The 72089-nt window shown below is 35.5% G+C and overlaps 1 pseudogene; it reads left to right on the forward strand.

The window, feature by feature from the left end:
* Nucleotides 1-14543: 14543 nt before the first annotated feature.
* Nucleotides 14544-39966, forward strand: LOC149165523 (uncharacterized; annotated as a pseudogene).
* Nucleotides 39967-72089: the final 32123 nt, after the last annotated feature.

Here is a 72089-nt window from a genome sequence, read left to right on the forward strand (position 1 = left end):
GATAAATGACTTTGAGTGTGTGTGATTGCATGTAGTTGCATGTCAAGATATTTTATGTAGTTAGCTATTTGGAAAAGGTTTAAATACCCTTCATATGTTCACTCTAATTATTATGTTTTGTGTGATCAATAGAAGAGAAGCAACTCATGTTTTATGCATGAATTTTGTTTTGCCTTCTCTTCCTTTCAGACAAATTGGTATCACAGCATGGAAAAACAGATTAGCAGCAATCTGTGTGAGAAAAGAAATATATTGTTTCTCGTAGTGGTTGAGCATTAACGTATTGCAATTATACGCAGAGCGTTATAACAGTGTTAGGCTTCACAAGCATTCAGAGCTGTCGTGAGGAGCGTTAGCAAGCATACAACATGAACCATTTGTTGACGTTTCAAAGGAGTTCTGGAAGTTTTGAAAGGCTTATTTTTTCACATGGAGTACCTTTGTCATATTGACGTGGGTTTTTCCTCTTTGGAAATGAAAAGTTATAGGAGGTTTACATTATTCATAAAAATTTTGTGAGATTAACATGAATATTTACAGTGATTGTTTTATGAGCTTCACTAAATTCGTTTAAAGTTATATAAGGTGTGGTAAAATAAAAAAGGATTTTTCAAAAAGAAATATTACGAAAGGGTTTATTATAATTTTTTTTATATATATAATTCTTTTATATATAAAAAGGAAAACACCTAGGGTTTTATTGAAGGAAGTATTATTTTTTAGAAAGAGAGTTTACAAAGGAGAAATTTAGGGTATTTTTTAAAAAGAGAAATTTTGGAGAAAGATGGCTTTCTCAAACTTGCAGCCCCAGTTCCCACCATTTATAGCGAAAGATTATGATGTGTGGGTCATTAATATGGTGACCACATTGCAGGCAAATGATGTTTGGGATTATGTGAAGTTTGGGTTTTCAGAACCTATGAATGAAGAAGAAGAAAAAGCTCTCACTAATGCAGAGAGGGAATAATGGAAGAAAGACAAGAAGAAGAACGCACATGTGTTGTAGCTTATTCAACAGAGAGTGGACCTAGCATTGTTCCAGAAGATTATGACCACGTCTTCAACAAAAATAGCATGGGATACTTTGGTGACAAACTATAAAGGTATGGTCAAAGTCAATATTGTTAAGTTGCAAAATACTAGGAGACATTTTGAAAGTCTGCAGATAAAGGAGATAGAGGACATCGATTCATTCATGAATCAGGTCATAACTCTTGTAAATCAGTTAAAGATTTATGGTGAAGATATAAAAGATCGAAGAGTGGTTGAGAAGGTCCTCCGATCTTTTTCTACCAAATTTGATGTTGTGGTAGTAGCCATAGAAGAAGCCAAGTATTTGGCATCATTGACAGTTGATGAGCTTATGCGATCACTTCTATCGCATGAGGCAAGAATAGATAGAAATTAATATTCCACTTTAGAGACTGCTTTCAAAAGTCAGGTTTCTACTTCAAGAGACAGAGGTTGAGGCAGAAGTAGAACAAGAGGTAGAGGAAGAAGTGAAAAATATGGTGGTTAGAGAGATGACCGAGAAGATGATGAACATGCAAATGGAAGCAACTACAAAAGCTTCAACAATAATAAAAGAGTTGACAAATCAAAGGTGAGATGTTATTACCACAATAAATTTTGTCATTTTTCTCGTGATTATAGGAAGTAAATAGCTGATCAAGGGAACCAGAGAGCTAATGTCACTACACAGAGTACTAACTCTATGTTCCTAGTTTGCCATACCATGCATGAACCTTCTACTAGTGTTTGGTTGTTAGATAGTGGTTGCAGTAACCACATGATAGGTAACAAGGATTTGGTTGCAAATTTTGATCAATTTGTGAAAACAGAGGTAAAGTTTGGGACTAACAAGATTGTGGAAGTAGATGGCAAAGGAGCAGTCAACATTCTGACCAAGCAGGGGGAGCAGAAGACAATCTTAGCGGTATATTATGTTCCTAGTATCAAACATAATTTGTTAAGTGTTGGTTAATTGAAATAGAAAGGATACAAAGTTATCTTTCAAGGTCAAGAAGTTGTTATATATGACAAGCCCCCAAGCAGGCAATTGATAGCAAAGGGGAAGATGATGAGGACTAGACTCTTTCCTCTCATTTTGAATTACAATGGTTAGGTGAGTTCTTTTACAGTTTCATGTTCTGATGATTATTGGTTATGGCACTTTTGATTTGGACACTTGTACTTTTCTCATTTAAGAATGTTGCAGCAGAAACAGATGGTCAGAGGATTACCTCCCATCAAAGAACCTGCTAGTACTTGTGAGTGTTGCATCTTGGGAAAACAACACCGTGAAATTTTTCCAAAGGGAGTTGCATATAGAGAAAAGCAAACTCTTGAGCTAGTGCATACAGACTTGTGTGGACCTATGAGGACACAGTCGATTGGTGGAAGTTGCTACTTCCTCACTTTCATTGACGACTACAATAGAAAGACTTGGGTTTACATTTTGAGGCAGAAGTTTGAAACTTTTGCAAAGTTCAAAGAATTCAAATCCTTAGGAGAGAACTAAAGTGATCGAAAAATGAAGGTATTGAGGTCAGATCGTGGTGGAGAATATGACTCAAAGGCATTCCATGATTACTGCAAACAACATTGGATCAGAAGACAGTTTACAACCAGGTACACACCACAGCAGAATGGTTTAGCAGAGAGAAGGAACAAGACAATTATGAACATGGTAAGAAGCATGTTGAAAGGTAGAAATTTGTCTAATGAGTATTGGGCGGAAGCAGTTGCATGCGTTATTTATGTGATCAACAGATCTCCTACAAAGAGTGTGATGAACAGAGTACTAGAACAAGCATGGTCAGGTATGTATTGCAGTGTATCTCATCTCAGAGTATTTGGATGTGTATCTTATGCACATGTCCCTAAGGAGTGAAGAGGCAAATTGGATGATAAAAGTGAAAAATGCATATTCATTGGTTATAGTGAGAAATCAAAATCTTACAAATTGTATAACCCTGTCTCAAAGAATACCATAATTAGTAGAGACGTTGTGTTCAAGGAACAAAAGTCATGGAATGGAACTGTAGACAAAACAGTTGATGCACAAGTGCCATTGATGGAAGAAGATGATCTAGCAGAAAAGGAGCAACAAAAATCATAGGTGAAGACACCAAACAGAGACACACCAACAAGGACTCCAAGATTTTCAGAGAAGCATGGATCCTCAAGTAGATCAACAGATCAAGATTCTCCCAGCAATCAATCAGTTAATGAATCAAGCAATGGTAAGAGAAAGATGAGAAGTTTGAAAGATATTTATGATGATTTGGATGTTAGTTCAAATTTTGCATTGTTGTCATTCCAACCTTCTTCGTTTGAAGAAGCAATCAAAGATGAAATTGGGTGCAAGCTATGGATGAAGAAATTGAAGCTATTGAAAAGAATGACACATGGGATTCAGTTGATTTACCAAAGGACAAAAAGCTCATTGGTGTGAAGTGGGTGTACAAGAAAAAGTTGAATGAGAAAGGTGAAATTGACAAATTTAAAGCAAGACTTGTAGCAAAAGGATTCTCGCAACAACCAAGAATAGACTTTGGAGAAATGTTTGCTTCGGTAGCCAGATTAGATACTATAAGAGCAGTTCTAGCCATAGCAGCTCAGAACAAGTGGAAAGTATATTAAATGGATGTGAAATCAGCCTTCTTGAATTGAATTCTAGAAGAAGAAATTCACGTGAAGCAACCTCTAGTATATGAAGTCGAAAGTAATGAAGACAAATTTTACAGGTTGATGAAAGCACTGTATGGAGTGAGGCAAGCGCCTAGAGCTTGGTATAACAAAATTGACAGTTACATAATTAAGAATGGATTTTGCATAAGAAACATTGAGCCTACCTTGTACACAATGGTAAATGAGCATGGATAGATTTGGATTGTTTTCTTATATGTTGATGACATGATTTTTACAGGTGATTTTGACATAGATGAATTTAAAGCAGTCATGATGAAATAATTTGAGATGACAGATCTTGGTCTCATGAAATATTTTCTTGGCATAGCAGTTGAAGAATCTGAAAAAGGAATTTTTATTTGTCAAAATAAATATTCCAAAGATTTGTTGAAAATATTCAGGATGGAAAATTGCAAACCTTTCCCTACACCAATTGCAACAGGTACAAAGTTAAGCAGGGATGATGAAGGATCAGATGTCAATCCATATTTATTCAAAAGATTGGTAGGTAGCCTGATGTATCTCACAGCTACAAGATAGGATATCATGCAAGGAGTGTGTTGTGTTAGTGGTGCTTGGCCCAGGTTTAGAAGTGATTTAGCCAAGTAAATCCTGATACTATTAGCCCTTTCAGCAATAGTCCAGGGAGCGCAGACTGAGGTCTCACCTGAAGCAGTATGGGAGGGTGCTAGAACTAGGTTTCCACACCAAGGGGATGTTTGATATGAGATGATTGTTATATGGTCCAACCTTCGCACTTACTTGGCTACGGGCTTCAGCGAGTGCCCCACACCCTATGATACTGTCTTCATGCAGTTCTAGATGCAACGCGACCCATGTTATTTACCCAAGTCTTCCTTAATTAGGCTCTGTTAGGTGATTACTTAGATTATTTTCATATATAAGCATTTGTACAAGTATTTATCACTTGAACGCAGTAAATAAACAGAGTAAAAGTAATGCATAACATCAAACTACGGATTCAAGAACAGATGCACAGAGTAAACTTCTCTTTATTAACTTTCAATCCCAATCATAGACTCTACTGCGCCCTATGCATTCTGCTGCGGACTCTACTAGGCCTCTACATGCTTAGCTGTAGAGCCTCTTACTACTACTACGACCTAGTACACGTCAGATCCAACTCTAAGCTCGAACCATGCCTTCGCTATTCTATCTATGATTAATTATATTTACACTTAGAGCCTTGCTTTATTTATACAATCCCATGGTCCACGGAGCATGGGTAGGCTGACACAACTTTACATAAAATTGCAATATTTTAGGGCAGACAACCCTATGACTCATCCTAGACTTCGCGCTCCACGCCCACAATTCGTGGAATCCTACAATATAATTGACCAAAACTTGGGCTTTGAGCCCCAAAAACATGTTGCAGGGGATCCCATGCCCAGCAGGCCCCCAACACAATCATCGTGACTCGTCTCGAGTCACTTTGTTGGTGCGGCGATCTTGGAGCGGAGCCCCACCAACAATGCCTATGATGTGCAAAGGTCTGCAGTGTACTGTTCTGTCGTCTCCTGGATTTGCTCTACTATTTTAGCTGAATGCTCACTATCAGGCATAGATCCCCATCTTAAGGCATGCATCACCTTCATCTAGCCGAGCTTTCCTTCGATGTCAGTAGTGATGAGGAAGGCCTCATCAATCCAAGGACGTGTGCTTTAAGTACTGCTTCTTTCTGTCACACAACATCCACCTGTTCCTTCAACGCCTTCCCTTGCTGTAGCTTCACCATCCATCGGGTTAGGACAACTGTCTGCATCGTTTCGTGCACATTGTCAGACTACACTTGAAGCTCCCGTAACTTTGTTTCCAGGCGCTGTATTGTGGGGTCCTCCTGTAAGGAAGTGAAGACCGCGAAGAATTCTTCCAACATAGTAATACAGTTCTGCACTGCTTGTCCTATTTCCTCCAGCCCTTTTTGGATAGCACTAGCGTGCTGTTCCCTAACTTCTGGGAGTGTGAATGACTGTGCCTTTAATCGTAGTTCAGAAATTTGAAGGTGGAGGTCCAGCTGTATCCTCGTTGCTTCCTCCTTTGCCTCGCGAAATCCACTATCCAATTTGTGAATTTACACTCCCACTGGTAGATCTGTCAGGACAGCCAATTTCGAGATAGTTCTATAAGCATCATCCACCACCTTCGTGAGTCCTTAAGTCTACACAACGAGTTCATCACATTGTCAGCTGAGCTATTCCATATTGATATTTTGTTCGCTCAATACCTGTAGTGCACGACCTTCTCTAGCACAGAACATGACTATGACCCCCTCCTGTAATTGGTACAGGGTTTCTCGTGGAAGAGCAGCCAAGTTCAAGCCCAACCCCTTACTCTTGCCCATCGCAGCTTGGTCAACTTCATTTGCTGCCAGTAACACGCCCTCGGGGAACATGGAAGTGTTGGTCATTCGGGTGCACAACATCTGTTCTGCCTCTGATGTACCTGCTGTCACATATGGGGCCATCATTCCTATTGGAGGGGGTTGCACCTGTAGTCCCTGTAACTACGTTCGTATCACCCCCAACATAGTGTTCTGCCCCATCATCACCTCTTGGAGCATGTCCTTAGTGACATCATAAACCGTTTCACCAATGTCAAAAAGATCACTTTCTATAACCATGATGGGGTCAATGGACATCTTTGATGCCTTACTCTTCTTTTTGGGGACTGGTTTCTCAGGGACGCATAGCCGTTTCAACTATTGCGAGGTGGTTTCTAGATCCACGTGTTGTTCATCTAGGTCTATGTCCTCAGCCCTCTACCTTATGGACATTTCATGGCCCCCCTCAGCCTCTTTTATTGGCATTGTTGTTGTTTCCACTGTTTGTGTTGCTACTGCTGCATCGGTCGTCTTCTGTTGTGCGGTTGCTTCTACTGCTACTTGTTCCTCGTGCCTGTTTTCAGACAACTGCATGATGCATAGCTTGACGTCCTTCTTCCTTAGTTGGGATACGGCCTTCTCCATTGCTTCCAAGTCTAGGGCGTGCCGCTCCGGAGGCCATGTTTCCAACGTTTTGAAGATGGCATCATCAGTAGCAATAAATGGGAGCTTTGTCCATTCCTTTGCTAGATCCTTCCATGCCCAGAAACAAATGTTGTGCATGCCTGATTTAAATTATGCAAAGCTCTTCAGAGTGGCGTACACTGTGGGAGACAACCGTGGTATTCTATTGATCGACATCCAGATGCTTGCCTCCATCAGCACCCAAAAAACCTATCGCATGAATCCGCTTTGCGTCCTTCATGGCCCTGAGCAAAGCATTCTTCGCGGCCTCAGTTAGGTCCTGGTTGATAGGCCAAAACTGTCTATCCACTAGTAGTTCACCTACTATCAACAAGATGGATAAGAGCAGCCACCTGTAGTGGAAGGTCTTACCCTACTCTTGGGATTCTTTGCAGTTAATCAAAAATTCCTCACAGAGGAACTCAACTCAGTTGAAATGGAGCCCCTCCATGGATGTTTGGCCAGTGCAACCATAGGATTTGGTACTTCATGGACACAACACTTCCGCATTAGTTTGCCAGCCAAGAGTTGGGTGGCTACGCGCATGCCTTTGTCCTTGATAATCACAATTGCATAGTTGCACTTCTTCTTTTACAGCTTGTATTTGGTTTTCATGGCTTTGGGAGACCCAAATTGTTGCTTTTACCAGCTATTTTCGCGAGGTCCCTTCCCTTACAAGGAAGCCATGACATCTTGTGAATAAGTTCCACCATGATGGGAACAATATCCTCCAACCATAGATACCCATCATGCACCAGGCATAGTAGCTGCCTGATGACAAAAATGGTGATGAGCGCATGGTGAAAGTGGGGTTTCTATCGTAGATGAACTAATCCGGCCTTCTCCACACTGTGCAGTGATTTTCGTGACTCCAACGTGATCACTGGCCCCTCCAAATTTTGTTTCATCAAGCTTTCCATTGCGAGGTGTGGGAACTTCTCACTGTCTGCGAGGTCCCAATCTTCGAATTTCAGGGTAGGCACCCAACCGAGGGGCGTTCCTCCAAAGGTAATTCCATTAGGAAGGAGCAAGGTCTGGAGCACACTCTTCGTGGCCTCCAGGTATTTGGCTGCCCTAAATTTACCTTTCAATGGAGGGACGTACATGGGTAACTTTGCTACGAAAGGTATTGGTGGGACATCCTCCTCCACATCATCTTACGCCTCTATTTGATCAATTACAGCTTGTAAGTCCTCCTCCTCTTCATTTGATTCAATGGTGATGGCTTTGCCTTTTTCTTCTATTGACAACTTGTCGAACCGTGGGTTTCTTGGGGATACGTGGATTGGTCCCATAGTCTACTTATCTTTCTCCGGCCACGATGTCTGTGGTGATTTTGGAACTTTTGGCGCAACCGCCACATCTCCGAGCTCCTCATGGACCATATGGGGCTTCGTGGCCTCACTAGCAGTATCTTCGACAAATCGCACTCCTGGTCTGGTAGCAATCATTGTGTTTACATAGGATATGTTCTGTCATGTAGTCAAAGGTGGTAAGAGTGCTCGATGCTCAATGCTCTATAATTACTCAAATCTTAAACAACCAAGTGTTGTCTCAAGGCTAGCCCTGGGAGTTTTATAGCATCTTTTGAATTTGAATTCAACCATTCCCCCCACTTCTGAGTCATTAATTCTTTCTTGGCAATAGATCGTCCCAAATCTAGCTCTTAATTCGTGTCTTAATTTCCCACCTCCAGCTCATCTTTGTCTTGCATTGGACATCTTGTCATGAACAGTGACACCAGCGGTCACTTCCCAGCCTACCTGTGCGGCAAACTTAGCCCCCTCTGTGCGGGCATGACCCTTGTGACATGCCGATCCTGCACGCAACCTCCTTACCACACACTACCCCACAGACTTTTTTATAGTCCTGTGCTCTGTTTCAATTGCTTGGATCACTGAGACTATGCTCCCTACGGCTAGTTAGGTTGTCCCACCACCTGTGCAAGACTTCAATTCACCTTCTAGCCTAGTTCGTGGGAACTCCTCAATTACCCTCACAATAGCCAGTGTCACGAATTCTTCCTTATGCGGTTTGCTCCCCTGGTTGCTTTGTTTGGTAAGGTGCAGCCGTAGCCATGGTAGCAGAGTCACAAATTCTCGGTGACAATCTTCTAATGCAGTAGTATGGCTGTCCATATCCTGTTTTGTCATTCTTAGTTTATCGACGAGACATGCTTGCATGATTTCATTTTTCAGTTTTTTTATCTCAGTGCCCATTAACATGATTTTCTTCCTCAATCGTAACTGATCTTCTTCGAGTTCATGAAGTTTAAGGTTCCCTCGACAAATGGCTTCCTGAATCCACTTATGTTCGCCCTCGTGTAGTTGCATAATTCCTTCGTCCTAGTTCTCTTGTACTGCCCCAACTGTGGGAGCTATTGCGTGAGTATTCCTTTCCTCCAAAATTATGGTCTCAACTCTTCTCCTCAGCTTTGGAATCATCTTTGCGCTCTAGTTTTTTCACATGGTCCTATATGCCCATCGAATCACTGGCACGTGCAGGTCCCAATCAGTTCTTCTCGCTTGGTGAACCATGTTCCGGACTTTACACACCTTATTGAATGCTTCCACATGGAGCATTTGTTGTGCGTGTCTCCTTTCCTGTTACTGTGTCCTGTTCCAATTTTCGATCATGAGTTTGGGGTGTGATTGTGCGGGCTGCACAACACATGTCTGTACCCATCGAGACATGTGGGTGCACAAGTTGCTCCATCCTTGTTGACTGACTTTTTTTCGAAGCTGGGGGCTTCCAAACCATAGGTGCATCATCCTTTTACATCCATGTCAGTCCTCAAAATTTCCTTGATGTCTAACCCACCATCTTGTGGGTGTTGCACATAGTGCCCACTTCAACGCATCGAACTGATGTTGTTCTGGTACTGCGCTTTCAAATTCTCTTAGAAATTTGTCCATCATTGTCAATCCATCATATGTCAATAGCTCTCTTGCCTCCATTGTTACGCAATGCATTGACCTAAACATCATGTTGCAGTTTAGCATCGTTACTTCGTGCAACGGATTCTGCCATCGCTCAAATTATTCGTCTGAATCCGATGTGCAGGAGCTTTCGTGCTCCCACGAGATTCTCCCATCTACAATCAGATTCAACCAATTCTGGTCTCATGTAGTTATCTTGTAAATGCAATCAAGATCATCGTCGCCATCATTATCGCGTACTGGTTCAGTGTAGCATGCTCCTTCTGCTGGTCCAATGGGACCTCTACACATAGCGACGTTTTCTCAAATATCATTTTGCGCTTCTTCAGGTTGATGACATCGTTCATATCAGTAGCCCAATCTATTCCTAGCAGCACGAGATAGGGATTGTTGTCATTGACAATCTCTATTACTTCAAAATCTGCCTACATGCTCGCACCTTCGATATTAGCCATCACCCCTTGCAACCTCCCCATGCCAAAAATCATATGTTGGTTCGCCATTCATAACTGAATAGGGGACCATTGTAATGTCAGCCTGCCCATGCGTTCCCATGTTTGCCTCGATAATACACTTGTGTCCAAACCCAGATCTAGGATTACCTGATCCATTTCATAGCCACCAATCTATGTAGTCAACCTCATTTCCCTTCCAGTGCACAATGCATGCTTCCCCAATCTCCGGACTATGCACAGTTCTCCTGACCCCATACACCTGGTGATTAGCTCCTGTACTCCCTTAACTACCTCGATTTTGTGCAACAGTTTCATGCATGTCTCCAGAAAGGTAATGAGCATTGAAGGATCCATTCCTGGCTCTGGTTGATCCTTACTCCCTGAAGTGGAGGCCTCCTTCAAGCTCGTCTTAGCTTCCATGAATGTCTCCTTTGCGCATTCTAAGTCAAACTCGAGTTCCTTTGTAGGAGCCTTACAGACACACGTATTTTCCTTTCGCTGCTTCCCCTTATCCTCTCCCGTGGTCGTATCACTTTTGAGAATCATGTTTACATTAGGGTCTTCTTCACGTGGCTTAGACCTCATCATTTGTATATTCTAAGTTGGAGGAGGCTGGAATACCCTTTTTCACGCATGCTTGTGATCAACATAGGACAGTCTATTATTTCATGATCAAACTGAGCACATTACGAATAGGATATCCTCGTCAGGTTGGTAAAATCGTGGGCATAGTGCCCTAGTCCTCCACAATTTTAACAAATTAATTGTTCGCGGCCCCTTCCTACTCCCATTCCACCTCGTCATCGACCTCGCCCCTGAAATCCTGCGCACGCCATCGCCACATCTGGGTCGAGGGCTTGCATTTTGGTCTGCATCCTATAGGCAGGTGTCTGATCCATCCTTAGCTCATAACTGTGGCAAGTGCGCTCATCATGGCCTACCGACCTACAGAAATTACAGGGCATCTGTGTATACTTCTTCAACAAATAACAATTACATGTCGTGTGTTTTCCTCCTATCTGACATATCACACACCATAAAGTAGGTGTTGCACTTGGCCCTACCTATGCCTCCAACCTCAATAGCATTGGCCCTCTTCCTTCCAAGTAGCTCGCGAACATTGAACAATGATCTTTGTCATGGCCTTGGCCTTTGCATTTTATGCACCATACTACATCATGCACCTCTAGCCGTGGGGCCCTATCCTACTTCAAAATTCTCATTTCCAGACACAGATTCTATAGTTGCACATGGATTTGTTGAACTCCTGGGTCTTATATCGAGGTCTCATGTAATCTCATTGCCATTTCGAATGCTTCAATGTGGGTATAAAGTTTCTATTGTGACAACATCATCCTCAAGTGCAGTGTCAGAGATGCTACAAACCATGTGCAATGTTGTCCATCCATCAACGTCATATTGGCTTCGTGGATCATACTCTTCAGCCGTTGATCCAGATCCCAGGGAGTCTCACCCAGGAGCATCGTGATTTCTTTAAACCCGATGATTGATTGTGTCTCTGACTTTGGCCTGCTAAATTCTCTATTTAGCGTGGCCTGGATCTTTGCTATCTCTGCGTTTGGGTGGTCATTAGAGTGCTTTATATACCATGCCAAGGTGTGATCCTACAACGTGCTCACCAATGTAGCCTTCCTTATCTTGTCGTCCATGACACCTTGTGCTTCCCATACTGCTCTTACCACGAACCCGAATTGGTATGAATCCTCCTTGCCCACTCCTCTAAATACTGGTAGTTTGATCGCGCTCGCCATACTGGACTGTGGAGGTGATGAAGGTGGAGTGGGTGAAGATGGAGGTGAGGGAGGTGGTGTGGGTGGAGGTGGTAACCGCAGAATTCATTGCCTTATCAAACCGACTGCGCTTCTTGGAGAAACCTTCGTGAAATCTTCCTCATTCTCTCGCAACGGTGAAATTAAGGGATTGTTTTCTAATTCTTTGCTACTTTTGTAGATCTTTTAGCTCTGCGTAGTCGTAAACATTAATGTATTCACATGACCCTTTTTTCACACAATAGCATTTTAATCCATGTATTCGAAGATTTAATATACTTACCTCACGGTCCTTTGAGAAAGTGTCGTTCTACATCGCTGTAGCTCACTGTCATGTCTATAGTAAATTCAATGATAAATCACCCTATTATCCAGTCGAGCCAATGGTCCACAACTCACGCGACATTATCTTCTGATGCTTCTAGTCTGCGCACTAATTTAGGAGTCCACACTATTGGTTTGTCAAGCCTACACCTTCCCTGGCTATTAGATAACTTCGCGATCCACTCACACAGCTCAGAAGGAATGTATGCAAAGAAAATCCCATGGATTTCCATACACACATAGTGTTCCAACCACTTTTCCTTAGATACTTGCGGGGTTCTGTTTTCCTGTGTCGAGAACTTCTGAATCTTCTTGCCCAACCACTCTTCAATTTCTTCCTTTGTTGGGCTCTAGTGACATGACATCAAACATCCCTTATGCAGATCCTGATCCTAGCAATGGAACCATTTTTTGGCTTACTGGGACCTAACCGAGGTTCAAAAGTGATTTAGCCAAGAAAATCCCAGTACTACTGGCCCTTTTGGCAACAGTCCGTGGAGCACGGATTGAGGTCTCAGCTGAAATAGTATGGGAGGGTGCTAGAAGCAGGTTTCGACACCCTAGGGATGTCTGATATGAGATGATTGCTACATGGTCCAACCTTTACACATATTGTGTTACGCGCATCAGTGAGTGCCCCGCGCCCTACGATATTGTCTTCGTGCAGTTATAGCTGTAGCGCGAACCATGCTATTTACCCAAGTCTTCCTTAATTAGGCTCTGTTAGCTGATTACTTATATTATTTTCATATATAAGAATTCATACAAGTATTTATCAATTGCGCACAGTAAATAAACAGAGTAAAAGTAATGAATAACATCAAAATATTCAAAAATAGATGCATAGAGTAAAATTCTCTTTATTAACTTTCAATCCCAATTAGAGACCCAACTCTGCCCTACACACTCAGCTGCAAAGGTCCGCACACTCAGCTGTGGACTCTACTAGGCCTATATGCACTGAGCTACAGAGCCTCTTACTACTACTATGACCCAGTACACGCCATATCCAACTCTAAGCTTGAACCATTCCTTCCCTATTCTATCTATCATTACTTATCTTTAGACTTAGAGCCTCGCTCTATTTATACAATCCCATGCTCCACGGTCCATGGCTAGGCCGACACAACTTTACATTAAATTACAATAATTTAGGGCAGACAACCCTATGACTCATCCTAGACTTCACGCTCTGCACCCACAATTCATGGAATCCTACAATATAATTGCATAAAACTTGGGCTTTGAGCCCCAAAAACATGCCGCGGGGGATCCCATGCCCAACAAACTGAGTTTGATTTCCAGATTTATGGAGACTCCAAAAGACACACATTAGAGTGTAGGAAAATGAATTCTGAGATACATAGCAGGAACTAGAGATTGTGGCATAATGTATGCAAGCACAAAAAAGAAAGAATTGATTGAATATATAGATAGTGATTTTGCAAGCAGTTTGGATCATAGAAAGAGCACTTCTGGTTTTGTGTTCTAGCTTGGTTCAGGTGTGATTTCATGGGCATCTAAGAAGCAGCCTATTGTGAAACTTTCGTCAGTAGAAGAAGAATATGTAGCAGTAACATCAGCAGCATGTCAAGCAGTGTGGTTAAGAAGAGTACTTGATGGACTCAAGCAGAAACAACAAGGATCAACAACAATATATTGTGACAACACCTCAGTGATTGCACTATCCAAGAATAGTGTGTTTCATCAGGAGGGCAAGAATATTGATACTCTATATCACTTTATTAGAGAACTTGTGAGCAATGGAGAAGTTCACTTGAAGCCTTGTAAATCTAGTGATCAATTGGCTGATATATTTACTAAGTCATTAGCACAAGATGTGTTTTAGTTTCATAGAAGAAACTTGGGTGTTGTAAGCCTAGCTGAGACATATACCAGCAAGCATGTCTGAGTTGTCATGAGTCATGTTTTAGTTTAGCAGTCGTAATTAAGTGGGAGTATTAAAATAAGATAATTACTCCTTCATGAGGAGTTTGCTAAGAATAGAGATTTAGCTAACTGAGTGATTGCATGATTGAGTGTTTGAGTGTTGAGTTAAGTGATAAACGACTTTGAGTGTGTGCAATTGCATGTAGTTTCATGTCAAGATATTTTAGGTAGTTAGCTAGTTGGAAAAGGTTTAAATACCCTTCATTAGGTTCATTGTAATCATTATGCTTTCTGCGATCAATAGAAGAGCAACAACTCATGTTTTATGTGTGAATTATGTTTTGTTTTCTCTGCTTCATGTGATGTAGTTGGAACATGGTATCAGAGTGTTGTTTGAAGCACTCTAGAAGAGTGCCATGTGACATTGGACACCATGCAAATGGTGAGAGTCGGCGCGAAGATGGAAATTGGAGGTGAAAACGGCGCTTGCGAGGCAACAATAGCGTCATCTGTGAAGGAAACACATTTCAAAGGCATCGGGAAGAGGCCATGGGGGAGAGATTCGTTGCAGAAATAAAAAATCCCCCGAAGAAGATGAGACTCTAGCTCGACACTTTTGACATAGTTGAAGAGGCCACTCATGCCTATGATAATGCAGCCAAAAATCTCCGTGACCCCAAGGCTAAAACTAATTTCGCTATTCACGACGATAGTGTCACCCTGTTCAACAATGACGGCTCGTGCCATCCTTGCTCATCCATAAGAATGGCCAATGACTCATTGTTCCAGCAAGTTTAAAGTGAGTTGCAGCAGTTGGTAAGACATCAATTGAAGTCGATGGAGTTCATTATGATTCTTCTACATATGTATCTATAAATAATAGTTTTTAGTAATGAAATATTAAGCACCTTTGAAGAGTCTTCAAGTCTCTGATATGGTATCAGAGCTAGAGTCCATTCCATATGAGAGAAAAACTTGCTTGTCCGTGAACCCATTTGCTAGTAATGTGATTGGATCCACTTCTAAGGTTTTTGTGATAGTGGAGGATAAAACCATGGATGTTGTTCAGAGGCGGCTCATGTTTGAAGATGATTGCATTTTGGTGGCTCCTCATGGAAAGTGGGGAGAACATGAATTAGATTACCTTCTTTGGGATCTTGCATTGTATCACAATCCGAAAAAGGCTGCTGATATTAAGTACATAGGAATTTCATAACGAAAGCCAGAAAGGTGAAGATGAAACTACACCAACAAATGAACAAGCATGGACCCTTTAACAAGAAGACAAAAATGAAATGTTTTATTGTAAGACTTGTTGAGACATAGACCAGTAGGAAATTTAAAGTTTAGATCGTCATGATTAAGGGGAGGTGTTAGAACACTAATCACGACTGCAGCCAATGGCACCGCTCACTGTTCCCATGTGAGCAAGTTTAAAGTGAGTCGTAGGAGCCAGTAAGATATCAATTCAAGTCAGTGGAGTTCATTATGATTCTCCTGCATATGTATCTATAAATAACGATTTTTAGTAATGAAATATTAAGCTCCTCTAAAGAGTCTTCAAGTTTCTGATAGGAAGAGCATCGATGAGAGCCCAAGTTTGTGTATGCCACTAACGGTGGATCGATCCACCTAGAGGAGAAGAAAGTAGATACAGGATAAGATCATTGTTGGAGTCTTTCCTATTGGAGTCTTGGAGTCTTGTTGGAGTCTTTCCTATTGTTGTCTTGAACCTGTGCCCAACGTGAAAAATTTAGTGTGATCGCTTATGCCTGTGAGTGGCTACTAACAATAAGCAGGTCGAGGATGTGTGGAGCTACTGTGAATGAGCCCAGTGCGCATGGGATTGAGTTGTGAAGAAGGAGAGCTCATTATTCAGAAGTGTCTATTGGTTGTCGATAATGGATTGAAGTGTTGTTATACGTACGTAAGAGGAACATGTCTCTGGTTTTGAGTAGATGTTGAGTGCTGGGTGGAGAAGCGTTGTAGATTAGCCATGTGAAGAGCAAATTTCGTTTAATGGTCAAGAAGACTAAGGCTGAAGAGTTGTGATGAGCATTGTCACTATTGTTTCCACGTGATGTGGAGAGCCCAGTGTGTAGAGATTGAGCTGGCAAGAGATTGAGTATCTGTTATTCTATTTGGTGTTGAGCGCCATCACCGACAACCGATTCCTAGCTGAAGACCTTGCAGCTAAAGAGTGATTGAAGTAGTCGAAGTGCTTGTGTTGAGGCATAGTCGAAGTGATTCAGAGGAGTGTGTGAAGCGAAATTCCTGTGGAGTTCTGTGTGGTCCAGTGTTTTCCAGAAGAGGGCATAAGGGTAAGCCTAGGAGAGTTTGAGATCAGAGCCAGAGCTGTAATCTCGATGGTGTGCAGAGTTGTGGGCTTTGTGGTGTGAAGAGCCAGAGGATGGCTTGGTGGTTATGAAGGGAAAGTTGAGTCTATCGTGCTGTTGATGCTATTGAAGAGTTTTATTTAAGACACATGTGTGGTGTAGATCCAATGTAGTGTTTGTAGATAGGGCTGTTTGCAACCAAGTTTCTGCTGAAAAGGGTTGTGCTGACCATGATGCCTGTGTGGCGTAGGAGTTTCCAGTGGAGTTTTTTCACATAGAAGTGTCTGAAACTTAATGTCCGCTAAAGAGGGTTGTGCCGATCATGACGTCTATGTGGCATAGGAGTTTCAAGTGGAGTGTTTGTAACTGAGTCTTTGCTGAAGAGCGTTGTGTTGACCGTGACACCTGTGTTGTGTAGGAGTTTTGAGTGGAGTGTTGGTAGAAAAGAGCGTCTGAAACCAAGTGTCTACTGAAGAGGTTTGTACCAATTGTGACACTTGTGTGGTATAGATCGCATAAGTGGATTGTTGGGAGATAGGAGTATCTGCAACACCATGTCAGCTGAAGAGAGTTGTGTTGTGTGAAACCAATAGCAAAAATGAAAGCGCCCTTATGAAGTTTTTTTTATGTACAGTTGTAAGTCTTAGCTGAGACTAAGAACAACATACACTTTAAAGTTTAAGTCATCGTGATTAAGGGAAGGTTTGTTAGAATATTAATCCCAATGCTTGTTCCCATGACGCCTAGTCGGCGACATTCTTCGGGGAATTAAGTGTCGGTAGGAGTTGGTGACTATTGTTGAAATATAAATAAGAGTCGATAGATTCACTATTGTATCCTCGACTAAGATTATGTATAAATAAACAGATGTTGAATGTAATGGATAAGCTCTCCTAGAGAGCCTTCAAACTCACTTTGTGAGTTTCAACATTTTTTAAACCAATCTTACAATACTCTATTTAGTACAACAATTTACCTTAAACCACTTTGGATTTGCTTGTACAGTTGTTCAAGATTTATTGATATCAATACTAATATAATTATAATAGAGAGACATCTGCAATTTATGGCCTTTACGAAAATGTTTTTGCAACTTAGCTACCATTTCACTTTTGTACTAACAAATATTTATTCAAATTTTAATGCGCTAACAATGCATATCCCGTTAAATCATACAATCTATTGAGATTTTCATAGTTTTTCATAGGATATGGAGCGGTGCATGCTCATATATTAAGTAATCTCATACATTTCAATATTAATGTATCCTCATAAAACCTTAAAATAGATGCTCTTTTCCTTTTATAAATATTTTAGTGAGTGATTCTATAGGAAATTGAGCATTTCACCGTGCACTTATCTTTAGGATGTTGTTCCCAAGCATCGATGCTCTGTCAAATATATTTTAGTGAGTTCTTTCATCTTACAGGGAAATTGGCCAAATCCACATGGACTTATCCTTAAGGTCTCCTTCCAAAGCATCGATGTTTTTTTCAATTTATAAAGCATCGATGCTTTTTTCAATTTATATATAATTGTTACTATATATTTGTATTGCCTAATTTAGGGTTTTTTATGTTTAAAAGTATTAGGTACACTTCATTACAAGGAGCGTATAATTCCTTATGTAGTGAACATTGATGTGAAATACATGGAATTTGGAATGTCATGAATAATATTTATAAATTATGGTGAATACAAAAATATTTTAATATTATATATCAATAAAATATTTAGTATTTTTCTGGCGCACTTCAGGATTATAATGTTTCCTTTGCTAGGTGTCGGGCTTTCACCTGTGGAAGGATTTTAGCCACCATCGTCTAGTGCTCTGAGGCACATGTTTCTCCGTATTGTGGAGAGATGTGGTGGTATGGACTAGAGATGATGGATATGTGGTGGCATGGACCAGATGTGGTGGTATGGACCAAATATGGTGGATACAAATAATTTCGCAGATAGTTTCTTTGCACGTATGTCTTATAATGTCACCTTTGCTGCTTTCAAGGATATCCTAGGTGTCCACGGTGGTTTTGTTGGGAATGATCTCTTTAGATCAGAGTACACGTGCAACAATATGGGTGTTGATTGGTATAGGATGGTGCTCATATAGGGGTTTTATTTCTCCATCATCGATCCTATGCAGAGGATTTTTCTCCAGAAATAAAATATAGATCTGAAGGTTGCAGATTTTGGCTCTTAGGCTATTAAATCTGTTTTTTCCCCAACACCAAATTAACTTGTCTGCCTGTAATGTTCTTCAACCACATTCGGAAGGGGGATTTCCTTTCAATTTTTTTGCAAAAACCTGAGATTGATCCTCATAGGGGAAAAGGCTTCAACGTTGGTCTTTGAGTTGAAGCAAAAGATCCAAAATAGAATGAGTGTCCCAATGGAATTTCAAAATCTGATTTATGCAGGTAGAACTTACCAAGATGAATTTATGCTGCAAGACTAAAAAATTGGACACAGCTTCTTAATTATCATCAATTTATGGCTAAGGGGAGGTTTTTCTAAATCTAGTAACCCTAAGGGATATATTTTGATGAAGGATGTAGTGAAGAAATAGGGGAGTCACAAAACAAAGTTGATCTAAACATCAACATCCCGTGTCCTTACCTTGTTGAATTAATGGAAATTATCTGAAGTAAGTGGCATTTTCATAGTCCTCCAAGAGAGAGTTATTATTTGTAGATCTAATGGTTTTGGTGCCAACTCCAAATAGCTACATCAATGGGTTTTCATTGATTGGACCAAAGACTGTGATATTTACTTGTGTTCGAAGGGGATTTTTGTGGTACAATTTGATAAACAAGAGGACATGGATTTTGTTTTAGATGAGTGACCATGGTTTTGGTGAAGAGTGGCCCTCTTTGTAACCCCTTTCTTTACATCTTTTGATGCTACAAGAATGGTGATTACAAATATGTCAGCGTGGGTGAGACTATGCAACCTCCCTCTCCCTTTCAGGAATCACCAAGTTTTATAAGACATTGGAAACACTTTGGGGATGTTTCTGAAGATGGATAAAGAAATGATGGCAAGCGACATTTTTACTTTTTCCAAGATATGAGTAGAAATAGACCTTAGTAAAGGTCTACCACATCACATTCGTTTGGTTCATAAATATTTTAAATGGCCCAATTATTGAATTATGAAAATATGGTTTTCAGGGGAAAATTTGTCTTCAAATAGGGAATTTACATAGTACATGCCCACAAGTAAAAAAAATGACAAAGAAACGATCCCAAAAGTTAAAGGGGTGGCAATTTTTGGATTTGCATCTTACAAATGATGAAGATGAAGAAATGGATGAGAATCATGAAACAATGAAAGATCAAAATCAACAAGATACCCAAGCGGAGGAGGGTGAAAAGAAGAAAAATGATCTTGAAAGATAAGCTGAAAAAGGAATTGAGTTAGCAACCATCCAAGGGACAAACAAATAGCTAGAGGAAACATTCAATAGTTAAGGTATGGCTGAAACAAAATGAACACATACATCAGAGAGTTCTCAGTCGGATAAAGAAGTTCCCTCAAAATGTAAAGGAGAAGAAAACGCAATAATTTCCAACCTAAACTCTTGTGTTCGGGAAAAAGTGCAAAAGAGGAAAAGTTAAAAAGAGAAGCTCAATTTATCTAGGTAAATATTGGTCTCAGGGTTGTTTTATGTAGCCTATTTTTTTTTTATTTGGTCCTTTGGGATAGTGGTTTAATGCACTACATACATGTATTGAATGAAACTTTTCATTTAATAGAAAGTTGTGATTTTTTCTCTTAAAAAAAAAGGTAAAAAAAAAATAAAAATAAAAAATAAAAAATATTTAGTTTAAATATCATATATGTTCATGATAATGATAATATTCAATTTCTTAATATAGAACTAAATTAACATTCTAGAAAATGATTACATTAAGAGATAACTCATATAGTCACATGGAAGGGAGATGTCTAGTTCCTTCTATTTGTTCACTATGGAATTAACCCATAACATTTGAAAAATATTTTAATGTTTATCACAAATAAAATATTTCAATATTGATTATGATAATGGTTGTTTTATGCCCCTAGAGACATTGCAATGATCAAGTCACACCATGATCTCTAGTTGAGCAACACCAACGTGTTTGGTACCAATGACGCAACCACTCTGACGATACTTCACCAAGACTACAACGTGCAATTTAACGCTCGTATAGTTATGTATTTGTTAAGTTACTTCACAGAAATTAAACTTAAACTAGACTAAGTATATCATTGTCCAATGTCACATGTAAATCTCCATAAGAAAATTATAACATGAAAATATCATAAATATGTCATGAATACATAAAATTTTGCAACTCCAATATATGAGAGAATCCCATGACCTAACACTCCTCAAAAGATATCATACATTAAAATATAACAAATGTAACATCAAATTAAAGGTTTAGGTAACTACTTGACCCTATCGAAGTCAATACAACAAGCTAATGGTTATTTATTAGTCATGCCACCCACCTACTACATCTATGGCATACATAAGAATAGATCATATTTGTTGGTGGTAGTGTCGAACCATCCTAAAACACCAAGAATAGTTTTGTTGTACACCCCTCCAACCTATTCTATAATTTGTGTGGACGACTAAACCTTGGCACATCCTTTATCCAAGGAGAATCCTTAAAAACTCGTCCCATGGCTTGTTTTAGTGTACCTTGGGATAACCTACTCCATTCACCCTCAATGCCCAGTGTGTCTCACCACATGTGTTGTCATGTCATGTCACTAATGTATCAACTAATATCACCCAAGCATCAACTTGTCTCCTTTCCTAATATCTTTTGTATTATTTCATCTTCCCCAAATATAATATCGTCTCATTTGTGTTGGTCGAGTGCCCATCTGTCACATCCAAAATTGAACTCAAGCTAAACTTAGTACACATCACATGTCCCTTCATGTCGTTTCATTATCTGAACTTGTCTCATGGAGTTGGTCAGTCCACTCATGCTATGACCTACTTGTTTCAACTCAACTTGTCTCATCCACCATTATGTGCCGGAGTTGTCAAGATCATCGTGTTGCCATGGTTCAATTTTTCACCCACAATTCATCTCATGTTTGTACCATCCATGGAAACCCAAATTCGACCAAACATAAAGAAAACATCATGTTGCGTTGACGATGTTACCATGATGCCCATCATAGTTATGGATGACATGCATGCATGCATCACCTTGAGGGTCTAACACCCTCCCCCACTCAAAATAATTTCCATCCTTAGTAATGCTTCAATTCATAACTCTCAAATTCATAAGCCAAAGTGTCACTCCTCGAGATGTGTCTTTGCATCTCATCTTCTGAAATCACCCTTGCATGCCTCCATGTGTTGGATCCCCATGTGGCTCCCAAATAATCAAGTAGTTAATTTTATTACACCAAATCCACAAGAACTCGCATTGCTCGAACAAGTGCAACATCTCGAATCTCAAATCATCAAGGAACTCCTCAATCCTTTGTTCTACAAAAGATTCCCTAATGTCACGAATGACATGACTCACCATCCATATGAAAATAGCAATCGAAGATCCTCATGGCTTAATGTGATGGTGAGGTGCAATAGTCATTGTGACCACCACCTCCATCTATAATCTCCATTCGAACTACTAGAATTACCCTTCCATACTTCTCTATAAGGCACCTCAAAAAGACTGGATGAGAAGTGATCTTGCATTCCACTTCTTCAACAAGTCACTCCAAATTCAGATCATAAAGCCCAAATCTTCCTAAGTCCTTTGTTGTTGAACCAATATCCACCTTGGCTCATTTGTACCAAGGGACATCTCCATGGTCACATTCCTAAATAAAAGTTTCCATTCCCTTATCCTCCCTAGAATAATCAGGCATTAATACATCCTCCTAATCATGCTCAAATCTTGACTCAAATATCTCAATCTTGTTTGTCTAGACCATCATAACTAAAAGCCCCAGTATTGAAATAAGAATTCTGCAACTCCCAAAGCTACCAACTTATATTATCAATCCAGGGTTCATACAAACTTAGGAGGTGTCGAAACTATATGTGGAACATGCAATGTGTCCTTATTTTGTTGATCTGATGTAATGAAATGAATGCCATGAAATCCAAGCCTAAACTAATTGAAGAAATGGAAAGGAAACCTAATTACTTTTAGACAGAGGAAATACTAGTTACTTTTGCAAAAAGAGAAGGCTATTCTACTTTGCATGAATGTAAATTTTAATCCTATTTGCATAAATCTAAACATTAACCTATTTGTAGAGTGTGAATGGTACATGAAAAGGAAGGCCAGTCTATGCAATAGAAATATCGATGTTGAAAATGGAAACCATAGCTTAAGATGTATAAGAAAAATGAAATTATGAAATCATTCTTTAATCACTACATTAAAAATATATTTTTCAACATAGTTCATAAGGTACTTCATGAAGTAGTCATGAAAATCATCATTATGCTCCTCAAGTGATGAATTTGTCCACTAACCATAACTATAGAGGTAAATTGAAATGGAGAAGAGGTGAGAGTTAAGAGATATTTCAGTCTTATTGAATAATGGTTCAAAGCCTAGAGGTCATTATTCAATCCTAAGGGAAAAAAACTAAACATTTGGAGTAGATCTGGTCATGTTTACATGTGCTACAAGAGTGCTACAGGAGGAGTTACAAGAGCCCTATTTTGCTACAGGAGGAGATAAATTTCTGAATGCCCAATTAAACATAATGAAAATGGGATGGAAATTTATATTTTATTAATTATAATGTTTTAGTACTCCATTCCAAGTGGAATCACTCCAAAATACCCCTATTAACACATGTTTAAAAATAGCATAAAATTACTACTCTAAAAATTGGAAATTCAAGAACTAGTGAGCTAGTTTACCTACCAAATGCCTAACCAATATAGTGAAAATTATATGGGGTAAATATTTTTATGACCCAATACACATGGAATAAACTCAAATTAATCTCATTTACACGTTCTAAAAAATGTCATAAAATTACTACTATTTTGCTACAAGGGATTTCCAGAAATTCTAGATTTGTGAACTAGTAGACTAATCCAAGTAGCTCAATGAGGAATATGAATTTTCAAAGTTATTCTAATGATGCATCATGCTTGTGAATCTATAAATAACATGAAAAAAAACTCACTTCAATCATTTAAGAAATGTAACCTAGCGGTAACCTAAAACGAAAGAGGTATGAATAACAAATGAAGAAATAATAGATGAAAGTGAAAAAGATATTCAAAGGAAATAAAGAAATTGTACAAGAGGGATATGAGGCTCTTGGGATGCCAAGGCCAATGAAACTTAGATTCCTATGGAGGAAACCAAACTTTAGAAGCTAAAAATGGCACAAAACCTCATTATTTCAATCATTCCAAGTACATCCCTGCTAGAAATGAGGGTAGAGTTGCTAAATAACAAATTTTCTCCACAAGAAGGCTAATAAATACATGCCCCTGGAGGCCAATTTGAATTGGTACTTATAAAAAATGATGAGGAAGCATACTCCTTGAAAGGAGGAATTTTTCCCGTTAGAAATCCCTCAAGTAGTGGATTTGGTTCTCAACACTAGAAATCTACATTGAATGATAGGGAGCACATTCCTAGATTTTCTCAATCACTAGAGCTCTAGAATTTGTGCAATAGTTTCATAATACCTTGTTAATTTATTATACAATATTGATCCTCCTGTAGTAGTGAGAAAGTCCCTATATTATCTAATTTGGAATTTACTCCTTATTCTCTCGGTATTGTGCAAAAATAAATAATATTAGGCACATAATATGCAATCACCTCTAAACCTTCCTAACAACTTATTAAAGCTAAAAAAACATTATTAAGTGTAGAAGGATAGATTTAATATAGCCTTTATGTGCCTAGGAAATGCTAGATGGGTTTTAATTTATGTCTAATTTGGAGGCCAATCATACCCCCTACTGAAACTCTTGCTCATCCTCTAAGAAACATATCAACTTCTTGTGCTGTTGTTTTCATTTATGCCTCAGATGTCTTTTCATGAAATTCTCTTCCTTAGCTCAATGGAATATCATTTGGATGGATGCATCCATTGTATGGCTTCCCTGGATAGAATTTCCATAGTGGAAATTTGTACCTTTTTTCTTGTAGCTTCTCTTTTAGCCTTATGTTTTCTTCCTGTAGTTTCTCCCTCATGATTGACTCTCTCAACCTTAAGTTGTTTAATTCCTTGCTCATTTCATTTTATTTTTCCTCCATGAGTCCCACATCTTCTGTCTTTTTGGATTTTTCAATTTGCATCCATGTATGTGTTCTACCTCTTTCCTTCTCCAACTCAAAGAAGAGTGGTATAGAAAATTTCTTTGGTATAATCCTACCTCCCCCAAAAAATTTGTATTAGGATTCTAGATTGGGTTGTGGATTAAGCTTCTGGACTTCTTCGATAATCTTTTCCTCTTATTTTGGTGTGGCTGCCTCTTCCTGTAGCATCTCTTATTTCTCTTGTAGAAACCCTTGTTTCTCTTGTAGCTCTTATGTTTCCTCTTGTAACATGGTAGTTTGTGTTCTAAGCCTCTTAAATGTGTCTGATTTAGTGGTGGGCCTCCCTATGGGCGGAATTTTCCCTCCTATAGCACTCTCTGAGCTTCCTATAGCAAACATATTCTTCTTGTAGCAATGATGTTCCCTCTTGTAGAACACAACCCAAATCTTGTAGAAACTAATATTTTCATTCCAAGAGGTGGTGGGTCCACCTTTTATTTTCAATTTTTATTGTTTTTTTCATTATTATTTTTTTTCAAAATTTTTCTTTATTTTTCATTGCATGTAAAATAAACTCAAAGTGCTTTAAGTTGACTAACTTGGCCCTCACCTACCCCTTCACACTTCTTTTCATCCATAATGACTAAATGATTACATCCCACTTGCTCAAGTCCTCTTCCCTTATGTCTTGTCCTCTCCCCCATGTGTGGGTGTCTTGGTGGAAAAATGAAGTTAACTACTAGATAGGGTTGTGGCTTCTCTACTACTAAGTTTTCTTATAAAAGAACCTTTTCCTTCATATAATTACAACACTTTTTTGAGCTAAAATAAGTCTGTATGATAGGTTTTGAGGATTTCATACCTGGGCCTTACCCTTGATGTATTTTTGCAAGTGATATTAAAGCTAACTTTCCTATTCTAAAGATTCTAGTGATGGTCCTTTGATGGTTTCATGCTGATTCTGAACAAAGGTAATAACTGATCTGTTGGCTTCTTAATGTTTCATCTTCTTATGCTCGTTGCTCCATGCATTAGCTTGTCTTTGATTTTTTTTTCTTGAAATGTGTTTGACTAATCGAAGCTGTCATTGTATGTCTTGTTGATGGTGGATCAAGTTGTTGTTGTTGGAGATGATCAATGACTCTGTAATAGACCTACATAATCTTTGTTGCTACCCAAGGTCAAGGAGATGATCCCTAAATGCTTCATGTTGGTCAATTTTTCATTCTGGTGCTTCCAAGTGCTTTTGATTATGGTTATGGAGGCCTTGTGCAGACTGCTATATGTCTGGATTCGTTTTTGTAGCAGACACATAGGCCTCCCTATGATGAGAATAACCTTCCAAAAATGCATCCGAAAACTCTGATAATTCATGTTAAACTCATGGACATGGATTAGAAGCCTTGTCTGTTGTGAAAATTGTGGGAGAAGAGGTGAAAAATGGGTATTTTCTAATGAAAAAAGATGATTATATGGGTGCAGATGTGGGTAAATGGTGTGGAATATGGGTGATGGTGGTGTGGTAGACTCATTTTATCACTTCCCTAAGGAAAACATAGGATCTGACCCCTCTCTCTATGCTGATCACACTCTTGTAGCAATTCTAGTCACTATTGTAACATAATTGTTTTATCCATATCTCTCGAACGCCGGATTAGATTGACCTGAAAATTGGTGATGATGTTTCCATCATCATTACGCATCTCCCCATAAAAAACCTCAGCCAATAGAGACATGAATTTCGAGAAAAAAAATGGTTGTAGGTGATAGAGGTCAATTTCTCGAAAAGCTTGCACATAAATTTGCTGACATTCCTTTATCATGTTACAATCATCCATGTCCATCTCCCCATGAAACAATTCATCTAGTGGATGAACTATTTTAGATATATCATGAAAACAAATTATTCCCTACGTATTTTGGCCTCGTGTAGTAAAACAAAACTTTCTTCTAACATTTTAGGATGGAGAGGAAAATAACTGGAAAAGGCTTGGGAATGATGGGTAGATGTTGGAAATGGACGAAGGTGATGGATTGACATGTCCTTAGTCCTTCTTGAGAAATTTTTGCAGAAGGTAAAAAACCCAAGGCTGATTTTTTTTTTACTTTTTACTCGCCTCATTACTTATTCCTTTATTTTTCTCCTTTTGTGCCACTAACCTGTTTCTTTTCCTTATGAAGGTGGAGGAGTACTGGCATGAAAACACATATATGCAACTAGAAAAACAAATATTTTTTCATTTCATCTTTTTTCCATTTTTTCTTTCTTTTCTTTGTTTTTTTTCTTTAGGCCTACTAGCTGCCTCAATGAGATTTTCAACTAGTAGGTCTACCTAGGCGACTCAAAGGAGGTTTTCACCTAGGATCCTTTTTTTCTTTCCAACCCACTAAACATCTCAAGGAGGTTTTCAATCAGTGAGCAGATCTCAAGCGTCTCAAAGGAGATTTTCACTTGAGATTTTATCTTTCTTATTTTTCTCTCTTTTTGCCATTTTTTTATATTTATTTTTGCTATCATACTCTACTTTAGAAAAAAAAAAAAACTTTTTCAAGTATATGAATAATTCCAGTGGATCCATGTGCACATCAATATGACAGATCAAATTGTGTGTAGGCATGAAAGATATGTTTTTACATGTACTTGAATATGAGAGATAAAATTCTTTGACTAAGATGAGATCATGAATTATTGAAAAAGAGTGTGTTGTTGCAACTTAATGATTGTCTGGAACCATATTTGAATATCGCTGAGATGCCCCTAGTCCAATTTCACATTTGGATATCTTTATGTGTCCTATTCTACAAGGAGGATCTGATGGTAAACATGAGAGAACTTTCTAAATCTTTGATTCTGATGGATGCTCTTCATCCAGTGCAACCCATGATTTTTTTGTCTCCTCATTTGAATCTTCTTCTTCTAGATGTTGTTCTTCATAGACATCAGGAAAATCTCTTTTTTGCAATACAATTCCTAAGTTAAGATGAATACCATTTAGATCAAGTGGAGTTGTTTGGAAGTGTTATACCTCAACATTGTAAGTGGGTTGAGTTACTTCATTGTTTTGGATTGGAAATGGTGGTACAGGTAGTTGAGTGGGAGTGTATCTTTGAGACGAATGTCGTTGGGGTTGTGGTTGTAGTGGAAGTCAATGGTAGGGATAGCATGGAGTTGGATATTGAGGATATTGACAAAAATATTGAGGATATTGTGGATTTCTCCCATAATGTCTTTTCCATCCATGTTGCAAAGATTGGCTTTGGGGTTGAAATGGACAAAGTAGGCAAGGAAAGGGTGTTTTCCAATTACTTTGAGATAGATGTGCATAAACTTGAAAGTTTGAATTAGGTTCTTGTATCATATAAGGTTGACTAGGCTACTGTGGTCTTCTAGGAGCTACATAACATAGTTGTTTTGGTGTTTGACTTGCTCCATTGTTCTCTTGGTAAAATTCCTTCAACCTTGGTAATCATCAGTAATATTTAAAAACATGTGATTCTTCATGGAAAACACAAATATAAACGTCTTCATTTTTCTCATTTTTCATTCTTAACATTTCTACTTGTTCACTTAGATTGCTAAAAATTTTTGTTTTAAAGTTATCAAAAAAATTTCCATGTTGAACTTGACTTACCAATTGTGATGTTGATTACTTACTCTTGCCCTTCCTCTTGATATGCGTTTGTATATTTCACAAATTTCTTTAAATGATAATTGGTATACAACACCTCTACTCATGATATCAATGAGATAAATCCACTGATCCCTAATTGTTCTAAGTAAGAGGGTTTTTAGTGTGTCAAATCCTAAATGATGTATTTTTTCCCTCTTAACGTTATACATGATTCTCTCTATTAGATCCTCAAGGCTCTCATCTTCTTTTTGAGTCATTCTAAAGATCTCTTCTTTAAGATCACGATATTTATATTTTTCTAGAAATATCTTTTGCATGTCATTCCATATTCTTATTGAATTAGTCCCTAAACTCATGAGCCATTTAAGTGCTATATCTTCAATCTTGATTAAAAAAAATATCGATTTTTGAGTGTTCAGTGAGTAACTGTAAGATCTACAAAGGATTTAAAATTCAAAGAGAGAGGTTTATGGATCCTCTGACCTCATACCATGGAATTTGGGAAGGAAAGACGGAGGGATGTCCTTCATATGAACACTGCTATCAGTATCTTGAATGGGAAATCCAAGAGGATATTCTTCATTCTTGTCATCTGCATCCATTTCGACTAACTTCTATGTCTCCTCTTCTTATACCTACAGAAGTGGATGGTGATGTGGCTCTTACTGCACCGCATGATCAAGTGGGGGGTGTGGTAATGAAGAAATTTGTTTTTTTATTTTATTTTTTGAATGAAAACACTAATGCAGTAAAATTTTCTGTTTTTGAAATAAAATATGCCTAATGCATTTTTTGTATATTTTTACAGAAAGTAAAAGAAATGAATCTTCTAGGGAAGAAAATAATATTTACTTTGAAACCTCCCTGACAATGACGCCAAAAAGTGATAAGCCCCAATATTGCAACAAGATTGCTGCAAATTCCAAGGCTACCAACTTAAATTATCAACCTAGGGTTCATACAAACTTGAGAGATGTCGACACTATATGTGAACATGCAATGTGTCCTTTCGTTTATTTGATGCCTTAAAGGGAATGCCATGAAATCCAATCCTAAACTAATTGTAGAAATGGAAAGGAAACCTAAATACTTTTGCGAAGAGAAAATCCTAGTTATTTTTTCAAATAATAAAGACTATTATAATTTTCATGAATGCAAATGTTAATCCTATTTGTAGAAATGTAAACATTAACCTATTTTCAAAGTGTGAATGGTACATCAAAAGGAAGTCTGGTCTATGAAATAGAAATAACGATGTTGGAAATGGAAACCATAGCTTAAGATGTACGAAACAAAATGAAATCATGAAATCATTCTTCAATCAATGCATTCAAAATATATTTTGTCAACAAAGTTCATAAGGTACTAAATGAAGTAATGATGAAAATCATCATTATGCTCTTCAATTCATGATTATGTCCACTAACCATAATTTCAGAGGTGAATTGCAATGGAGAAGAGGCTAGGCTTAAGAGGTATTTTGGCCTTACTGAATTATGGTTCAAAGCCTAGAAGTAATTATTCAAGCCTAAGGGAAAAAAAACCAATTTTTTGGAGTAGATCTTTTCAAGTTTAAATCGACTACATGAGTACTAGAGGAGTTGCTACAAGAGGCCATGTTTTGCTACAAGAGGAGATAACTTGTTGAATTCCCAAGTAAATAAATTTCAAATCGGATGGGATTTTTTTTATTATTATTAATTTGGATGTATTAGGACTCCATTCCAAGTGGAATGACTCCAAAATACCCTTGTTAACATGTGCTAAAAAATAGCAAAACATTACTACTCTAAAAATTGCAAATTGAAGAACTAGTGAGCAAGTTAACCTACCAAATGCCTAACCTAATCAAGTTCAAATTGTATGGCGTAATTTTTTTATTAACTTGAAGTTTTTTACGACCCCATAAAAGTGTAATGAAATCAAATGAATCTAATTAAAATGTTCTAAAAAATAATAGAAAATTACTACTATTTTACTACAAGGGATTTCCAAAAATTTTAGATTTGTCAACTAGTAGATCAATCCAAGTAACTCAATGATGAATATGAATTTTCAAAAGTTTTTATAAGGATGCATCATGCTTGTGAATTTTCAAATAAGCTGCAAAAAAACTCACTTCAATAAATTAACCAATTCAACCTACAACAAGTGAGGCATGAATAGTAAATGCAGAAATAAGAAATGCAAGTGAAAAAAACATTCAAAGAAAATACAGAAATTGTACAAGAGGGATCTGAGGATCCTAGGATGGCCAAGCCCAAGGAAAATATGAGTTTTATGGAGGAAACTAAACTTTAGAGGCTAAAAATGGCACAAAACTTCATTATTTGAATCAATCCAAGTACATCCCTACTAGAAATGAAAGTGGAGGTTCTAACTAAAAAGTATCCTCCAAAACAAGACTAACACATGCCCCTAGAGGCCAATTCGAATTGGTATTTATAAAAAATTATGTGGAAGAATTCTCCTTGAAAGGAGGAAAGTTTCCCCTCCAAATCTCTCAGATAGTGGATCTGGTTTTCAACATTACAAATTTGCATTAAATGATAAGGAGCACATTCCTAGATTTTCTCAATCACTGGAGCGCCATAATTTGTGCAATAAATTCGTAATATTTTGTACATGTATTATCCAATCTTGATCCTCTTGTAGTAGGGATAAATTCCTTATATTAGTTCATTCAAAGTTTACTCCATATTTTTTCAATATTCTGCAAAAATAAATAAAATTGGGCACATAATATGAATTTACCTCTAAACTTTCCTAAGAACATATTAAAGCTAAAAAAACATTATTAAGTGTAGAAGGAGAGATTTAACATAGCCTTTATGTGCATAGAAAAATTTAGATGAGCCTTAATTTATGTCTAATTTGGAGGCCCATCAATAATTTTCACATGTTTTAAAATAATAAAATCCTTCTCATCCATCTATGCATGTGCATCTTGATTTAATAGCTAATATATTAAATTAATCATCCAAATAAATGTCATCATGAAAGTCAAATATGTGCCTCCTCATGAAGTCATTACTAAAATTAGGTTTGGTCCAAATAAAATTAAAAAACATCCCATGTGTGGAATTTTCACTTCCTTCTCTATAATAAAAAACTCCCACCCAAAAATTGAATCATCGTCACTGTGTTCCACAATGGTGAATCTCACCCTTCCCTTCCAAACACTAATATGAATGGGAACCTCATTAACCATCCCAATCACATGCATCTCTCTCAAATTAACATCATTGAAACTTTCCCGAGTTGTATTAAACCTTAATCCAAGATATCTAGCAACATATTATCTCAACATAGTTACCTATCAAACGAGATCTATTATCTTAAAATGAGAACTCTAGCAAAAAAAACCCCAGAAGACATGAAAAAAATCCCAAAAACAAAAACTCTTGATTCTACATCGCCACTTTTTTTTTCGGAGTAAATTTTCAATATTTTTTAAAAATAATAGTAAAAAATAATAAAAAGAATTTTGTTTGGTGCAAAAATCTCTTTGAAGTAGAAAAATGTTGACATTAGAATAACGTTTTTTTTTCTTTTTTTGTTTTGTTTTGTTTTTTCTTGTTTTTTTTTTTTTCGAGGTAAATTTTCAACATTTTTTAGCAATGGTGTTAAGGATAAAATATCAAGACTCCAAAAAACCTTAAACTTGCAACAATTTTCAAGCATGGCATTCAAGATAAAATATCATGTCTCTGAAAAACCTTAAGATACAAACAATTTCTAGTCACGGGGTTAAAGGTAAAATACTTATATTGTTTTCGATTTGAAGTAGAAAAATGTTGACGTTAGAATAATGTTTTTTTTTTCTTTTTTTGTTTTGTTTTGTATTTTTTTTTTTTTTCGAGGTAAATTTTCAACATTTTTTAACAATGGTGTTAAGGATAAAATATCAAGACTCCAAAAAACCTTAAACTTGCAACGATTTTCAAGCATGGCATTCAAGATAAAATATCATGTCTATGAAAAACCTTAAGATACAAATAATTTCTAGTCATGGGGTTAAAGATAAAATACTTATAATTGTTTTTGACCTTAGCATTAAAGGTAAATAATCGTGACTTAGAAAAACATTAAAATTTTGATAATTCTTTAACCATGGAATTAAAACCAACTATCGCGACTACAAAAAACCTTAAGTTCTCAATATATTTTGACCATGACATTATCAAAAAATTATATGACAAAAAATATTTAAAAATGAACGCCTGAATAAAAGAGTCATTATACCGAGAGTAATTTATTTTTTATATGCTAAAAGTATAGCTATTTTAAAATCATAGCCTAAGACAACTTAACAGATTGCAACAAAATTTAAAAATCAACCATCAAATTGACATGTGATGTAGGCGAACTCGATCTATCGCAATGAAATCTTAAAAATCAACCATGAAATTGATAGTCTATGGGGCATACTTGTCTATTATAATGTTTAAAATCAACTATCAAATCGACACATAATGAAGTTGGGTTGCTAGGTGATGATCTACCCAAACCCTACAATAATAATAATAATAATAATAATAATAATAATAATAATAATAATAATAATAATAATAATAATACAAAACAATGCAAAATTTAAAATATTGAAAAAATTTAAAAGTAGAAAAAAAAAGTTTTAAAAAATAACAACCAATAAATAAAAGAATATATTAAAAAAAATTAAACAGATAAAAAATGACAAAAGAAAATTGGAGGGGAGGGAAAAAGAAAGAGGATAAAGAGGGTAAGAGAAAGGAGAAGAAAATAAGGAGGTAAGAGATAAGAGTAAGAAATAGGATGGTCAAATCGGATGTAAGCATAAACTAAATAGTTTGTGTAAATCGGTCCATTACATAAAGCTATTTGCCGTGCGATATTTATATTGGATGCTCTCAAGGCTAATGCCAACCAATATGGTGGATTGATTTTTGGGAGGGGAGGGAAAAAGAAAGAGGAGAAAGAGGGTAAGAGAAAGGAGAAGAAAATAAGGAGGTAAGATATAAGAGTAGGAAATAGGGAAAGGAAATAAGAAGGAGACATAAGAAAATAAATATAAAATATCTTTCAGAGTAATCGCAAAGTAGTATTTGGAGTCAACATGCTTCAAACCACTTACTATGATATATATATATATATATATATATATATATATATATATATATATAGATATATATATATATAAAACAAAAAAAAAGCGTAAAATTTTTAAAAAGAAAATTAACTAATAAATAAATAAATTATGTATAAAAAGCAAATAAATAAAAGTGAATTAAATAATAATTAAAAAAAAAATAACAGTAATAAAAAATAATACAAACTAAAAACAATTAAGAAGATATATTTAAATTGTGAAGTTAGAAATAAATAAATTTCAAATTTCAAATAATATTAAAAAACATTTTATTAAAAAAAAAACCATTGCAACAAAAACTAAAAATAAAATAAAAGTTAAACTAAAAAATAAAAAATCACATTTAAATTTTAAATAGAAATTATTAAAAGAATAAAAAATACGGGCATTGTTACAAAAAAAATTATACTAAACATAAAATAAAACAATTAAAATTAATATAAAAAAATTAATTAAAATTTTATAACTGAAACTGATTTAGAAAATATTAAAAATTAATTAAAAAAAATGAACATTTTAAAAAATAAAATAAAAATAAAAAACAAAAAAACAAAAAATCCAAAATAATACCGAAAAAACAAAAGAAATGATTAAAATTAAAATTAAAATAATTTAAAATTCAATTAAAAAAACAAATACTTGTAAAAATAAATGAATTAGATAACTAAAAAAATAAACAAATAAAAAAAAGAAAATGAATAATTTTTTTTAAATTATATATATATATATATATATTTAACCATTAATAAATAAAAATTTTAAAAAATAAATTAAAAAATATTGAAAAAAACATTTAAAAAAGAATTGTAAACTATAAACGTTATAAAAACGAACAATTAGAAATATTATATAAAAATTATTTGAATTTTTTTTTTTTAATTTCAAAGATTTAAAACTTTAAAAATTAAAAAAAATAGATAAAAAAATAAAAAATATTTAAAAATTTAAAAAATTTAAAGATTTAAGCAAATAAAAAAGATTAAAAAATTTATTTAAAAAATTTTAGAAATGATAATTTTGAATTTATTTAATTTAAAAAAATATAAATTTAATTGAATTTAATAACAAATTTAATTTTTTTTTTTTTTTTTTAAACTTGCAGATTATTATTTTCTAGTAAAATAAAAAAATAAATTTGGCCTTGGTCCCCACATGGCTGAGAGCCGATTCCGAGAATCGAACCCCAGGCTCTCGGGAAGGCTTGGGCCTAATGGCCGCCGAGCTTTTATACAATGTTTTTTAAAACCATTTTGAATAATAAAATTTTAATTATTAAAATTTTTAAGTTATAATTTTTGAAATATAATTTTTTTATAAAATTTTAAATAATTTTTTAAAAATTTAATTTTATATAATTTTATTCAATATTTTCTTTAAATCTCTTTTAATAATAATTTTTAAATTTATTTATTTATTTTTTTCCTAATGTGACTCATTTATATATATATATATATATATATATATATATATATATATATATTTCAATTTAATTTAATTTAAATATGTGAACTTGAATTTTTTATTATTAATTGTAATTTTAATTTTATTTTTTTTAATTTTAATTGATTTATACGTTTTAATTGCTATATTTTTTTTATAAAGTTTATATTTTATATTTGTTTACACTGTTTTCTTTTCTTTCTTTTTTTTTAACTTGTCCATTTTTTTAATGCTTTTTTTAATTTCTCTTCGCTAAAAGCCATTGGAAATGCAATCGGGAAATTTTATTGTAGGTGCTCACAAATAGAGGAATATGCCAGAACCACCTATGCACGCATCTATGTGGGAATGGACTTCAGTGTCGAATTCCCAACTGAAATACACCTAACAAGTAAAGACTATGTGTGGAACCAGAAACTGGATTATGAAAGTGTCTTCTTCAGATGTAGATCCTACTTTGAGATACGCCACCTAGCCAAAAATTGTCCAAAAGTCTCCCAAAAAAATTCTGCTAGAAAAAATCACCACAAATCTACATGGTGGGAAGGAACACAAAAATAACACTACACTGTCATCAAAGAAGATACTCTAGAGAAAACTCTGAATCATAAGAAATTGGGCAAGAAGGAAACAACTCTCAAGACAAGCAGGGGGAAAGCCCCGCCCAACAACAAAAGAGTGAACTCGACAACCCCTCAAGCATCAACACTTATGAGGATTCGAATACCGCACAAAATAAATCTCCATTTAACAGCATAGCAGATCTCCTAGACCAAAATTCTTCTCCAACTATCTTCAAAATGACGAACACAATAGATCACACAATAGATCGCGAAGTTAAGACGCTAATGTCCCAAGAACTAGAAGAGATGAAGGGGATGCAAGATAAAGAAAGTTGGAAAACCGTAGAGAAAAAAAAAAAAAGCTACAGCACCAATCTCGCCAAGAAAGAGGAGGAACGAGACAATTAAAAACTAAGAAAAATATAGGTTTGATAGACCAATTTGGCACCATCATTATCATCATCATCATCAATATATATATTTTTTATTTTTTTCATTTATTTCAAAAAAATAGTTTTAGATTGTATTTTCTTTTATTTGTTAATTTTTTAATCATCTAATTTACTTTTATTTCTCTGTTTTCTGAAGTAAATTTTTTAAAATTTTCCAAAATTATATATATATATATATATATATATATATATATATATTCGAATTAATTTTTTAATTTATATTTTTTTGTTATATATATATAAACTAATGGATTTCAGTAACCATTATTTTTTTTCCTATTATGATATCAATTAACTATATATAAATTTATAACAAATATTAACCTCAAAATGTTAATGTAGTTTTTTTTTTTTAATAATTAAAAATTCCATTATAAAAAAATTGCAAAAAAAAAATGTTTATAAAAATAAACATCGTATAATGAAAAACAAGAAAAGGGATTTGATAAGTTGAACCATTGTTAAATAATCAGCATTAAAAAAAAATGATTGTAAAAAATGTGCCCCAAAAAAATAATGATTTTCAATATTTACGTTTATGTTTTAACGAATTAAATTAGGATAAAAATGATTTAATTTTAGAAACATGGAACGGTCTTTAATTCACATATATAAGATGAATGGGCTTTCATCTACTTCTTCTATATATCAATGTTCCACCACTACTTTGACTTTAAATTAAACCCTCACTAACCCTTATCCTATAATATGTTAAAACTCTAGATTTTCGACCATTAAATCTATATCCTCAAACTTTTAACCGACTTTCGACCATCTATCCCTTTATACTCTTAACTTTAGGTAAACTGCTTTTTCGGATTGACTCCCAACTCATGATTTCATTAAAAGCAATAATCTTTTCGTACAAGGAATGGACGAACAAATATTTGGAAGGTTGAACATGTGATTATCATCGCAAATCTGACTTTATATAGCCTTACTCAGCATTAACATGTGATTATCATTGCAAACCTCACTTCACTTAACCTTACACAGCATTATTCAACGTTACACGTGATACTTGCAGTCCATTCTTATCGTGGAACTGGATACATTTGGAAAATAAAATACAAGTGAACGAATTAGTTGGCAAGTCGGAGGTTTAACCAACCTTGTTAGTCCTCTAGAGTCTAAGCCCGTCAGGTTTGAACTTTCGGCGTAATATTCAAAAAAGAAGAAGAGAGCCTCACTGTGCTTACGTTAAAACAGCCCAAACCACTATTCGGTCCGTTGACATGATCTGTGCATGAATCGGACTGTTGGTCGTTTACCAGTAAGTCGTTCAGAGGTATTTATGTCCTAATAATACTGGCAATAGCATATGTGCAAGTTACCTAAGAGAGGTTTTCTCCTCGTGATGTGATGCTCTTTAAAGTATATGTAATCAACATTTTCATGCCATATTGACAGGAAATGCAAGGACAAAACATACACAGAGATTTGATGTAAAATTGGAATGGAGCAAACTGCTTTTCTCATTATTTAAAATCAGTTAAATAAAATTATATACTAGACAAAAAAGCAAACAACAATAAATGACTGGACAAGTTCTAACTAAATTCAACTAAATTCAAGAGAATGAAAATCAACTATTACACCTAAGATATAATGAAATAAGTATCTCAATAGACATATTTCAATAAATATGTTGGTTGTCTTCAATTGTACTCACACTAATCCATCCTCTGTGTAATATTACATCGCTGGTTTCATGATTCTGTAATTTAAAGTTTTCTAAATTTCTAAATTTTACACGGTTTAGAAGAAAAATTATTAACAACATGAAAAAATATTCACATCAAAACCATTAACTTTATTTTCGGTCTTGTGATTATTTATCATATAATCTAATGCATCAAGGGTATGTGACCTCATACCTCTCCGATCTGTGAATGGTTTAGTATGTCTTGAATTTGCTGAATGGTTTTGATTATGGCTTTGCTATACTAGTTACTGTTTCCTGGGTGGACGGTTTTAACATAAGGTGTTTATAAATTCGAAGAGCTTCTAAACATGCAATCAGAGACTGGAAAGAAACGTGTGTTTCTCTCTATATCGCTATCTATCCCACCCCTCTTCAAGTGTCCTATATCGTTGGTTCTAATGACGGACCCGGTGAGCCTATGCACTGGAATTACCTACGAGAGAGCTTATATTGAAAAGTTGTTGGCCGAAGGAAGCAATGGATGTCAAACAACTAAGTATGTTCTTCAGAGCAAAGAGCTCATCCCCAGTCACACTCTTCGCAGGACTGATACAAGAATGGTGCGTTGCCAACAGTTCCAATGGGCTCCTCAGAATATGTTAGAAATAATCACGACGATGCTAGTACATTCTGGATTGTCGGTAGGAAAGTTAGTAGTCTGCCGGAGTCGGTAATTGTTGGTGAGAAATAAATGTCAGTCGATGGACTCTCTATTGAATTTGCGGTTCATTCAGGTATAAATTGCAACATTTGGAATGATGGATTGTTCGCCAACGACAAAGAAATGAACTAAAAAGCTACTCAGGATCCTTTTTCCCATCTACTAGAATAGTCTTGAGCTATAATTGTTCTTATAAAGCTTTTTTTTGTTAGAATATTAATTTACGTCTGTTACCATGACGGTTCGTTGGCAAGAGTTTACTAGAAATTAAGAGTCTGCAGAAATTGTTGAAATATAAATTACAGTCGGAAGATTCAGTATAAATAAATAGATGTTAAATGTAATCAATAAGCTCTCATGGAAAATCTTCATACTCACTTTCTAAGTTTCGACATGGTATCAGAGCCCTGTGAAGATTGGGTATTGTGAATGCCTAGTGGTGAGCGATAGCCTAGGAAAAGGCGTGGAGGAGTCACCTTGAGAAGCAGGAAGCAAAGGTTGCCTTGAGATCCATTCGTGGGTTTCATCGCTGTCTACAGTGGAAGATTGCAGCTCCGTCGAGTTGTCGTTGAGTGTGGAGACTGCCGCCGTCGAGAGTGAATCTGTGCGGCCGTTAACCTTTGTGAAGCCCTCCTGGAGCTTGGAGCCGACGTTGAAGGGTGCGGATATGTTGGAAGGTGGTTGTGTTAGAAAGTGTATCCCAGCGTTGTTAAGCAGCCATGAAGGAGTCCATTAACGTGTGATGCGATTGTCCGTTCCGTAAAGGCTATCGTGGTCATGTTGTTTTTGTGGCTTTGAGTGACGAGAAAGTTGTAATAGTCGAGTTTTCCACAGACAGAGTTTTAATGTTACACGCCGCAGGAAGGGCGAGAGCGTTTGTTTGGTTAATAGGAAACCCCAGCCGATTTTGAGTGCTCAAGAACTGGCAAAGGCAGGTCGCTGCATTGTTGACAATGACGGCGACGAAGGCGTTTGGGGTGGCATTGTCGTTGCTTCCCATGATGTAGTTGGCGCATGGTATTGGAGTGTTGTTTGAAGCGCTGTAGAAGACCGCCATGACCGTGGACACCATTCAGATGGCGAGAGTCGGGGTGAAGATGGAAATTAGAGGCGACGGCGGCGGTTGCGAGGCAACAACAGCATCAGCTGTGAAGGAAACGCATTTCAGAGGCGTCAGGAAGAGGCCATGGGGGAGAGATTCGCTGCGGAAATCAGAAATCCCTCGAAGAGGTCGCTCGCGCCTATGATAATGCTGCCAGATATCTCCGTCACCCCAAGGCTAAAACTAATTTCGCTATCCACGAAGATAGCGTCACCCTGTTCAGCTATAGCGGCGCCCGCGCCGTTCCTCCTCAGCCACAAGAATGACCGTCGAGGCCGACCTTCTGTTCCAACCAACAACCCTGTGAGATTTCCAACTTTTCTGTCGTTGCCGCTCTTCCTTCCGTTCCAGGAAATGATCCAGCTTCGAGTCCTGCTATGGAGAAATCGGCGGCCTCCACGAAGAAGACAAAAGCTTTTGTTCGGGATTCATCTTCTAGATTCATCCGATAATCTACAACAGGAGGATGACGCAATGATCTATAGCTTTTCGAGGCAGCCGCCACCTTTCTTGCTGGATCTTAATTTGCTCTCGGCTTCTAATGATGTCGACTAACAAATTGTTGTAATCTCACAGCACAGGCTAGGGCATGAACGCTGTTGTCCTTGGTAAAGCAGTTCACACATGTGAGGCGTGAGCGGATACTTGGGTTGTGATTTGTGAAGCGGTGTTAAAAGTCTTGGCGTGTTGTGAGTCGAGAGTTGTCAAAGTATCTAGGAAGACCTTTGAGGAGAGCCTAGGTGTCACCACCTACACCGATGGTATTCTTCCAAGCGCATTATAGGAGGTGCGCACTATCGACCAATTTTTTTTCCCTAATTTTTTTATATTTAGTTTATTTTTCAATAACTAAGCATTTTTTTGTTATACTATTTATCATAATAACTTCATTATTATGAATCTGCGTTAACATGAAATACACAACAATATAACTAGGAGGGACAACTCCCTGTAATGAGTCTGTCTATAATAATAATGTTAATCTTCAAAATTACATATAAGTTTACATCCAAGGGAAACCTCAAATTTTACCTTTACACATACAAATTCACTTCCTGCACCCGTCGTAAACCCTTGCCCAACCGTGGGCAAAATTACCTAAACTGTCATTCAACTCGTTTGCCTCATGCACAACTTGCCCATTCACCAACGCCTTCAACCGTCCCACGATTCTTCGTTTCGTTCGACCCGCGTGCATTTCACCAACACGCCCTTCAACTTGAGCTCGTTCACCAACTCGTTCTTCACTCACCGTTCACCATTCACCGTCGCATGTTTCTCCCTGAAGGTGTCATTCACCCAAATGCTCGTCGCACGTTCCATTCAACCTGTCATTCGACTGGGTGCCCTATCGTGCCTTCGAACGATTTCTTGAATGAATGCCCTCAAACATTTTCTTGAATGAGCGCCCTCGAATGACTTCCCGTAGGAACGCCTTTGAACGATTTTCTTCACGAACGCCCTTGAATGACTTCCTGCGAATGCCTTCAAATGACTTCTTGCACAAACGCCCTCGAATGACTTCGTGCACGAATGCCCTCGAACGAATTCCTACACAAATGCCTTCAAACGACTTCCTGCACGAACGCCCTCGAACGACTTCATGCACAAATGCTTTCAAACAATTTTCTTCATTTCGACTCGAGTGCTTTGGCCCTGCACTCGTCCGCTTGCACCTTCACCCGGATTTTAGAACCTCTTCGTACTTGCTTGCCTTTCCACCCTTGGACACTTAGAAAGCTTGTTCATTCCATGCCTTAGCTACATTGCCAAGCCATCAAATATATATGGTTCGCTTTCCATATGAAACATTGTGTCTCCATGCTGGTTGACCCACGATATCTTTGTTTCAATTCTTGAATAGGTCAGCTCACCCGTCGACTGACCTAATTGTCGTGTCTCTGTTTGGCCTTGCCTGCCCGTTGGCCCGCCGGGGCCACCCATGGCCTATATACCCAAACGACCTCCACAACATTTAGTTTTATTTCGTGCATTTCCTCCCCACCGTGCCGTCGCTTCTCAGCTCGTCACCTCCGTGCTCGTTCGTCGTGTTGCCTACAGCTCGTGGGCGCTACATTCTCCCCCACTTGAAGTCATTGTAGTCATTGACAATCTCTCATCCCAACAACCATCTTTCACTAAGATATCCACACCAATGCCATATAAACCACTGGTATGTTCTCTGTAAATCGGAAAGCCTTCTCAATCCATGATCATCAACCACATCGGTCGCAATCTCCACATGATGCTCCCACTGTAGAAGGCTAACCCCCCCAACTCAAGCTTCATGCTTACTACAACATATTGTGTCGACCTCATCATGTATCGTCATTGTGTGAACTACTGTCATGAGACTCCAACACAATGCTAACACATCTCTGTACACCGTCGACCCCCATGACTCGAACTAGTCGGGTAGCTAATCCAACTGTCATGCTCAAACCATGAGAATGCATATTCTCATGCCATCATTGCTTGTTTCTCAGGCTCCTCTCACAACATTAATTGATCAAAAATTCATCTCCATATAATTCATGTCCATGTCCATGAAGTAGTCCTCATCTCATTTGCAACATGTTGTCCATGATGTCTGGTATCAATGTGCTGCATGAAATCGACTGCATCTATCCCAGCATCATCATCTATTTGTGCAATATCCATCTCTTCAAAGTGAAGAGATCCTCTCATCAAACTTGACTCTCGATACACCACATCTAGGTCCATGAAGCAACCTTCATCATATCTGTAATGTGCCATCCCTCAAATCTGCCATGGAAACAAGTATATACACCTGTCTCATCTTCCATGTACCAAAAGTGGTTAAGTCTCGGCTCAACCCATGCCCAAGTGTTGCCACCAAGGCATCATCATCGATGCAACTCCATTACTCCAAAGTGTCTTATATCAATCCTCCTCATCAAGTCACTCTTTCAAGCACACCCATACATGTACTCAAAAGTATGCACCCCATCCTTTATCAAAGTCCCTGACCTCAGCTTCTGAATGCATCAGATCCATTAAGTCCACCATAATATGAAGTCCCTAAAAGTCACAACCTCATGTCATCATGAGCTTCAAGAGTCACCTCCAACCAACTCCCTTGCAAGCATACATGTCTCGGCCCAAAGGTCTTTACAAGATGCCTCAGCTCTTCATGTAGTAGGAATGCTCCATAGTCAGCTCAAAAATCCAATTAGTCCATGGCCTTGTTGTAAAGGAGTGCACAACATCCCCATCGGCTCATAAATAAAACATCTCCATGTCACATAAGCAAATCCATCTGCATAACATCCCTGCCTTGGCACTTTTCATTGGATGGCCATAAGTGACACCTCTACAAGTGCTCCCACATAATGTCCCTGCATAACCTGTTGTGCTCCATGTCTCCAACTCGATGTCCATGAATCAAGTTTCCCATGTTGTCTTACTAAGTAGACCCATCACAACAATCAGTCACCCTCATCCAAGCCCGCAAATCAGTCTAGTGAACTCCGTCACCCAGCCATATCATCATCACATGAGTTTCTTCCATCATGGCTCCCCCACTGAAGGTTCCACCAAGACTTCGTCTTTGTCTCGACTATGAGAAGTCCACCAAATATCACTATACTCAAGTGTGTGCCCTCTTTTAATCTGTCCATGGTTCATGTTGGGCACCTAGCCAATTCTCCATGTGGCTAAAGCATGACCCATTCCTCCGCAACGATCATCATGTTCCTCCCTTGTCATGGGCCTTTGCACCTTCTACCATAAGGTCACAAACAACCCCAACAAGTCCTGCAACAGTCAATGATTCTTGCCTTTCCATACACGGTCTCTTTGTAGACATCCATGGTAAGATCCTCCCTTGCATCGGCAAATTGATTTTTCTCTTCCCTGCATACGGTTCATCTTCCAAAAGTCTCACTAAAACACAAGTATCAATAATACTTACTTCATCATGAGGCTCCTCCATGTGAGTATCCTCATCCACCAATGTCTGCAAACTCCACAATCCTAATTCAACTTGAACAATTTCCAGTCCCCCCTCCATCGTTGTCATATCTGCAACATCCTCATCGCACTCTGCAACTTTCTCCTCAAGTGGACCAATAAAGTACCCATTGACTTCTTCTATCGAACTAAGCCTCCGAACATCTATTTCATTGTTTCAATAGTATTCCCCAAGTCTGTCAATGTAGTCGAGCTCATCCTGCTCTATTACGATGAACTTCTTACCAAGGAAGTCCTCCTTTTGTGTATACTCCCATTCTGTATACTCGTATTGGTTCTTGAGTTCTTCAAGTTCTTCTTTTATCTTCGCATAGCCTTCACGAATCTGCATGTTCTTAGCTTTCATCGAAGCCCATTCAGAACTCCATTCCCTCATCTATTCCAATACCTTGTTCCAGAAAGCTTCTCCCCCATTATGGCTAGATTCACCTGTGAGAGGTCCTTCTGCCATTTCTGCCATCCGCTTTCTTTGCAACCCTGAATCACCTTCCAGATCTCTGACTCAGCTTTGACACCACTTGTCACGAAGTGTAGTGGGATCAACTCTTCTGCAAATCGATTATCAGCTCTGATACCACCTGTGATGCCCCTACACTGGCGGTACTCTTCCAACCACACTATAGGAGGTGCAGCACCACCGACCACTTTCTTTTCACCAATACTTGCGATCGTGGACTGCACCTACTTCCTATACTTAATTTATTTTTCAACATTCATCTTTCGTTACACCATTTATTATATTAACTTCATTACCATGAATCTGCATTAACATGAAATACACAACAGTATAATTGGGAGGGGAACTCCCTGTGATGAGTCTGCTCGTAATAATAATCTTAATCTTCAGAATTACATATAAGCTTACATCTAAGAGAAACCCCAAATTTCACCTTTACAATTACACAAATTCACTTTCTGCACCCGTCGTGCAGCCTTGTCCAACCCTAAGAAAAGTCACTTGAATTTCAATCAACTCGTTTCCCTTGTGCACGGCTTGCCCGTTCGCCAATGCCTTCAATAGTCGCACGATTCTTCATTTCGTTTGACCCAGGTGCGCTTCACCAACTCACCCTTCGACCCAAGCTTGTTCACCAACTTGCTCTTCATTCACCATTCACCATTCACCGTCACACATTTCTGCTTGAACATGTCATTCACCCGAACGCCCGTCACGTGTTCTGTTCGACTCGTCGTTTCACTGGGTGCCTTAACGCACCTTCGAACGATTTCTTGAATGAACGCCCTCGAACATTTTCTTGAACGAACGACCTCGAACAACTTCCCACATGAACATCCTTGAAAGATTTTCTACACGAATTCCCTCGAATGACTTCCTACATGAACTCTCTCGAACGACTTCCTGCACAAATTCCCTTCAACGACTTCCGGCATAAATGCCGTCAAACAACTTCCTACACAAATGCCCTCGAACAACTTCTTGCACAAACACCTTCGAATGATTTTCTTCGTTTTGGATTAGGTGCTTCGTCCTTGCACTCGTTTTCCTGCAACTTCGCCCGAATTTCAAAACCTCTTCACACTTCCTTGCCTTTCCACCCTTGGATGCTTGGAAAGCTTGTTCTTTCCATGCCTTAGCTCCATTTCCAAGATATAAAATATATATGGTTCGCCTGCCATATGAAACTTTGTGTCTCCATGCTAGCCAACCTACCATATCTTTGTTTCAATTCTTGAATGGGTCAGCTCGATCCATCGTGTCTCCATTTGGCCCTGCCTGGTTGTTAGCCCACTAGGACCGCCCACAACCTATATACCCAAATGACCTCCACAACACTTAGTTTCATTTTGTACGTTTCCTCCCCACCATGTCGCCCCTCCTCAGCTCGTAACCTCTGTGTTCGTTCGTCGTGTTTCTTGTAGCTCATGGGCACTACACTATGGTTGTGGATGCCAGTAAGGGTGGATCGATCCACCTAGAGGAGAATAAAGTTGTTGTAGGATAAGATCGTTGTTGGAGTCTTTCCTATTGGAGTCTATTTAGTGTGATCTCCTATGGCTGTGAGTGGTTGCTGACAGTAAGCAAGCCGAGGATGTGTGGAGCTAGTGTGAGTGAGCCCAATGCACGTGTGATTGAGTTTTGAAGAAGGAGAGCTCATTGTTCAAAAGTGTCGAATATTGGTTGTCGGCAATGGATGTGTTGTTATACACACTTGAGAGGAACATGTCTCTGGTTTTGAGTAGACACTGAGTGCTGGGTGGAGAAGCGGTTAGATTAGTTGTGTGAAGAGTGGAGTTGTGCTTAAGGGTCAAGAAGACTAACGATGAAGAGTTGTGATAAGTGTTGTCACTGTTGTTTCTGCCTGACATGGAGAGCCCGATTTGTCGAGATTGAGCTTCCAGGAGATTGAGTATTCGTTATTCTATTTGGCACTATTGGAGAGCGCCATCACTCATAACCGATTTCTAATTGAGGACCTTACAGCTGACCAGTGTTTGAAGTAGTTGAAGTGCTTGTGTTGAGGCATAGTTAAAGTGTTTCAAAGGAGAGCTGATCCATCCAAGGTTCAACACTGTGTGAAGAAAAATTCCTGTGGAGTTGTGTGTGGTCCAATGTTCTCAGAAAGAGGCTATAAGGGTGAACATAGGAGAGTTTGAGCTCAGAGCTAGAGCTGTAAGCTAGATGGTGTGCCGAGTTGTGGGTTCTGTGTTGTGAAGAACTAGAGGAGGGCTTGGTGGTTATGAAGGGAAAGTGGAGTTTTCCGTGTTGTTGACGCTATTGAAGATCGTTATTTAAGATGTTGTGTGGAGTAGATCCAGTGGATTGTTCGTAGATAGGACATTTTGCAACCGAGTTTCCATTGAAAAGGGTTGCGTTGACTATGATGCTTGTATGGAGTAAGAGTTTTGAATGGAGTGTTGACACATAGGAGTGTCTGAAATGGAATGTTAGTTGAAGAGGGTTGTGTCGATCATGACCTCTGTGTGGCATAGGAGATTTGAGTGGAGTGTTGGCAGATATGAGTGTCTACAGAGGGTTTTATTGACCGTGATGCCTGTGTGGTGTAGGAGTTTTGAATGGAGTGTTGGAAAATAGGAGTTTCTACAATGAAGTGTCTACTAAAGAGGGTTGTATCGATCATGATACCTGTGTGGCATAGATCGCATAAGTGGAGTGTAGGCAGATAGGAGTATCTACAACATCGTGTCCGCTGAAGAGAGTTGTTTTGTGTGAAACCAAGAGCAAAAATTAAAGCTCCCTTATGAAGTATTTTTTATGTACTGTTGTAAGCCTTAGCTAAGACTCACACCAACAGACACTTTAAGGTTTAAGTCATTGTGATTAAGGGGAGGTTTGTTAGAATATTAATCTCGATGCCTCTTCCCATGATGGCTAGTCGGTGACATTCTGCAGGGTATTAAGTGTCAGGTCAGTGAGAATAATTGAGATATAAATGACAGTCAATAAATTCACTATTGAATTTTCATCTAAGATTATGTATAAATAAATAGATGTTGAATGTAATCGATAAACTCTCTGGGAGAGTCTTCAAGATCACTTTGTGAATTTCAACATTCTTTACACAAATCTTACAATACTCTATTTAGTACAATAATTTAGCTTAAAGAGGTCAGTCCGGATTTGCTTGTACAGTTGTTCAAGATTTATTGATATCAATACTAATATAATTATAATAGAGAGACCTATGTGATTTATGGCATTTACAAAAATGTTTTTGCAGCTTAGCTACCATTTCACTTTGGTACCAACACATATTTATTCAAATTTTGAAGTGCTAACAATACATATCACGTTAAATCATACAATCTATCGATATTTTCACAGTTTTGCATAGGATATGGAGCGGCCCATGCTCATATATTGAGCAATCCATGATCATATAATCAGTAATCTCGTACATTTCAGTATTAATGTATCCTCAGAAAACCTTAAAATAGATGCTCTTTTCGTTTTATAGAGATTTTAGTGAGTGATTCTATGGGAATTTGAGCATTTCAGCGTGCACTTATCCTCAGGGTGTCATTCCCAAGCATCAATGCTCTATCAAATATATTTTAGTGAGTGCTTTTATCTTATAAGGAAATTGACCAATTCCACATGGACTTATCCTTAAGTTCTCCTTCCAAAGCATTGATGTTTTTTTCAATTTATATATAGTTGTTACTGTCTATTTATATGGCCTAATTGAGGTGTTTTTTATGTTTAAAAGTATCAGGTACACTTCATCCTAAGGAGCGTATAATTCCTTATGGAGTGAACATTTATGTGAAATACATGGAATTTGGAATGTCATGAATAATATTTATAAATTATGATGAATACAAAAATATTTTAATATTATATATCAATAAAGTATTTTTCTGGCGTGCTTCAGGATTATAATGTTTCCTATGCTAGGTGTGGGGCTTTGACATGCAAAAGGATTTTGGCCACCATCGTCGAGTGCTCTGAGGCACATGTTTCTCCCTATTGTGGAGATATGTGGTGGTATGGACCAAATATCATGGATATGAATAATTTCGCAAATAGTTTCTTTGCACGTAAGACTTATATTGTCACCTTTTCCGGTTTTAAGTATATCCTAGGTGTCCACGGTGGTTTTTTTGGGAATGATCTCTTTAGATCAAAGTACGCATGCAACAATATGGTTGTTGATTGGTATAGGATGGTGCTCATATATGGGTTTTATTTCTCCATCATCGATCCTATGCAAAGGAATTTTCTCTAGAAATAAAATATAGATCTGAAGGTTGCAAATTCTGGCTCTTAGGATATTAAATCCATTTTTCCCCAGCACCAAATTAACTTGTCTACCTATGATGTTCTTCAACTAGATTCGGAAGGGGAGTTCTTTCCAATTTTTTGCAAAAACCCGAGATCGATTCTCATAGGGGACAGGGTTGCAACTTTGTTCTTTGAGTTGAAGCAAAAGATCCAAAATAGAATGGGTGTCCCAATGGAATTTCAAAATACTATTTATGCGGGTAAATCATAGCAAGATGAATTTATGCTGCAAGACTAAAACATTGAACACCACTTATTTAATATTATCAACTTATGGCTAAGGGGAGGTTTTCCTAAATCTATTATCCATAAGGGATGTATTTTGTTTAAGGATGTATGAAGAAATAGGTGGAGTCACAAAACAAAGCTGATCCAAACATCAACATCCTTTGTCCTTACCTTGTTGAACCAATGGAAAAAGCACCAGATCTGTAAGTAAATTTAGCTAAAGTAAGTGGAATTTTCATAGTCCTCCAAGCAAGAGCTATTATCTGTAGATCTAATGGTTTTTATGCCAACTTCAAATATCTACATCAATGGGTCTTCACAAGTTGGACCAAAAGTTGTGATATTTACTTGTGTTCAAAGGGGTTTTTCATGGCACAATTTGATAAACAAGAAGATCTGGATTTTGTTTTAAATAAGGGACCATGGTTTTGGGGAAGAGTGGACCTCTTTGTAACCCTGTGGTTTCCATATTTTGATGCTACAAGAATGGTGGTTACAAATATGTCGGTGTGGGTGAGACTACACAACCTCCCTCTCCCTTTTAGGAATCACCAAGTTTTATAAGACATTGGAAACACTTCGAGGATATTTCTGAAGATAGATCAAGGAATAATGGCAAGAGACATTTTTACTTTTTCTAGGATATGAGTAGAAATAGACCTTAGTAAAGGTCTACTACATCACATTCATTTGGTTCATAAATTTTTTAAGTGGACGCAATTATTGAATTATGAAAATATGGTTTTCAGGGGTCAAATTTATTTTCACATAGGGCATTTGCATAATACATGCCCACAGGAAAAAAAAATGAACAAAGAAGAGATCCAAAAAGTCAAAGGGGGGGAATTTTTCGAATCTACATCTTACAAATGATGAAGATGAAGAAATATTTGAGAATCATGAAACAATGAAAGATCAAAATCAACAAGATACCTAAGCAGAGGAGGGTGAAAAGAAGCAAAATGATCTGAAAAGATAAGCCAAAAAAGGAATTGAGTTAAACCATTAAGGGTCCAAAAAATAGTTAGAGGAAACATTCAATAGTCAAGGTGTAGCTGAAATGAAAGGAACACATACATCGAAGAGTTCTGACTCAGATAAAGAAGTTCCCTAAAAATGTAAAGGAGAATAAAAGGAAACAATAATTGCCAACCTAAAATCTCATGTTTGGGAAAATTTTCAAAAGAGGAAAAGTTAAAAGGAGAAACTCAATTTATGTAGGTAAATATTGGTATAAGGGTTGCTTTATGTAGCCTGTTCTTTTCTTATTTGGTCCTTTGGGATAGTGGTTTAATGCACTAGATGCATGTACTGAATGCAACTTTTCATTTAATAGAAAGTTGTGATTTTTTCTCCAAAAAATGTAATATATATATATATACATATATATCTATATATATGGTTATGATAATGATAATATTCAATTTCTTATTATCTACCTAAATTAATATTTTAAAAAATGATTACATGAAGAGGTAACTCATATAGTCACATGGAAGGGAGATGCCTAGTTCCTTCTATGTGCTCACTATGGAATTAACCCATAACATTTGAAAAATATTTTAATGTTTTCCACAAAAAAAATATTTCAATATCGATGATGATAATGATTATGTTACACACTTAGAGACATTGCAAGGATCAAGTCACACCTTGATCTTTAGTTGAGCAACACTAATGTGTTTTTTACCAATGATGCAACCATTCCAACAGTGCTTCACCTCGACTACAATGTGCAATTTGACACTTCTATAGTTATTTATTTATTAAGTTACTTCGCAAAAATTAAACTTAAACTAGACTAAGTGTATCATTGTCCAATGTCACATGTAAATCTCCATAAGAAAATTATAACATGAAAATATCTTAAATATGTCATGCATACATAAAATTTTGCAACACCAATAGATGAGAGAAACTCATGACCTAACACCCCTCAAAAGATATCATTAAAATATATAAAATGTGACATCAAATTTGAGGTTCATGTCACTACCTGACCCTACCGAAGTCAATACAACAAGATAATGGGTATTTATTGGTCATTCCACCCACCTACTACATCTATGGCATACATAAAAATAGCTCATACTGGTTGGTCATTGCCTCAAACCATCCTAAAACACCAAGAATAGTTTTGTTGTACACCCCTCCAACTTGTTCCACAATTTGTGTGGATGACTGAACCTTGGCACATCCTTTATCCAAGGAGAATCCTTAAAAATGCATCTTCATGGCTTGTTGTAGTTCACATTGCTCTTGCACCTCTTCCAAAGTGAAGCTAAGTGTGGTATATTTATTGTTTTGAGTTGTTTCCTCCCTCCACACTATCACCCAACCTATATATAGTTGTTGGATGGTGGATTCCAATGATTGTGCCCCTTTAGTGTACTTTGGGTGAACCTAGTCCATTCACCCTCAATGCCAAGTGTGTCTCACCCCATATGTTGTCATGTCATTTCACTGATGTGTCAACTAAATCACTCTGGCATCAACTTGTCTACTTTCCTAATCGCTTTTGTATTACTTCATCTTGCCCAAGTATAATATTGCCTAAATTTTTTTGGTCGAGTGCCCATCTATCACATCCAAAATTGAACTCAAGCTAAACTTAGTACACACCACATGTCCCTTCATGTTGTTTCATTATCTGAACTTGTCTCATGGACTTGGTCAGTCCACTCATGCTATGACCAACTTGCTTCAACTCAACTTGTCTCATCCACCATTGTGTGCCAGAGTTGTCAAGATCATCATGTCGCCATGGTTCACTTTTTCACCCATGATTCATCTCATGTTTGTCCCATCCATGGAAACCCAAATTCCACCAAACATTAAAAAAAAAAAAAAAAAAAACATTAGGTTGCGATGACATTTTCATCATTATGCCCATCATAGTTATGGATGACATGCATGCATGCATCATCTTGAGGGTCTAACATCCTCCCCCACTCAAAATAACTTCCATACATAGTAATGCTTCAATCCATAACTCTCAAGTTCATAAGCCAAAGTGTCACTCCTTGAGATGTGTCTTCACATCTCATTTACTAAAATCACCCTTGGATGCCTCCATGTGTTGGATCCCGATGTGGCTCCCAAATAATTAGGTAGCTAATTTGATTTACACCAAAATTAATGAGAACTCACGTCACTCGAACAAGTGCAACACCTTGAATCTCAAATCATCAAGAAACTCCTCAATCCTTTGTTCTAAAAAATATCCCATCATGTCACCAATGACATGAATCACCATCCATATGGAAATAACAATCTAAGATCCTCATGGCTCAATGTGATGGTGAAGTGGAATACTCATTGTCACTACCACCTCCATATATAATCTCCATTCAAAATACTAGAATGAACCTTCCATACTTCTTTGTAAAGCACCTACAGAAGAGTGGATGAGAAGTGATCTTGCATTCCACTTCTTCAACAAATCACTCCAACTTCGAATCATAAAGCCAAAATCCTCCTAAGTCCTTTCTTGTTGAACCTCTATCCTACTTGGCTCATTTTTACCAAGGGACATCTCCATGGTCACACTCCTAGATAAAAGTCTCCATTTTCTTCACTCAAATATCTAAATCTTGTTTTTCAAGATCATCATAACTGAAAGCCCCAGTATTGCAATAAGAATTCCGCAACTCCAAAATCTATCAACTTATATTATCAAGCTGGGGTTTCTACAAACTTAAAAGGTGTCGACACTATATGTGCAACATGAAATGTGTCCTTCTTTTGTTTATTTGATGCAATGAATTGAATTCCATGAAATCCAAGCCTAAACTAATTAAAGAAATGGAAAGGAAACCTAATTACTTTTTTACAGAGGAAATCCTAGTTACTTTTACGAGAAGAGAAGACTATTATACTTTGCATGAATGTAAATGTCAATCCTATTTCCATAAATGTAAACATTAAGCTATTTTCAGAGTGTGAATGCTACATCAAAAGGAATCTTAGTCTATGCAATATAAATATCGATGCTAGAAATGGAAACCATAGCTTAAGATGTATAAGAAAAGATGAAATTATGAAATCATTCTTTAATCACCACATTAAAAATATATTTTTTTAACAAAGTTCATAAGGTACTTCATGAAGTAGTCATGAAATCATCATTATGCTCTTCAAGTGATGAATTTGTCCAATAACCATAACTGTAGAGGTGAATTGAAATGGAGAAGAGGTGAGGATTAAGAGGTATTTTGGTCTTACTCAATCATGGTTCAAAGCCTAGAGGTCATTATTCAATCCTAAGGGAAGAAAACTAAACATTTTGAGTAGATCTGGTCATTTTTACATGTGCTACAAGAGTGCTACAAGAGGTGTTACAAGAGGCCCTATTTTTCTACAGGAGGAGATAAATTTCCGAATTCCCAATTAAATATAATGAAAATGGGATGGGAATTTATTTTTTATTAAGTATGTTGTCTTAATACTCCATTCTTATTGGAATCACTCCAAAATACCACTGTTAACATGTATTAAAAAATAACATAAAATTACTACTCTAAAAATAGGAAATTCAAGAACTAGTGAGCTAGTTTACCTACCAAATGCCTAACCAAATGAAGTGAAAATTATATGGGGTAAATGCTTTTATGAACCAATACAAGTGGAATAAACTCAAATTAATCTCATTTACATGTTCTAAAAAATGTCATAAAATTACTACTATTTTGCTATAAGGGATTTCCAGAAATTCTAGATTTGTGAACAAGTAGACTAATCCAAGTAGCTCAATGATTAATATGAATTTTCAAACTTGTTACAATGATCCATCATGATTTTGAATCTATAAATAACATGAAAAAAAAATCACTTCAATCATTTAACCAATGTAACCTACAACAAAAGGGTCATGAATAATAAACGAAGAAATAATAGATGCAAGTGAAAAAGACATTCAAAGGAAATAAAGAAATTGTACAAGAGGGATATGAGGCTCTTGGGATGCCAAGTTCAATGAAACTCATATTCCTATGGAGGAAACCAAACTTTAGAGGCTAAAAATGGCACAAAACTTCATATTTGAATCAATCCAAGTACATCCGTCATAGAAATGAAAGTAGAGTTGCTAAATAACAAATTTTCTCCACAAGAATGCTAATGGATACATGCCCCTATAGGCCAATTCGAATTGGTACTTCTAAAAAATGATGAGGAATCATGCTCCTTGAGAGGAGGAATTTTTCCCGTCATAAATCCCTCAGATAGTGGATTTTGTTCTCAACACTAGGAATCTACATTAAATGACAGGGAGCACATTCTTAGATTTTCTCAATCACTGGAGCTTGAGAATTTGTACAATGTTTTCATAATACCTTTTTAATTTATTATTCAATATTGATCCTCCTGTAGTAGGGAGAAAATCCCTATATTACCTAATTCAGAATTTATTCCTTATTCTCTCAATATTGTTCAAAAATAAATAATATTAGGCACATAATATGCAATTATCTCTAAACCTTCCTAACAACATATTAAAGCTAAAAGAACATTATTATGCATATTAGGAGAGATTTAATATAGCCTTTATGTTCGTAGGAAATGCTAGATGGGCTTTAATTTATGTCTAATTTGGGGGCCCATCATGCCCCCCCTACTAAAACTCTTGCTCATCCTCTAAGCAACCTATCCAACTTCCTGGCCTGTTGTTTTTATTTTACGCCTCAGATGTCATTTCATAAAATTCCCTTCCTTAGATTAATGGAATATGATTTGGATGGATGCATTCATTGTATGGCTTCCATGGATAGACTTTCCATAGTGGAAAGTTGCACCTATTTTTCTTGTAGCTACTCTTTTAGCCTTATGTTTTCTGCATGTAGTTTCTCCCTCGTGATTGACTCTCTCAACCTTAAGTTGTTTAATTCCTTGCTCATTTCATATACTTTTTCCTCCATGAGGCCCACATCATCTATCTTTTTTGGATTTTTCAATTTTCATCCATCTATGTGTTCTACCTCTTTCCTTGTCGAACTCAAAGAAGAGGGGTATAGGAAATTTCTTTGGTACAATCCTACCTCCCTCAACGAATTTGTAGTAGGATTCTAGATTGAGTTGTGGATTAAGATTTTGGACTTCTTGGATAACTTTTCCTCTTATTTTATTGTGGTTGCCTCTTCTTGTAGCATCTCTTGTTTCTCCTGTAGGTCTTATGTTTCCTCTTTTAACATGGTAGTTTGTGTTTTAAGCCTCTTAAATGTGACTGCTCTAGTGCTAGGCCTCCCTATGGATGGAATTTTTCCTCCTGTAGCACTCTATTAGCTTCCTGTAGAAAATATATTCTTCTTGTAGCAGTGATATTCCTTCTTGTAGCACACAACCCAAATCCCATAGAAACTAATCTTTGCATTCCAAGAGGTGGTGGGTTCACCTTTTATTTCTTTTATTTCAAATTTTTATTGATTTTTTCATTATTTTTTTATTTTTCGATTTTTTTTCTCTATTTTTCATTGCATGAAAAATAAACTCAAAGTGCTTTAAGTTAGCTAACTTGGCCTTGATCTACCCCTTCACACTTCTTGTCCTCCATAATGACTAAATTATTACATCCCACTTGCTCAAGTCCTCTTCCCTTATGTCTTGTCCTCTCCCCCATGTGTGGGTGTCTTGGTGGAAAAGTGAAGTTAACTACTAGATAGGGTTGAGGCTTCTCTACTACTAAGTTTGTTTATAAAAAACCTTTTGCTTAATATACTTACAACATTTTTTGAGTTAAAATAAGTCTGTAGGATTGGTTTTGAGGATTTCATACCTGGGCCTTACCCTTGATGTATTTTTGCAAGTGATATTAAAGCTACCTTTGGTGTTCTAAAGCTATTAGTGATGATCCTTTGATGGTTACATACTGATTCTAAACAAAGGTAATGACTGATCTGTTGGCTTCTTGAGGTTTCATCTTCTTATGCTCGTTGCTCCATGCATTATCTTTTATTTGAATTTTTTTTCTTGAAATGTGTTTAATTGATCAAAGTTGTCATTGTATGTCTTGTTGATGGTGGATCAAGTTGTTGTTGTTGGAGATGGTCAATGACCATGTAGTAGGCCTGTAGAATTTTTGTTGCTACCCAAGGTCAAGGAGATGATCCCTAGATGCTTCATGTTGGTCAATTCTTCATTCTGGTGCTTCCAAGTGCTTTTGATTGTGGTTATCGAGGCCTTGTGCAGACTGTTATATGATTGTATTCTTTTTTGTAGAACTCACATAGGCCTCCCTATGATCAGAATAACCTTTATAAAATGCATCCAAAAACTCTAATAATTCATGTTAAACTCATGGATAGGGATTAGAAGCTTTGGTTGTGGTGAAAATTGTTGGAGAAAGGGTGAAAGATGGGTATTTTTTAATGGAAAAAGATGATTATTTAGGTGGAGAAGTTGGTAAATGATGTGGAATATGGGTGATGGTGGTGTGGTGACCCCTCTCGCTGTATTGATCACACTCTCATAGCAATTCTAGTAACTCCTGTAACATAATTCTTTTATCCATACCTCTCAAATGTTGGATTGGATTGACCTGAAATTTGGTGATGATGTTTCCATCATCATTATGCATCTCCCCATTAAAAACCTCAGCCAATGGAGACATGAATTTCGAGAAAAATAAAAATGGTTATAGGTGATAGAGGCCAATTTCTCGAAAAGTGTGCACTAAAATTTGCTAAAATTTCTTGATCATGTTACAATCATCCATATCCATCTCCCCATGAAACAATTCATCCAATGGATGCACTATTTTAGATATATGGAAAAAGAAAATTATGCCCTGTGTATTTTGGCCTCATGTAGTAAAACAAAACTTTCTTCTAACATTTTAGGATGGAGAGGAAAATAAATGGAAAAGTGTTGGGAATGATGTGTGGATGTTGGAAATGGATGAGGGTGATGGATTGCCATGTCCTTGTTCCTTCTTGAGCAATTTTGACAGAAGGTAAAAAACCCAAGGTTGTTTTTTTTTTTTTTACTTTTTACCCGCCCATTATTTATTCCTTTCTTTTTCTCCTTTTGTGGCACTGACCTGTTTCTTTTCGTTATGAAGGTGGAGGAGTACTGCATGAAAACAAATATATGCAACTCGAAAAACAATTTTTTTTCTATTTCATGTTTTTTCCATTTTTTTATCTTTATTTTTTTCATTTTTTTTCTTTAGGCCTACTGACTTCCAAACTGAGATTTTCAACCAGTAGGTATACCTAGGTGCCTCAAAGGAGGTTTTCACTTAGGATATTTTTATTTTTATTTTTGTTTTTTTAATTCTTTCTTTCCAATCCACTAAACAACTCAAGGAGGTTTTCAATCAATGAGCCAATCTCAGGCGCCTCAAAGGATGTTTTCACCTAAGATTTTATATTTCTTCCTTTTCCCTCTTTTTTTCCATTTTTTTATTTCTTTTTTCTATCATACTCTACTTGAAAAAAAATTCTCTTTAAAGTATAGGAATAATTCCAATGGAACCATGTGCACATCAATATGATAGATCAAGTTGTAGGCTTGAAAGAAATGCTTTGACATGTACCTGAATAGGAGAGTTAAAATTCTTTGACTGAGATGAGATCGGGAATTATTGAAAAAGAGTGTGTTGTTGCAACTTAACCATTGTCTATAACCATATTTGAATATAGTTGAGATGCCCTCATAGTTGGATCTCCTCTTGTGTCCTCTTCTACGTGGAGGATCTGATGGGAAACATGAGGTAGCTTTCTAAATCTTTGATTTTGATGTATTCTCTTCATCTAGTGCAACCCATGATTCTTTGGTCTCCTCATTTGAATATTCTTATTCTAGATGTTGTTCTTAAATGTCATCAAGAAAATCTCGTTTTTGCAATACTCTTCCTGAGTTAAGATGAATACCATTTAGATTAAGGGAAGTTGTTTTGAAGTGTTATGCCTGAACATTATAAGTGCCTTGAGTTACTTCATTGTTTTGGATTGGAAATGGTGGTACAAGTAGTTTAGTGGGAGTGTATCTTTGAGATTAATTTCGTTGGGATTGTGGTTGTGGTGGAGGTGGATGATAGAGATAGCATGGAGTTGGGTATGGAGGATATTGACAAAAATATTGAGGATATTGTGGATTTCTTCCATAATTTTTTTTTCATCCTTGTTGCAAAGATTGGCTTTGGGGTTCAAATGGACAAGATTGGAAAGGAAAGGGTGTGTTCTAATTACTTCAAGATAGATGTGCATAACCTTAAAAATTTGAATTAGGTTATTAAACCATATCCAGTTGACTAGGCTACTGTGGTCTTCTAGGAGCTACATAACATAGTTGTTTTGGTGATTGAATTGCTGCATTGTTCTCTTGGTAAAATTCCTTCATCCTTGGTAATAATGGGAAATATTTAAAAAAAAGTGATTCTTCATGGACAACACAAATATGAACGTCTTCATTTTTATAATTTTTCATTCTTAACATTTCTACTTGTTTACTTAGATTGCTAAGAATTTTTGTTCTTAAGTTATCAAGAAATTTTCCATTCTCAACATGACTTACTGATTGTGATGTTTATTTACTTACTCTTTCCCTTCCTCTTGATATGTGTTTACATCTTTCACAAATTTCTTCAAATGATAATTTGTATGAAACACCCCTACTCATGATCTCAATGAGATAAATAAATTAATCCCTAATTGTTCTAAGTAAGGGGGTTTATGTGTGTCAAATCCTAAATGATGTAATTTTTCCCTCTTAATGTTATACATGATTAGCTCTATTAGATCCTCAAGGCTGTCATCTTCGTTTAGAGTCATTCTAAATATTTCTTCTTGAAGATCACAATCTTTATACTTTTCTAGAAATATCTTTTGCATAACATTCCATATTCTTATTGAATTAGTCCCTAAACTCATGAACCATTTAAGTGCTTTATCCTTCAAGCTTACTGGAAGCAATCTCAATTTTTGAGTCTTTAGTAAGTAACTATAAGATCTATAAATGATTTAAAATTCAAAGAGAAAGTTTTATGGATCCTTTGACCTCATATGATAGAATTTGGTAGGGAAATATGGAGGGATGTCCTTCATATGAACACTAGTATCAGTATCCTGAATGGGAAATTCAAGAGGATATTCTTCATTCTCATCATCTTCATCCATTTCGACTACCTTCTTTATCACCTCTTCTTATACCTACAGAAGTGTATGGTGATGTGGCTCTTACTACACCACATGATCAAGAAGGGGGTGTGGTAATGAAGAAATTTGTTTGTTTTTACGATTTTTTGAATGAAAAAACTAATGCAATACAATTTTCTGTTTTTGAAATGCAATATGTCTAATGTACATTTTGTGTGTTTTTTCATAAAGTAAAAGAATTGAATCAATTAGGGAAGAAAATAATATATACTTTGACACCTCCCATACAACGACACCAAAAAGTGATGAGCCCCAGTATTGCAACAAGATTGTGGCAACTCCCAAGGCCACCAACCTGAATTATCAACCTAGGGTTCATACAAACTTAAGAGATGTTGACATTATATGTGAAACATGCAATGTGGCCTTTCATTGATTTTATGCATTAAAGTGAATGCCATGAAATCCAATCCTAAACTAATTGTAGAAATGGAAAGGAAACCTAATTACTTTTACAAATAGGAAATCATAGTAATTTTTTCAAGAAAGAAAGACTATTATAATTTTCATGAATGTAAATGTTAATCCTATTTGTAGAAATGAAAAAATTAACTTATTTTCAGAGTGTGAATGGTACATCAAAAGGAAGTCTAGTCTCTGGAATAGAAATAATGATGTTGGAAATGGAAACCATAGCTTAAGATGAATGAAAGAAAATGAAATCATTCTTCAATCACTGCATTCAAAATATATTTTTTCGACAAATTTCATAAGGTAATTCATGAAGTAGTGAATAAAATCATCATTATGCTCTTCAATTCATGAATCTGTACACTAACGATAATTTCAGAGGTGAATTGCAATGGAAAGGAGGCTAGGATTAAGAGGTATTTTGGTCTTACTGAATTATGGTTCAAAGCCTAGAGGTAATTATTCAAGCCTAAGGGAAAAAAATAATTTTTTTGGAGTAGATCTTGTCCAGTTTACATCTACTATAGGAGTGCTAGAGGAGTTGCTACAGGAGGCCCTATTTAGCTACAAGAGGAGATAACTTGGTTAATTCCTAAGTAAATAAATTTCAAATGGGGTGGGAATTTTTTTTTATTAAGTTGGATGTATTAGGACACTATTCCAAGTGGAATCACTCCAAAATACCCTTGTTAACATGTGCTAAAAATAGCATAAAATTACTACTCTAAAAATTTCAAATTCAAGAACTAGTGAGCTAGTTAACCTACCAAATGCCTAACCTAATCAAGTTCAACTTGTATGGGGTAAATTTTTTTATTAAATTGAATGTTTTTATGACCCAATAAAAGTATAATAAAATCAAATGAATCTCATTAAAAGTTTCTAAAAAATAGTAGAAAATTACTACTATTTTGCTACAAGGGATTTCTAGAAATTCTAGATTTGTCAACTAGTAGACCAATCCAAGTAGCTCAATGATGAATATGAATTTTCAAAGTTGTTATAAGGATGCAACATGATTTTGAATTTTTAAATAACCTACAAAAAAACTCACTTCAATAAATTAGCCAATTCAACCTACAACAAATGAGGCATGAATAGTAAATGCAGAAATAAGAAATGCAAGTGAAAAAGACATTCAAAGAAAATATAGAAATTGTACAATAGGGATCAGAGGCTCCTAGGATGTCCAAGCCCAAGGAAACTCTAAGTTGTATGGAGGAAACTAAACTTTAGAGGCTAAAAATTACCCAAAACTTCATTATTTGAATCAATCCAAGTACATCCCTTCTAGAAATGAAGGTTGAGGTTTTAAGAGGTCTTCTCCAAAAAAAGACTAACATGTGCCCCTAGAGGCCAATCCGAATTGGTATTTATACAAAATTATGAGGAAGAAATCTCCTTGAAAGGAGGAAGCTTTCCCTTCCAAATCTCTCTAGTAGTGGATCTGGTTCTCAACACTACAAATCCGCATTAAGTCACAAGGAGAACATTCCTAGATTTTCTCAACCACTGGAGCTCAAAAATTTGTGCAAAAATTTCATAATATTTTTTTCATGTATTATCCAATATTTGATTCTCTTGTAGTAGAGAGAAATTCCCTATATTAGCTCATTCAGAATTTACTTCATATTCTTTCAATGTTTTGTAAAAGTAAATAATATTAGTCACATAATATGCAATTACCTCTAAACTTTCCTAAGAACATATTAAAGCTAAAAAAAGATTATTAAGTGTATAAGGAGAGATTTAATATAGCCAAAATTTAGATGAGTCTTAATTTATGTCTAATTTGGAGGCCCATCAATGACCTTCACATGTTTTAAAATAATAAAATCCATCTCATCCACTCGTGCATGTGCATCCAAATTTAATAGCTAATACATTAAATTAATCATCCAAATAAATGTCATCATATAAGTTAAATATGTGCCTCCTCTCGAAGTCATTACTAAAATTAGATTTGGTTCAAATAGAGTGAACATAAATCCCATGTGTGGAATTGTCACTTCCATCTCCCTAACCAACAACTCCCACCCAAAAATTGAATCATAGTCATTGCATTCCACAATGGTGAATCTCACCCTTCCCTTCCAACCACTAATATGAATAGGAACCTCATTAACCATCCCAATCACATGCATCTCTCTCAAATTAACATCCTTGAAACTTTCCCAAGTTGGACTAAACCTTAATCCAATATATCTAGCCACATATTATCTCAACATACTTACCATTCAAACGAGATCTATTACTTTAAAACAAAAACTATAGCAAAAAAACCCCCAAAAGACATGGAAAAAAGGCCGAAAACAAAAAGTGTTGATTCTACATCACCACCTTTTCTTTTTTTTTTTTGGAGTAAATTTTCAATATTTTTTAAAATAATAATAAAAACAATAAAAGGCATTTTTTTGGGTGCAAAAATCTCCTTGAAATCGAAAAGTGTTGATGTTAGAATATTGTTTTTTTACGTTTTTTTCAGGGTAAAGTTTCAACATTTTTTAGCAATGGTATTAAGAATAAAATATTAAGGCTCCAAAAAACCTTAAACTTGCAACAATTTTCAAGCATGGCATTCAAGATAAAATATCATGTCTCTAAAACACCTTAAAATACAAACAGTTTCCAGTCATGGGTTATGGATAAAATACTTATAATTGTTTTTTACCATAGCATTAAAGATAAAATATCGTGACTTAGAAAAGCCTTAAAATTTTGACAATACTTCAACCATGGAATTAAATCCAAACATCGTGACTACAAAAAAACTTAAGTTTTCAATATATTTTGACCATGACATTATCGAAAAATTATATGACAAAATATCTTTAAAAATGAACATCTGAATAAAAGAGTCATTGTACCGAGAGTAATTTATCTTTTAAATGCTAAAAGAATAGCCATTTTAAAATCTTAGCCTAAGACAACTTGACAAATTGCAACAAAAATCTAAAAATCAACCATCAAATTGACATGTGGTGTAAGCGAACTCGATCTATTGCAATGAAATCTTAAAAATCAACCATGAAATTGATACGCTGTGGGGCATACTTGTCCATTATAATGTTACTTTAAAATAAACTATCAAATTGACACATAATGAGGTTTAGTTGGTAGGTGATGATCGTCACAAACCCTACAAAATAATAATAATAATAATAATAAATAATTAAATAAATAAATAAAAGTGAAAATACAAAACAAATCAAAATTTAAAAGATTGAAAAAAATTAAGCATATAAGAAATGGAAAAAAAATCAAACATAAAAAATAAATATAAAATACCTTTCGGAGAAATCACAAAGTATCAACATGCTTCAAACCGCTTAATATCTATATATATATATATATATATATATATATATATATATATATATATATATATAACAAGAAAAAACAAGGATAAAATTTCAAAAAAAAAATTAGCTAATAAATAAATAAATTAGATACTAAAGAAACAAATAAATAAAAGTGAAGTAGATAATAAAAAAAATTAACAAATAATAATAAAAAAATAAGATGAACTAAAAACAATTAAGAAAATATATTTAAATCGTGAAGATAGAAATAAATAGATTTAAAATTTAAAATAATATTAAAAACATTAAAAAAAAAAACATTGAAACGAAAACTTAAAATAAAATAAAAGTTAAAATAAAGAAATGAAAAATACAATTTAAATTTAAATAGAAATTATTAAAAAAAATAAAAAATATAGGCACTGTAAAAAAAAAAATTAAACCAAATATAAAATAAAACAATTAAAATTAATTAAAAAAAAATTTAAATTCTATAATTAAATATGATTTTAAAAAATATTAAAAATTAATTAAGAAAAGAAAATTTTATAAAATAAAATAAAAACAAAAGCAAAAGAAATCCGTTAAAAACAACAAAATTTATATATATATATATATATATATATATATATATATATATATATATATATGATGGTTAATGCTCACTGAGACCAAACTTTGGTCTATTAGACATAAAGAAACAAATTATTTAGTTTGATTTAAGATTTTATTCTTATGCTCAAAAATCCTGGAGAGAAGCCTTCAAAGCTCACTATAATTTTGACATCGTAAAAGGTTGGGAAGGTCAGTATTGTGACAAAGATTATGAAACTGAGATCTAATGTGCTTGTACATGGGGCACTCTAAGAGGAAGTGGTTTTCATCCTCGATGTTCCTATTCTCACGGAGATCACTCATCCTTTCCATCCATGGTGTTTCAAGAACCACCCAACAACCTGTTTCACTATGGAGCTCATGAGAGTTCGTTCTAATCTTTGCTATATTAATTTTCTTCTGTGAGCTTGTTAAAATAGAGAGATACTTTTGATCTTCTAGGGTGGGATTGATGACCTTCTTATAACAACTTAATTTTCTTTTAGTTGCTAAATCTTTCTCACACCACTATACATATATATAATTATATAATTTAAAGAAAAAAAATTAAAATTTTAATTAAAAAACAAATACGTGTAAAAAAATAAAAAAAAATTAATAAAATGAATTACATAACTAAAAATTACACAAATAAAAAAATAAAAATTAAAAACCAAGAATAATTTTTTTAAACAAATAAATAAAAAATTAAAATATATAGTAAAAAATTAAAAAAAAAAAACCATTACAAAATAAAAACTTAAAAGAAAATAAGTTTAAAAAAGATAAATATTGAAAAAAATACTTAAAAAAAATGTAAACAATAAACATTATAAAAAACAAAAAAAATTAATAAGATTATATAGAAATTATTTATTTTAATTTTTTTATTATTTTAAAATCTTAAATCTTTAAAATTTTTTAAATAAAAAAATTTAAAAATTTAAACGTTTAAACAAATAAAAAAGATAAAAAAATTTACTTCTAAATTTATTTAAAAAAATTTTGAATGATAATTTTAAAATTTTAAAAATTTAAATTTAGATTTATTTAATTTAAAAAATATATATAAATTTAATAACAAATTTTTAAATAATGTTTTTTTTTTTAATTCCAAAATTATTATTTTTTATTAAAATTAGAAAAAAATGGTCGTGGTCCCTGCCTAGCTGAGGGCCGATTCTGAGAACCGACCATCAAGCTCTCGGTTAGGCTTGGGCCTTAGGGCCACCCCAGGGTTAGTCGAGCTTTTATATAATTTTTTTTAAAACGATTTTGAATAATAAAATTTTAATTATTAAAATTTTTAAATTATAAATTTTAATAAATTTTTTTAAAAAATTTAATTTTATATAATTTTATTCAATAATTTCTTTAAATCATTTTTAATAATAAAATTTTAATTGATTTATTATGCTATTATATATTTTTCTATTATGCTATTAATTAACTATATATAAATTTATAAAAAATCTTAACCTCAAAATGTTCATGTAGTTCTTTTTTTGGCAAAAATAATTAAAAATTTCATTATAAAATAAGATTGCAAAAAAAACAAAAAACAGATATTTGGAAATCCTTTATAAAGACAAACATCATAGAATGAAAAATAAGAAGAGGGATACAATACGTTGAACAATTGTTAAATAATCAACATTAAAAAAATGTGCATACTAGGATATCGAAAAATTTTAAATGTAAAAAATGCACCTTAAAAAAATGATGATTTTCAAAATTTTCATTAAAATAAAAAAAATTAAAAAAAAAAAATCCACACTCAATACATTAGAAAATTTAAATTGTCAAAAATAATCCCTCTAAAAAGAGGGCTTGATGTTGCATCAACACTTTTCAAAATCAGTATGAAAATCGTATTTAAAAAAAATATTCATACTTGATACATAAAAAAATTTGAAGTGTTAAAAATATCCTCTAGAAAAAAAATGGGTTGATGCAGCATCAACTCTTTTCAAAATCAAAGTGAAGATCACTAACATTAAAAAAAAAAATGTTCATAAGAAAATTTTAAGTGCCAAAAATATGCTCCAAAAAAAAGGTGTATTTTTGAATCACCACTTTTCAAAATCAGGGGATTTTTTTCTACCTCAAAAAATGGGTACTTGGTAATTTTCGTGTTTGATCGGTAACTATGTTTCTCATGAAGTTGCATGTCACACCATTGTTACCCATTGACACCATATGAATGACATTGGCATATATGCTCACAAAGTTAATTTTATTCATCTCCTGATCATATTTGGTGATAGCCTACCTCACACATGATGCTCCCAAATCTTGTAGAACTGCAATTGTTTTTGCATCTTCCTTCTCCATAGTAGACACCTTATCCTTCAACAAGCAATACATCACCAAATTATGATTTACACTTATCTAACATGAAAGGGGTGCCTATTCTTTTTTCATTAATCCTCCTTATAGTACTTGGACTTCCCTTTTTCCTTCTTCCTCTTTCCATTTTTTTCTCAACCATAAACTTGGTCCTTACTTCCATACATCCCTTCACTTAAAACAATAAGTTTATGTATTATGGTAATAGATTATGTAAGAATCCGAACATTTTTCCTCCTCAAATCAGTTTGTGCCTATGGTTGTAATCCATTGATGTAATGGTACAATGAATCCTCATCTGACATCTCTCTTGTCTCCAACATGAGCCCTAAAAAATCGTTGATGCATGTCTACATCATTTCTATATGCTTCAAATCCATAAAGTGGTTTCTAGTGATCCATTGATATGTAATCTAATGTGGATATTCCATTAGATAGTTTGTCACAATAGATCTAATAAAATTATATTTAAAAATATGAAATCTGCACTTTACAATGTTATTTCTCTTTAGATTTCTCGATTAGTGGATTATTGTTAAATTCATATGTATGAAAATTTAAATTATGTAGATAATAGATAATAATGAAATAAAAACCCACAAACACTTTTAACACAAGATATGACCTAGGAAACCCTTTCGAGAGGAAAACTTAGCTCGAAGGTGAGGTCATTCTACTTTCTCTCTCTAAATAGAAAATGTTTGTATATGAAAAACTTATGGCTTGTGGCTCATGGGATACTATAGGGCACAAATCCTCTCTACGTGCTCTATCTCCTATCCCCCTCTTTTATGTGGAATTTACAATTGTGGATAGTGGTGAATTCGATAGACCTAGTGGATTGGTCTGGAAGAAATAGAGACATAGAATATATAATTTTCCTTAGATAAGTTAGAGAATAGAAAATATGCCTACCTTGAATTTGTAGCAAGCTTATTGTTCCTCCTCACTTGTAAGCTCCAATTGTAGCTCCAAGTGCTATAATTAGAACGTCCACACACGACTAAAACAAGCAAAGGATCTACAACAACCTAGTAGCCTAATCTGAGATATCTATTCAGTGAATCAACAAGGCACTGAAATAGATGAGTGCACAAGCATAACACAACACATAGAGGGATGAAAGAAACTCTATGCATTAATAGAAACAAGAGAGAGTTTACAACCATAAATAGTAGTTGCTCTTTTAAAAGTCTCCCCAAGTTGACTTGTGCTTCCTTGCCACAAAGAACACCTCAATATAAACCCTAATGCATGAAGATGAAGACTCCTTGACGTTCAAGGCAAAAATCTAAGGTAACAATAAATCTCCAAAATCCAATACTGATACTATGGATGGCACTAAATTTATCAATGAAGAATATTAATTCAAGATTTACCATCTTAAGCTTGAGATCCACATATGATGGGAAGATGAGCTTATGGGATAAGAGGTGAAGTCTTCATCATAGGATCAAATAGGATTCAATCTCTTTTTCCATGGTAAATATTTAAAATAATCCTTGGAAGATTCTAGAAGAGGAAGCCTCAAAATTATTTTTAACTTTCCTGAATTTCTAGAATCAGTGCACTTGCAGAAGGGAGCAACAAGTGTTGATCAACACTGGTGCAGAAGGGAGAAGCCAACACTAAACGAAAATGGCTAAAGGGACAGGGTGCGTTAGGGCTAAACACATTGATTTTGAGTAATTAATCCCAAAAAAAAGAATTTGGATACTTAGGGATTTCTGAAGGGATGATGACAACATGTTAACGGATGTTGATTGATCTGATTTGTATGCCTATTGACCAGACGTCACATAATGGCCTATAACATATTACTCCCTAAAGTACAAAGTATGAAATGACAACTTATGACTCAAGTGCTTTATCTTGTGATAAGTTTGGATCAATATCAACTAGTCAAGATTAGCATCTATTACAATACATTTTCATCATGATATCTTTGCCAAGGGAGGCATACCCATGCTCAACACATAAGCTAACATTAAATGTAAAATGATCAAGAAGTCTCGTCCACTTATGAAAGAGAGTGGACCCATGCTTGGATGATTTTCTAAATGATCATGGCCATCATTATTTTTAATCATGCATTAGTCCTAGAATCACAACCTAGATGGATGAAACTAGATTTAGGGTCTTCTATCTCATTCACTCAATCGTCCAATGTATGAATCTAACCACACAAATAAGTGAGTCGAAGTTAAACATGGAAGAAACCATCTGATTATTATCCAGTTATATAAGCCTTTAACATACACGAGACAAACCACCACTGATGTTAATGACTATCAAGGTACTATAGTACAATTTGTATGGTGTGAATAAAAGAGTGGAAGTCGAACACCACATAGAACCTTTCAGTCAAAGGCCAATGATGAAAACCTATCACCGAGAGTAAGGAAACTTTACATTGATGTATGTTAGCCCCAAGGTACCAAAGCGATTTTCCAAGTCATCTTCCTAGATAATGAGCTAGTGTTGGCAGGAAACGACCCATCATAGGAGGGCCTTGATGTAATCACCATTAATGACATAGAACGGGTATCAAGATTTGAGAAGGAATGATGTCAATGTGGAACTGATTTACGAACGAAAACCATGAATGAAGGCTTAAGAGTACCATAACTATTATAAATTGAAGGACTTCTCTTGAGCATATCAACAACACTAAATAGAGTTGGCAACATTGACCCAAAATAGAATGTGGAGGATTTGATATGGTGTGATGAACCAAAAAACAAGAATATTTCCGAGCCCAATAGTCATGGAGATGAAGTTAGAGAGTGTCATGTTCAAGAGCGACTCACTGCTACTAATAGGTTAAGTACCTTATTTTCCCAATTTCTCCAACCATTCCTCGTAAGTACCTCGTTATCTTTTGACAAGGTTGAGGATGATAATGTATGTTTGATTTCTAATTTTATCCTTTAGATGAATCCCTCTAAGTATTTTTAATGAACCCTAAAAAGGAATGGTTTGGTCTTGTCATGTTTGACATATCCATCATTGTTTGATGCTTTTACTATTCCAACGAAGGAATAACTCAACTCCTTTTTCATGTTTATTGACTTTTAAGAAGAGGCAAAAAAGAAAGCTCCAAAGGTTCATTTTTGTAAACAGTCCCTTGATATTGAAAAGGTAGAAAATGATACTCAAGAGAACCTCTTAGCCATGTTTGCCTAGGGTATTATTTTTTCTTAAGTAGTCTACTGCAGTCTGGAAAAGCATTAAACTTATATTGGGAAGACGTCTTTTCATTTGCTTTAAAGAGTTCGAAAAGACGAGTTCTAAACAATTTTTCCATGTTTAGGGAGTCTGAAAAGTGCTGAAAGAGGACTCCTCCTAGAGGAATGAGTGGTATAAAGGGTAGAAATTGCTCCCGGTCATGATGGAATTGCTCAGAATATATAGAGGTCAATAGGTTGGCTAACAAGACCAGTCATCGTAGTGACACTTTAGGAAAGGTTAAAACAACCAAGTGAAAGAATATGGTTGACCAAGAAAATGGTGACGATGGTATGAGAAAACCAAGGCTCATCTAGTAGAGACAGATTGCTAAAAATGGAAAAAAAAAAGGATAACATGAGAATGTTTTTTTTTGTTGTATTCAAGCTTCTATGATCCATAATGAATTAAGAAAAGTCTTTCAATAGAAATCACATAAGAGAAATTTTTGGCCGACGCGTTTCGAACCAGCAAGTGTGGTTCATCATCAGGACTAGATGAAGAGGCTGACCATGGCAAAGGCTGAAATAGAAAAATGTAGAGAAATAATTTCAAGTAACAGCTATATTTGAACAATAATATTTAAATTATGATATCAATTTATTAATATATTAAAAACAAATATTATTAAGTAACGACTATATTAAACGACTAGCTTTTGAAAAATAATATTTAAATAATGATATTAGTTTATTGATTTATTAAAAATATTAATAGGTAACGGTTATATTAAACGACTATTTTTTGAAAAATAAAATGTAAATTATGATATTAGTTTATTAATTTATTGAAAACAAATATTAATAAGTAACTGCTATATTAGACAACTAGTTTTTGAAAAATAATAAAAATAAAAATCAAACTCTAAACAAGGAGGGAAGTCAAAAATTACAAAATTGAGTCAAGATCCTAATCGAAACAAGATCATTTAATAAATAAAATAATTAATGGAAAATAAAGTAAACTAAATTAAAAATAATTAATGGAAAAATAAATAAAATAAAACAATAATACACACACGTCAAACAATATATATATATATATATATATATATAGTTTTTATTTATTTATTTTATTTTTATATATATTTCTTTTGACTTGTGTATATTATTGTTTTATTTTATTTTATTTCCATTAATTATTTTATTTATTAAATGATTTCGTCTCAATTAGGGTATTGACTTCTTTTTATAATTTTTGACTTCCCTACTTGTTTAGAGTTTGACATTTTTAAAAAAATTAATTTAAATATTATTTTTCAAAAACCAGCTGTTTAATATAGCGGTTACTTATTAATATTTGTTTTTAATAAATTAATAAAATAATATCATTATTTAAATATTATTTTTCAAAAACTAGCCATTTAATATAGTCATTACTTAATAATATTTGTTTTTAATATATTATTAAATTGATATCATAATTTAGATATTATTGTTCAAATATAGCCGTTACTTGGAATTATGTCTCTACGTTGCTCTCTCTTTAAGCCTTTCCATGGTCTGCCTCTTCATCTGGTCCTCACGATGAACCATACTTGTTGGTTTGAAACATATCAGGCAAAAAAATCTCTTATGTGATTTCTACCAAAGACTTTGCTTAACATGAGAATGGTTTCATTTTTAGACAAGCTTCAAACATGGGAAACTATGCTTGCGATTAGTTTCATTTTTAGACAAGCTTGAAACAAGGAAAAACTATGCTTGAGAGTGGTTTCAATTTTACACAAGCTTGAACAAGAGAAAAAGTATGCCCAAACAAGTTTTCATGCCCCAAGCATAATGACTCAATTCAAGGCACATACCCCCCAAGCTTCATTTCATTCACCTAAATAGACTACTGGTTACTAACAAGCAGATGGAATGAAGGTTCATTTATGAGATCAAGTGAAATAATCGACTGGGAATTTATGAGATATAATTCTCTAATTTTAAGGGGTTCTGTTTCATTTTTTAATGAGCTTGAGACAAGAAATGACTATGGTCAAGGGTCGTTGTTTCAATTTTAAACGAGCTTAACACAATAAAAGTAGCTCTACTCTGGAAACTTGATCATCTCCACTAGGAGGCCATGGATTCCAAGAGATTCTCATCATATGTGAGGACAATTCTATGGTGCTATGGAAGGGATACATATCAAAGGATCGAAGGAAAATATCAGTTACCAGTGCTCCCAGTACATGATGCACTACATCACCTACTAGATCATTAATAGACCCAAGAGTGGAACAGTTTACCACATAATTAATCTATGGCAAGGGAGATACCACTTGAATATAAGGGCCATTTAGGGAAGTTGGTTTATTGGGATACAAATTAGGACCAATGAACGAAAGTTGGTCAATGGTCATAATTCTTCCTTCATGCAAGAAACACATCACATGAAAGAGTGAAGATACAAGAGCCCCTATGTCATAAACATAGTCATGCCCAAGGAGTAAATTAAAATCCAAAGGGCTTTGGACTACCATCACATTTATATAGACAATATTTCCTCCCAAAGTAATAGGAATCTAAGGAAGGATCCCTAATTGTTGATTGGTTTCTTTGTTAAAGGCCAATATATTTTAGGTAATGAGCATACGGAGAACTGAAATATTTCCAAGTAATTGAGGACATAATACTAACATAAGTGCTTTCATTTATGAATGTGCTGGGTACTAGAACATTGTAAGCTTGTACTATGATCTGGAAGATCATGTAACGAGGAAAACAATATCCTTCAAGTCAACTCCAATCAAAGGAAGTGACCATACTACTTGGAGGGGGTGTCGTGGGAACGGGATAACTACCCCCTTGTGTTATGTCAATAAGAAAAGTGCTCCCTTATACTATGGGAACATGAGAATTTCCCCCTTGTATCATAGGAACAAGAGTATTTTCCTCCTCGTCCATTGGAACGAGAGGAGTTCCCCTAGTTCATTGGAACCTGAAGAAACTAGAAGAACTTGAGCGATATGAAATTCACTCTCTATGAGAAATGTATGATCAACTAAAGGCTGAATCAAGTCAAACATTTTCTCAACCAATGGTTGGTTAGGAATAGACTCACAAGATTTACGTTTAGAGAGAGTGGGAGTGAATGGATATGGATTATGATAAACCACTTCATTAACTAGTGGAGAATTAGGGGAAAGATTCTAGTAGCCATCTAGAAATCACATTTGAGAAACAATAAGAATTTTCCAACAACTTAGATGCTTCATCGATATAAGGGAAAAGGCGAATTAGATTATTTGCTTCACATAACTTACAGGGAAAGTTAAGTTTACCCTTCTTCCTATGGACCTTATGATCACTAGTTGATGGTTTGTAACTAGCATCATCTCCAGAAGCTCACAAAAAAGGCTGATGTGAACATGTGAACAACACTTCTAATACCTTATGAATACCAAGACAACGTTTAAAAAGGTGGTCATCATTATATAACTTGAAAGGGAATATAAATTTGCAGGGCTGATTGGAAGGTTCCTCCATAATAGTTGCATGGGTAGAAATGGTTGCCTGGTTGCTTCCCTGCTTATTTTTATTCTTCTTATTCATCTATTTCTTATTCTCCTTCGCTTCCTAGTTAGTAGAATCAATGATGTCACCAGGAAAGGAGGAAGAAATCGATGAAGAGACAACAAGTGAAGAAGGCAAAGGGTAAAATTTACGA

Source organism: Pinus tabuliformis, chromosome 5_1 (genome assembly GCF_031772625.1).
Source record: "Pinus tabuliformis cultivar Carrire ecotype Pingquan chromosome 5_1, CPIR1, whole genome shotgun sequence".
Taxonomy (NCBI): domain Eukaryota; kingdom Viridiplantae; phylum Streptophyta; class Pinopsida; order Pinales; family Pinaceae; genus Pinus; species Pinus tabuliformis.